Genomic DNA, 72,089 nt, shown 5'->3' with positions numbered 1-72,089 from the left:
CAGTCAGCCCAATGGCGTCCGCATCAAACAGCTTAGAGGACGAGCGGGTGGAGTACCTCGATGTAGAGTTTACCGAGGGAGAGGGCGAGGAGGAGAGGAGGGGGGGAAAGCAAGGGAGGGAACAAGGGGAAGGTATACTTGTGGGTTGTGGGATGGGGCAGGTCGGATAGTGCGAGCGGGAAGGGGGATGTGGCGGGCGGGAGACCTTAACCAGATCAAGGGCAGAGGGGGAAGAGGGGGGGGGATCTTGATCGGGTGGGGAACGGGGAAGGGGAGTGATAAACTCAAAGAATTAAGAAGCGAAGCAGAGACATTTAAAGGAAAAGACGTACCCGAAGAGAACACAGCTCCTTTTGCAGCCTTTGAACACGTCATGGGAGGAGATGGAGGCTGGATCGGGTTCGTGCCTTGCTTCCTTTGCCGAGGTGCCGGCGGAGCTTCCACCGTATCTGATGTAATATTATGCTTCGCTCTGGGAATCGTCGCTGCCAGAGGGTCAGGTAATCCCTCAGTAGCAGGTAAATCCTGTGGATTGGGGGGCTGCTGTGCTTTTTGTAGGAGAGGGCAGTCTTTGTAGAGATGTCCCACTTGATGGCATCTTCTGCAGCGATATGGGATGCCCTCGTAGTCGAGTTTCTGCTTCCTTGAGGTGGATTTCCACTGGATGGTGATGTGTTCAGGCAGGCCCCCTCTGGTATCAAGATGGACAAGAACCCGGGCATATGCCATCATCCCCGTCTGTATATAGGACTTGTCCGACTCCATGAAAGTACCCAGTGAGTTCCCAATTCTTCTGAATATATCCTCGGACCAATACTGTGGAGGCAGGCCCGGGAGTCTGACCCATACTGGCCCAATCCCAATCTGTTCCGACTCCGGGTCGAAGAGGGGCGTCCAACGTTTGAGGAGTACCGGAGCTTTTTCAAAGTGCCAGAACGAAGACAGTACCCAGCTCGTGTGGTCCGCCCTTGCAAATCTCAGAGCAAACCAGCCTCGCACGAATGTCTGGACAGAGGGGATTTCCGCCAGATATTGGCCCCATATCTCCGTGGCCCATGTCTTCAGTTTTTCCGCTGAGATGTGTCGGCCCCGAATGCGGCCCACAAGAACTCTGTCCGCTAGATCCATAGCGTCTCCCCACTGGATGTCTTCTTCAAGTCTAAGGATGACGTCCTCAGATCTAGATTTAAAGCAACGTTGTTTCTTCAGGGGGCGGGAGGACATGCGTCTAGGGTTTTCTGAAGCCCTGGGAATCGCCTGCGGGGAGCCGGGGGGGATAGGGTTCGAGCAGGGGGGGGGGAAAGCTTCTGGGAGATGAGGGATAGCGAGGTAGCTCCCGGATGAGGCCAGAGGGGGAGGGGGAGGGTTTGGGTCGGCGGGGACGGGAGCCTCCAGAGGGCAGAGGGAGGTTGACAGGAAGGCCCGGCTGAAGTGGAGGACCGGCGACAGGGGGGGAGGAATGTAAACAGTCTGCAAGGAAACCAAGGGTTGCCGGGGAAGGCGCTGAAAATGTGGTCCAGGAGGAGGGTTCGCCAGGGTGCAGAGAGGCAGGGATGGACGGATCTGTCGAAAGAGATGGGTCCTCAAAGCTGGCAGTGAGATTTTCACTGTACATACCTCCAGAAGTCGAGAACATGGAGCGCCAGATGGAGCTTTCAGCCAGCGGGGAGTCCGGAAAGTCCACCTCGTCAATGTCCATGTCGCCAGTTGCTTGGAAAGACCTCGAATACAGGAAACCGCCCAAGATCGGCACCGGCCGTTAGGGAAATCCGTTAGGTTGAGGCAATGCTAGAGGAATATGGTGCACCGCCAGGACGCACAGGCAGGGTCCCTGTCGTTAGCTGTCGGCTATGCTGTAAACCCTATCATCGGTCGAGAGAGAACCCGTGATAAGGTAAAAACACCAAACAGGGTAAAAACGGAGCGCGGGGTAATGGATAAGTGAAAAACCAAGCGAGGAGGCAGAATGGAAGTACCTTGGCTCAGGGCAAGGTAAAGCGTGAAAGAGATGGGGTCGGGGGGGGGCTACATGGCCGTTTCCGGCCTGTAAACCCCGTTCATACCTGTCCCCGATGAGTCATGTTGCAGAGCCGTACCCTTTTCCCCTCTCCTCGTACAAGTATGGTCTTGATGGTTTGTGGCACATGCGGTTAATATGATTTTTGTTAAATAAGAATGATAAATAAATATCAATTTATAATAATTATTCTTATTTTTTTAAAAAAATAGTGAAAATCATATCATAACTCATTTTTCAACTCATTTTGAACAATACCATATTGCTGATTGAAAAAAATAAAACCTAATACTCTATTAAAAATTAATATATTTTTTTTAAATAACAATAATGTATCAATAATTATCGATAATTATCCTTATTATCGATCAACGATTAATTATTATAACAAACTTTAGTCCCCTTAATTGAAAAAGGGCAAGTATTTATTGAACCGACTTGTTCATTGGTATATTTCGCCCTGCGGGCCTGTCGGCATCTGGTCAACCTAATTCGCACTTCATCATGCATGGCCTAACCATTAATGATGGAAAAACACCCACTTCTTTCTTAAATGAAAGAACCTTTCTTTTCCTCAAGTCGTCGATTCAAACATTCGTTTCCCCCTGGATTAGTGGGGTTATAATTTTGTTCAGAAAATAATGTAAATTTAGTTATGTAGATATTTTTGGAAATTAAAATTATAATTATCAAATTTTAAGATTTTAGGTGTTTTAGGAATATTGATGGCATTGAATTTATTTCTACCAAATCTATTTCTAATGTTAAAAAATAATTCAAACACTTACATGATTAGATTTTTTAAATTCTTTTATTAAATTCTAATGAAAATTTAGCTATCCAAAAGAAATTATGATCTCGGTAAACAAAAACATTCAAATCCCAACTAAATTCTTAAAACACGAAACCTTTCAGACAAATAAATTCGCCACTTTCATCCTCAATTAAAATCACAAAGTCACTACACAATTCTAACTTGAAAGTGAATAAAACAATGATTTTTTTTTTTTTTTCCAGAAAATTGATAAAACTACCCCTATCATCAAAGAGACTTGGATAGAGTCAACCAGACTACTATTGTAATTTTGAGTTTAACCCAATAATGCTCTTTTTTTTAATAAGGAGAATTGGTAGAATTAATGACTATTACCAAAAGACATCTATGGAGTAAGTGGGATTGTCATTGGATTTATGAGTCTATTGTAACCACCCACACTACAAGGTAAGTTTTGAACCTAAGTGGGGCCATATTGATATTAGACATTCACCTTTAATTGGCAAATGCCTTTCCATGCCAGAGATCCACCTCTCAACTTAGTTCCAAGGGCTTCAGAAATCAAATGCTTGGGCTTCAAATGTTTATTTTTTAAGTAATTTATATATAACTCGGGGTTATTCTTAATCAGGTCTCACATTTAAATGTTAGGAAGAAAAAAAAATTTAGATATGGAAAAAAAAGACCCTAGTATGAGAATCTGTTTAGTCTGAGAATCCATATGGGCGTTTTCAAAAGAAAAAGAGACTCTACTACTAGCGAAGCACGATACAACTTGTACGTGAGTTATGAAAAAGAAGATTGGTCAAAAATGAAATGTGAATGAAAGAGACAAAAATAAAAAGCAAAATATAGTCAGTATCTCAGGTTGAAAAAGAGCATACGTTCAAAATGAAATGTAAATGGAAAACACAAAAAGCATGGTTGAGTTATTAAGAGGGAATTGTTTGGATGATTAAAAGTGGTTGGAATTTAGGTAAAATAATTTCAAAATTTGAATCATGTTTTTTTATCGTGGAAATAGATTTAGCATTATCAAAAAAAAATTTGGGCACCCAAAACTTTGAAGTTTGACAACTATAAATTGGATCTACAAAAATTTCTACCAGATTTTATCAAAATCTTACCGAAATTTCCATGATTTCCAGTCTGATTAGATTACGGCTATCTAAAATATTTAGAAACAAATTGAGAATAATGTATATGAAGCACAAAGCAACAATGTCATTGTAACATCCCTCGTGAAAGGTTAAAGTGGTAAATAGTGAAAGTAATTATGAACAAAGACTTTATTTGAAAAAGTATATAACTCTGTTATTAATTTTATGATTAAATAAAAACAATTGTGTTAAGTACTATTTGAACTGAGCATATGATTAATCATGGTTAGTAACTGTGGAGGCAGTTCCAAGAGAACCCTAACTACCTTCAGAAGGTAGTTGTGGCCCCTAAGGAAAAAGGGGAAAGATTGCCAAGTCTGGTAAGGACCAGATGGCAGAGAAGAAAGAAAATGGTCATGCTATGTCTGGTTAGGATCAGATAGCATAGAGGGAAAGGAATTTTCCTGTGTACGCTACGTCTGGTTAGGACCAGATAGCGATTACTGGCGAGACCAGTGGATTGCAGTCGAGAGGACCTGCAAGTGCTTGGGGGTGGAAGGTCAAAGAAGAGTACTTCCTATGGACGGGTGGATTGACAAGCAATATAAACAAGTTTGCTGATAAGCAGGTAAGATTCAATGAACCTGCTAACTGATAAATGAATTGTATGAGCCTGTATTTAAAGAAAAAGAACAGTGGAAAATAACTCGTTTATTCTGTTTATGAAAAGGAATACTAGACTGCATGTGATTCCTAAAAATTAGAACCTGTATTCTCTATTTAAAATTGGAAGGAATGGATACATCATTAGAATCCTCGCTACTAAGGCGGAAGCAAGAATTCCGAAACCAGGAAGGGAATGTATTAAAACCTTTCTTCATAAATAGAAATACGAAACAGAAGTCTAGTCGTTTCTATATTCAGTAAAAGCTAAGAGAAATAGTCCAGACATTGATATATTCAGATAAATGAAAAGAAATACGCTAGCAAACCCTGTTGAACAAACTGTGCATTACGCTTAATCCACAAGGGAATATCAATAGAGAACGAATATAGCATGATTTCCATAGTAAGGAATTTGAGCAAGTAAGCTACGATCTCGTACAAGTATGGTAAAAGGGAAAACCTTAACCCTCAGCCGACGGAACCATGAAACGAAAACGGAGACTGATACTAAAGACTTGTTAAACGCCTCGGCATTCTGTTACAGTCGCACAATAGTGTCGCATGGCACAAAAATACAAACATGTATATATCTAAGGTAAACCAATAAATGTACAACGCATTATAATACCCTGAAAAGAACCAACGACTGTATTATGTATATATAAGCACATAGTCAAGTTTAACCAGCAACTCTGTTTTGGAACAGTTGCCTTGTCCGCATTAAATCGGACGCAAAACCAGAAGAAAACCATTGAAATCGAAACTTAAGAGCACATATGACCTCGGCATTTGAAGAGATGGTCATGCAATCAAATTTAATTAGAAAGGAACATTATAAATCCTGAAACATTAAGTCTGTATATATATATAGCCGTGGCCAAGGAGACGAATAAACCAAAGAAAACATTGTACATAGAGCTGAAACTTATTGAATCTCTCATGCCTTTACTCTCTAAAACATTTTAATGAAATAACCAGGGAGTCAACCCTCATGTTCAGTATTAAAGCTTAAACATTATACCGTCTGAGTACAAACCAGAACAGGCTTCAGAAATGAACAGTTATACATATAAAGGGGTTACGGCTATGCATGCAATGCTTAGCCTGTATCATCTCCTAACCAAAGATTATCATCTAAAACAAGGGTAGAAACCCGAATTGGTAAAGGGACCCCAGGCCGCGGTGGTGCTACCCGGCATTCCTGTCAAGTAAAATAAACGTTCAGCTGTTACCCTGAACAGATTCAACAAATGAAGTTAGGTGGCAATCGAGTCTACCTGTTATCAGGATAGCAGATAGAGCGAAGAGTTCTCTATCCTCGATGATGAATGACAACCGGCCACCTGCGCACCTGAGTCAAACCAGAAAACCGAGAACTCGGATTTAACGATGATATACAATAACAAAATAAGGAACTGGTACAGACGATAGCAAGACAAGGTAGCGACACCATATACCTGTTAGTTACCAGCGCGAAAGTGGAACAGAACTGAAGTTTGAAGCTGAACGAAGCTGCATGAGTATTGGGGTAGGCGAATCGCCACAGCTCTGCGACACACCGTCGCACCGAAATGAGAAACAAAATGAGTTGAATGGAAGCACACATAAACTAAATACTATACCTTTCTTACCGACTCGTGGAAAGGTCTCAACCCTCGATCTGCAGAGAGTCTCTTCCACCGTTCGATGGCCGGTTAGGGTCGATGGGATCCGGGCGCGAAATTGGTATGCCCAAGGTGTCAGGCCCATAGGTGCTTGGGGCTCCGGGCGCACATGGCATCACGCCATCTAACCCTTGATCTTTCCAAATGGACGATGCTGCCCTCGCCACCGAAGTCAAGGCCGGACACAACGTTTAAACTTACAGATATCTCGGGATTTAAACCAGTACACGATAGCAGCTGCCATAAATTCGCTTGAAAGGACTGACAGTCATATTGGGTTGTGCACATAAACCCTTTGCATGCCTCGAAACATTATCTATACCGCCAAATAAATTGATTGTGGTTCTCCGCGGCGAACCTTAGGAATTTGATGCATAGTTTGAATCTATATCAATTGAATGGAAACAAATGTATAGATATTCGAATCGTTCATGACTACTATATTGTTATAAGAATGTATTCATAAGGTTAATGAAGTAGAATGCATGTATGAGTTAATATATGGGGGTTAATCGCCATAAAAAAAAAAATTACTCCATATGTGTACGTGACAATTTGGTATCAGAGCCAGGGTTTACAACTCTGTGACCTTTGGGAAAATTTCAAAATTACAGTAACATAAATATAAACAGTATCATGATGAAAGTTCAGAATACGCTAAAAGTAAATTATATTTGTTTAATGAGTGATTCTTAAGCAGGTAGTAGCAGAATGAGGAGAGCAAATAGCGCTCCTCATGGAAATTTGGATCAACCCGATAATGTGGGACAACCTCAGGGACATCCTGAGTTTTGGGTGCAACTGGGAGCAGAAGGCCGCAATACTGATTCGACGCTAATGAGGACAGTTCAGGAACTAAAGGACGAAATGGCCCGGTTGCGTGCAGATAACGCAAGATTAAATGTGGAACAGGAGAGGATTCTGAAAAGTTTATCCGATAAGCAACATCAACAGCAGTCACATCCGAGGCCTGAACAGCCACGAGTATCAGATGAACACAGCTTTCACACTGAACAAGAGGAAGCAGAAGACAGAGTAGAGACGCGAGGAGAGAAGTCTGTCAATGCTTCTGATTATCAGACTCCAAAAAGACCACGGATGGAACTGCAAGGGGAGTTTCGGAAGATTAAACCACCTCTTTTCGATGGGGAATCAGAAGAAGCTGCAGAGGCGTGGCTAATTAATATGAATAAGTATTTCCAAGTATACGAATATGATCATCATCTTAAAGCAAGGCTGGCTATATTCCAGCTGCAGGCTAAAGCCACGCTATGGTGGGAGGAAGTCAAGATGGTGCGGGGAGTGAGTGAACAGGATGTGACCTGGGAAATGTTTCAAAGATATTTCAAGGAGAAGTATCTAACAGAACGCTTTTATGACGAAAAAGCGCGAGAATTTCATGATCTGCGGCTTGGACAGCAGACCATTGACAAGTTCGTAACTAAATTCACATCCTTGCTTCGTTACGTGCCATATATTCGTGAGGAAAAGGCTAAGGTACAAAGGTTTGTTAGTAGCCTACCTCTGTCAATGCGAGAAAGAATAGAGTTCGATAATCCGAAGACGATGGATGAAGCAATTCGGAAGGCAAGACTGTGTTATCAGCAAAACAAATCAAAAGGAGAAAATTCTGGGAAGCGTTGGACAGATAAGAGGGGCAGTAGAATACCTATGGGAAGTAAGGGAGCTTGCAGCAGCTTTCAAAAAGGATTTTCGAAAGGAGCCAATACTAGAAATCCAACCAAAAATCAGAACAGATTCAAGCCTCCTGTAGAATCCAAATATGGTGAACAGCAAGTCAGATTGGACAATGACGGCTCAGCTAGGCCACTTGTTCAGTGTTGGGGTTGTGGCGGACCCCATTATATTAAAAATTGCCCTCATCGGAAGGACATCGATCAATTGTCCCAGATCTATGAAGCTTCGACAGTAGGAGATGTGGCTCGATCTATGCCCAGAATCAATGCAGCATTGGAGGATCGACAAGCTGATTACCAGCCAACAATGATAGAGTTTGAAGGTAAGATCTTTGATCGAACTGTTTCTATTTTAGTAGATCCCGGAGCTACTTTAAGCTATATAAGTCCCAAAGTTGTGGAAAGCTGTGGTTTGCAAACTACTAAATTTAAAAGCCCTTGGCTAGTACAGCTGGCCACTGGAGCCAAAAGACGAGTACTAACTAAAGTCAGCAACTGTCCATTAAGGTTAGCTGGCCAAACAATAACAATTGAATTAAACATACTCCCTCTTGGTTCCTATGATGTGCTGATAGGAATGGATTGGTTGGAACGACGATGGTCTGTAATTAATTGTAAAATGAAAATAGTTTCTTACCGAGATGAACTGGGTGTGGGGAAAGAGATTCAAGGCATCCAGAAACCAGTACAGATTCGGCCGATCACGGCCTCACAGCTGGTTAAGTGCATCCGAAAGAAATGCCAGATTTATGCAGTACAAGTGGGGTATGCAGATTCTGTGGATAAGGCTGCAACTGTTGAAGATATACCGGTAGTGCAAGATTTTGCAGATGTATTTCCTGAAGAAATTCCAGGGCTGCCGCCTAAAAGGGATTTAGACTTCACCATTGAGCTGGTACCCGGAGCAGCCCCAGTGTCCCGGGCACCCTATCGGATGAGTGTGCCGGAGTTAACTGAGTTAAAAATGCAACTGCAAGAGCTGTTGGACAAGAAGTATATCCGTCCCAGTGTATCTCCTTGGGGAGCACCTGTGTTATTTGTAAGGAAAAAGGATGGAACTCTGCGTATGTGTATAGATTATAGACAGCTGAACAAGCTGACCGTGAAAAACAAATATCCCTTACCCCGCATTGATGAGCTGTTTGATCAGGTGAAGGGAGCGACAATCTTCTCAAAGATTGATTTAAGATCTGGTTACCATCAAATCAGAATTAAAGACGAAGACATAGCCAAAACAACTTTTCGTACTCGTTACGGACACTACGAGTTTGTGGTATTGCCTTTCGGATTAACTAATGCGCCTGCTACATTCATGTGTTTGATGAACAGTGTATTTCACCAATACCTAGACAAATTTGTACTAATCTTCATTGATGATATACTTATATACTCCCGGAATATCAAGGAGCATGAAGAACATCTGAGGATAGTGTTACAGACATTACGGGAGCATCAGTTATATGGAAAATTCAGTAAATGTGATTTTTATAAAGAACAGATCTAATATTTGGGCCACATTATTACAAAGGAGGGTATAGCTGTGGACCCCGAAAAGATTAAAACTATAATGGAATGGCCTACACCCAAGGATATAGCAGATATTCGGTCCTTTATGGGGCTGGCTGGATATTATCGGCGGTTTGTAGAAGGTTTTTCTAGAGTTGCCTACCCTATCACCTTCTTGCAAAAGAAGGGAAAAATATTTAAATGGACAGCAGACTGTCAACGGAGTTTCGAACAGCTCAAACATTTACTTACCACCGCACCTGTGTTGTGTGTGGTAGATCCTGAAAAGGAGTATGTAGTCTGCACAGATGCTAGTAAGGAGGGCGTGGGTGGAGTGCTAATGCAGGAAGGTAAAGTGATTGCATATGAATCCAGAAAGTTAAAAGAACATGAGCAGAAATATTCTGCCTATGATCTGGAATTAACCGCGGTGATTCATGCATTAAAAATGTGGCGCCATTATTTAGTGGGCAGAAAATTTTTGCTAATGACGGATCACCACAGTTTGACTAGTTACTTTAGTCAACCAACTTTAAACGCAAGACAAGCAAGATGGGTGGACTTTTTTGGAAACTTCGATTTCGAAATTAAACACTTAAAAGGAAAAGAGAACAGAGTAGTTGATGCACTGAGCCGGAAAGTGCATTGCATTTATGAAGTTGGCATTAGTCAAGGATGGTCCACCCTTGGCAAAGAAATTGACGAGGCTGCTGCACAGGATCAGATTTATCTACAGAAGAAGCATTTGGTACAGAATTCAGATGCCCGTTTAATACAACAAGGGTACACCTTGAATGCAGCCGGGATTTTGTGCTACCAGAAGAAGATTTATGTACCCAATCAGAGCAGCATTAAGGAAAAGATTCTGGATGAAAATCATAAAAGTCCTTATGCAGGACATCCTGGTTACCAGAAATTAATCAACTCGCTAAGGAAGGAGTACTACTGGCCGGGCATGAAAAAGGACGTGATAGAATACCTGGCGCGTTGTTTAGAGTGTCAACAGGTGAAGGCTGAACATCAACACCCTACAGGGTTACTACAGCCATTACCCATACCGGAATGGAAATGGGAGACCATAACCATGGACTTTATCACCGGTTTGCCGAAATCCAAAAAGAACAATGATTCTATAATGGTGGTGGTAGATAAACTCAGCAAGTCAGCTCACTTCATACCAGTTCAATCCACTTACCGTGCAGCTCAAATCGCAAACATTTTCATGCAGAATATATTTAAACTCCATGGGCTGCCGAAAGTAATAATATCTGACTGTGATGTTAAATTCACCTCAGCTTTTTGGAGGACCTTATTTGAAGGTCTAGGAACTCAATTAAACTTCAGCACCGCATATCATCCGCAAACCGACGGACAAACTGAGTGGGTGAATCAAGTAGTGGAAGACATGCTGAGGTCTTATGTGATGCAGAAACCTACGCGATGGGAGGAGTATTTACACCTAGTGGAATTCGCCTATAACAATGGTTATCACGCCTCCTTGAAGATGAGCCCATTCGAAGTACTTTACGGCCGGAAATGCCGCACACCCTCCAGTTGGGGTGGACCGGAGGACAAATTCTTGCTGGGTCCTGAGATGTTAGAAGAAATGGAAGTTATGGTGAAAAAAGTTCGAGCTAATCTAAAGATGGCACAGGACAGGCAGAAGAGTTTTGCAGACCGGAAGAGAACATTCAAAGAGTACCAAGTGGGTGAGCATGTGTACATCAGAATACGAGCTAGGAAAAGTACCCTCCAATGGAATGCTTGTGCCAAACTGGCACCGCGTTTTTGTGGACCTTTCCAAATTCTGGCACGAGTAGGGCCGGTAGCTTACCATCTCGCCCTACCCAGCCATATTCGGGTTCATAATGTCTTCCATGTATCAGTTTTAAAGAGATATGTGTATGACCCTAGGCATATAATAAGTTGGCAGGACATTCAGGTAAGGAAAGACTGTTAAATAATGTAAACTGGAAAAGAATACTATTAAGCAGCTAATCTGATTGTAATGTGTTTCAGGTGGAACCGGAAGGAGAGTTCCTGGTCGAACCAGTGAACATATTAGATCGGAGAAGAGTCGAGCTGCGGAAAAAGGTCATCAGCCAGGTTAAAGTGCAGTGGCGGCACTTTGGGCCTGAAGAGGCCACCTGGGAGGATGAACGAATGATGAGGGATACTTATCCCAGATTGTTTTTGAATGAACAGCAACATCGGGACGATGTAGACTTTCAGGAGGGGGAGATGTAACATCCCTCGTGAAAGGTTAAAGTGGTAAATAGTGAAAGTAATTATGAACAAAGACTTTATTTGAAAAAGTATATAACTCTGTTATTAATTTTATGATTAAATAAAAGCAATTGTGTTAAGTACTATTTGAACTGAGCATATGATTAATCATGGTTAGTAACTGTGGAGGCAGTTCCAAGAGAACCCTAACTACCTTCAGAAGGTAGTTGTGGCCCCTGAGGAAAAAGGGGAAAGATTGCCAAGTCTGGTAAGGACCAGATGGCAGAGAAGAAAGAAAATGGTCATGCTATGTCTGGTTAGGATCAGATAGCATAGAGGGAAAGGAATTTTCCTATGTACGCTACGTCTGGTTAGGATCAGATAGCGATTACTGGCGAGACCAGTGGATTGCAGTCGAGAGGACCTGCAAGTGCTTGGGGGTGGAAGGTCAAAGAAGAGTACTTCCTACGGACGGGTGGATTGACAAGCAATATAAACAGGTTTGCTGATAAGCAGGTAAGATTCAATGAACCTGCTAACTGATAAATGAATTGTATGAGCCTGTATTTAAAGAAAAAGAACAGTGGAAAATAACTCGTTTATTCTGTTTCTGAAAAAGAATACTAGACTGCATGTGATTCCTAAAAATTAGAACCTGTATTCTCTATTTAAAATTGGAAGGAATGGATACATCATTAGAATCCTCGCTACTAAGGCAGAAGCAAGAATTCCGAAACCAGGAAGGGAATGTATTAAAACCTTTCTTCATAAATAGAAATACGAAACAGAAGTCTAGTCGTTTCTATATTCAGTAAAAGCTAAGAGAAATAGTCCAGACATTGATATATTCAGATAAATGAAAAGAAATACGCTAGCAAACCCTGTTGAACAAACTGTTCATTACGCTTAATCCACAAGGGAATATCAACAGAGAACAAATATAGCATGATTTCCATAGTAAGGAATTTGAGCAAGTAAGCTACGATCTCGTACAAGTATGGTAAAAGGGAAAACCTTAACCCTCGGCCGACGGAACCATGAAACGAAAACGGAGACTGATACTAAAGACTTGTTAAACGCCTCGGCATTCTGTTACAGTCGCACAGTAGTGTCGCATGGCACAAAAATACAAACATGTATATATCTAAGGTAAACCAATAAATGTACAACGCATTATAATACCCTGAAAATAACCAACGACTGTATTATGTATATATAAGCACATAGTCAAGTTTAACCAGCAACTCTGTTTTGGTACAGTTGCCTTGTCCGCATTAAATTGGACGCAAAACCAGAAGAAAACCATTGAAATCGAAACTTAAGAGCACATATGACCTCGGCATTTGAAGAGATGGTCATGCAATCAAATTTAATTAGGAAGGAACATTATAAATCCTGAAACATTAAGTCTGTATATATATATAGCCGTGGCCAAGGAGACGAATAAACCAAAGAAAACATTGTACATAGAGCTGAAACTTATTGAATCTCTCATGCCTTTACTCTCTAAAACATTTTAATGAAATAACCAGGGAGTCAACCCTCATGTTCAGTATTAAAGCTTAAACATTATACCGTCTGAGTACAAACCAGAACAGGCTTCAGAAATGAACAGTTATACATATAAAGGGGTTACGGCTATGCATGCAATGCTTAGCCTGTATCATCTCCTAACCAAAGATTATCATCTAAAACAAGGGTATAAACCCGAATTGGTAAAGGGACCCCAGGCCACGGTGGTGCTACCCGGCATTCCTGTCAAGTAAAATAAACGTTCAGCTGTTACCCTGAACAGATTCAACAAATGAAGTTAGGTGGCAATCGAGTCTACCTGTTATCAGGATAGCAGATAGAGCGAAGAGTTCTCTATCCTCGATGATGAATGACAACCGACCACCTGCGCACCTGAGTCAAACCAGAAAACCGAGAACTCGGATTTAACGATGATATACAATAACAAAATAAGGAACTGGTACAGACGATAGCAAGACAGGGTAGCGACACCATATACCTGTTAGTTACCAGCGCGAAAGTGGAACAGAACTGAAGTTTGAAGCTGAACGAAGCTGCATGAGTATTGGGGCAGGCGAATCGCCACAGCTCTGCGACACACCGTCGCACCGAAATGAGAAACAAAATGAGTTGAATGGAAGCACACATAAACTAAATACTATACCTTTCTTACCGACTCGTGGCAAGGTCTCAACCCTCGATCTGCAGAGAGTCTCTTCCACCGTTCGATGGCCGGTTAGGGTCGATGGGATCCGGGCGCGAAATTGGTATGCCCAAGGTGTCAGGCCCGTAGGTGCTTGGGGCACCGGGCGCACATGGCATCACGCCATCTAACCCTTGATCTTTCCAAATGGACGATGCTGCCCTCGCCACCGAAGTCAAGGCCGGACACAACGTTTAAACTTACAGATATCTCGGGATTTAAACCAGTACACGATAGCAGATGCCATAAATTCGCTTGAAAGGACTGACAGTCATATTGGGTTGTGCACATAAACCCTTTGCATGCCTCGAAACATTATCTATACCGCCAAATAAATTGATTGTGGTTCTCCGCGGCGAACCTTAGGAATTTGATGCATAGTTTGAATCTATATCAACTGAATGGAAACAAATGTATAGATATTCGAATCGTTCATGACTACTATATTGTTATAAGAATGTATTCATAAGGTTAATGAAGTAGAATGCATGTATGAGTTAATATATGGGGGTTAATCGCCATAAAAAAAAAATTTACTCCATATGTGTACGTGAGAGTCATCTAGATTGGGATAATGATTACACTAGTTTGGTAAAGTAAGGATTATAATTTTTTGTGGAAGAAACAACTGAAGTTAAAATATCCGGAGAGATGATAATTCTAAGTGATGAAAATGAGTGAGAAAAAGGTCATCAAAGCCAAATATATAACTAAGAGACATGAACATGGCAAAGGAAAAAAGAGATCTTATCACACGAGGCATTAAATAAATTTGTATATTATGATCATGTTCTTAGGCTAAATAAGATGTGATTCAAAGAATAGAGAACCAACACAAATATATTGCTATTGAGATGTATTAAATGAGTATAACATAATCATTAAGAGCATTATTTAAAAAATAAAGAACCAACACAAATAGATTGTCATAAAGATGGGTGGAAAGTCTTTATTTTCAACCATGGACATTTTGTGTTTGTTAAATAAATTACAAAAATTCTTATCAATACACATATTTTAAGCATTATGTATATAAAAAATACAAAACATAAAATTTATAAATTACATAAATTCATTTTTTAACTATTGTGCTAGGGTTTGTCTCTAACACGTGATATTTATGGAAAAGACACAAATCATAATACTTTTTCAAGAATATCTTGTTATTAATCATCACATAGTTACTCAAACATTATAAATTCTTACACCATTTAAAATTTCTTAATTCATTAACCCCATCAAAAAAACATAACAAAATTAAGTCAAATTTAATCTAGTAAATACATCCAATACAAAAATAACTTAACTGAAATATCATCCTAAAATTTATACTCAAATGACTACACTGACACTTTATATTATCATTATTAGCATTTTTCAAAAAAAACTTAAACAATAGTTTGAAGGTTACTCTAGTATGAAATATGTTTCATTATATTTTCTATTATTATTATGTAAGAAGTTAAAGGTACAATTTTTATTAATTAATTGTTATTTAAGAGGTTAAAAATTTTAAAGAAAAAAACAAATTTATAATATTATATGAAAATTAAAATAGACAAACTTCTTATATTAATCAATTGTATAACTTATTTTGTGTTAAGATAAATATTATCTCTATTTAATTATAATTCAATATTTTAATTATAAATACTTAACTGAAACTTATGCAAAATTACAATAAAAAAATAAATTCAACCTAACCATCATGTTAAAATGAATGTCTACATTATATCTAAATTATCATATATTATATTTTCATATCTATTTTGTGTAATGTAATTAAATATTGTGATCATTATTAGTTTTATGAACATGTACTTAATTTTCCATTAAAAATCCGTGTCATGGATCCATCCATTTTATACAAAGAAGAAATAAAATGAAATAATGTTAGATTGATTAACCCTTTTATAATGACTAAAAAGAAAAAAAGCTTATAGTTAAGCTCTAACTAAGGGAGAAAACTACTTATTAAGATTAAATAGAAAATATTTCATAACCGAAAGAAAGATTTGAAATTTATTAAAATTATGCAAAATAAATTTAAAACAATTATCTTCAAATTGGACATGTCAAATATTTATAAATAATCTAATCATTTGAGAATAATAGTACATTCGGTTAGAAATTAGTTTTTTTATTCAAGAGTATATTGGGATCTCCCATAAATGGTGATGTTATGAAGACTAAGATGTGAAAATGGGACAATGTTGAAGACATTCTAAAGCAATCCACTAATTTAAAAAAGGAAACTAAGCCAAGATAAAGAAATAACTATTGAGAAAGTCTTTGGGTGGATGAAGGGTTTAGGAGACAACACATCCAAACAACTCAAATACAAGAGGAATTAGGGCAATAGAGAAAAGCTCACAATTTAGTGCAAATTTGATAAAGTAATGATATGTCTAAGAGAATGAGATTTGGAACCTTTAACAACGAACTTAAATGCAACTTAAATATTTTTGGGAATGTCATGAGGCCATGAGTGAATGTTACAGTTGTAGCTAGAAATTACACTAGCTAGTTGTTGTGTTTTGACCAAGAAATTACAAGTACTCTAAACATATTGTGAGATTTTCCAAGAAGATGTCTCTCTTATTCACAAGTCATGGCATAAATTGCAATAGGGTAGTGAAAAATCCATGTTGTTATGTGTACCACACATAGACCAACAAAGGGAAATATAAGTTTGCTTAAGTGTAACCCATTGAAAAGTGTGCCAAAATCAATTTAGGACTATTACGGATTCAAAATGAAAAACTTCCAATGAATTAGGACCAAACTAAGGTCATGAAGCTTAAGCTTTCATCAAGTCATTTTAAGAGTGTCCCAAGTTATAAACCCGTGGAAGAGTCTAGCAATCTAACCAAACATGTGACCAAGGGGTCAAGAAAAAGAGAATATTTTCAAAGATTGTCAAAGTGCCAAGCATGAAATCGTTATCATGGTCATGCACTAAGGCTAGACATAATCAAAGTGAAGCAATACAAACAAGTTGTCACAAATACAAGTAGATGGCCCTTATTGTCATCTATATGTAATTTCTATATGATAAAAGCTTACTCTCCTCACCCACATCCAAAAATTATATGAATGAAGAGCATGGTTGTACATGAATCATTATTGGTGTTCCTAGCCTTTAGGAATCCCATTCTATATTTTCCATCATTCTAGGGAGTGTAGGAGCTAGAATGAAATGTTCCAAATTATGGTGACATGGATCCAAGAATGTGGAAGATATTTGGGAGCTATTGATCTGGGAAATTTGGAGCTTGGGGAAGACTTCTAAAAGTAGGAGATGACTTCTAGAAGTAGGAGCTTGTACAAGCTCCCTCCACGCAATAGTTTGTCATGAGATTTAATGCATCTTAACATTGAGGTTTGAGTTCATCCAAATTCAGCAATATTATAGCATGTGACTACTCTTTTGATTACACCATACTACTATGACTTTTAACTTAGAGGGATTGTTCCCCAACATCATTATTAGCTTATAATTAGAGTTGACAAAAAATGTGACTCCATATAGTTTTTCATCGATTGGGGAAGCAAACACCCAAGGGATGTAAGTTTGTATAACATGGGAACAATTCCCTATATATAAAACAACAAATTGAACTTAGGGATTTTTGTAAGTAATGGATGTTAGAAAGGAAATGAAAAAATTATTTAGAATGAGTTGAAAATGTCCAATGTATATGATAATATTTTCCATGTTCCCCAACATCATTATTAGCTTACAATTAGAGTTGACAGAAACCTAGTTTTTCATGGATTGGGGAACAAACACCCAAAGGATGTAAGTTTTTTATAACAACCTTGCACATGGGAACAATTCCCTATATATAAAACAACAAATTGCTCCATCTAGTTTTTCATCGATTGGGAAAACAAACACCCAAAGGATGTAAGTTTTTTATAACAACCTTGCGCATGGGAACAATTCCCTATATATAAAACATTTATAACAACCTTGCACATGGGAACAATTCCCTATATATAAAACAACAAATTGCTCCATCTAGTTTTTCATCAATTGGGGAAACAAACACCCAAAGGATGTCAGTTTTTTATAACAACCTTTCACATGGGAACAATTCCCTATATATAAAACAACAAATTGAACTTAGGGATTTCTGTAAGTAATGGATGTTGGAAAGGAAATGACAAAATTATTTAGAATGAGTTGAAAATGTCCAATGTATATGATAATATTTTCCATATTTTAACGAGTATTCGAAGATATAGAAATATAAGCCATTTGTTTCAAAAAAGACTACAAAGTATTGTTGTAGAACAATATTATACTTTGTAAAGAAGGTAGAACAATATTGTACTTTGTAAAGAAGGTAGAGGAAAGGTGCTTGAAAGATTTAGCTGTCATCATTATTGGTCCTTCACCCCATGTACATTAAGAGATGTTGAATTGGAAGAAAAATACATTAAGGAATTCTTTGTAAAGAAAAATAAATCAACAGACTATGTGAAACACTTGGAAAATATGGAAAGATTTTAATTTTCCTTTCACTTATGTGCTTGATTTGTAATAATTCCTCTTTATTTTTTTTATTAAAAATGGTTTGATTTAGTTGTCATCATTACTAGTCCTTCACCCCGTGTACATTAAGAGATGTTGAATGGGAAGAAAAACACATTAAGGAATTCTTTGTAAAGAAAGCTAAATCAATAGATTATGTGAAACACTTGGAAAATATGGAAAGAGTTTAATTTTCCTTTCACTTATGTGCTTGATTTTTATTAATTCCTCTCTATTTTTTTTTGTTCTTCTATGTGCTTGGTTTCTCTATAGTGCTTAATAGTTGATGATGTAGATCATATTTTTCTTATGTCACAACATTAACTAGGAAAGAAATCTTTCAAAAGTATGAATATATATTCAAATCACTTAAACCCATAATTCCTCTCTATTTTTTTTAACCAAAAATGATTGCTTAATAGTTGATGATGTAGATCATATTTTTCTTCGATCGCAACATTAACTAGGAAAAAAATCTTTCAAAAGTATGAATATATATTCAAATCACTTAAATGCATTATCACAATGCTGGTCTTTTCTCAAATTTTGAATGACATTTACACCTTATTAAAAACAAAAAAAACTTGCACTATGGTGAATAGTGAGATAAACAAATTGATATTATTTACATGAAATATTCAATCATTTCCTCCTTATTTGGATGAATATATACCACATATGATTAGATTTTTTTTGTTACTCTCCATATTATATTTAAATTAAACTAAATTTCTTTACAAATTTAATAAAAATGTTCATTAATATAAAAAAATTTCATTAAGAATTACACATTTTGATTCTTATCATTTTCTTTCTTTTAGTAAATTTCAAATCAACTAACACCAAGTTTTTATCACAATTAATTTTTTCCACCACTTTCTTTTAGGGAATTTCAATTTAACTAATACTTTAATTAAGGAAGAATTTTTATTACAACTAATTGTTTCAACTCATTCAATGGAATCACAAGAATTAAAAAATAATAATAATAATAATCTAATTTATTTTTAATTTATATCTTTACCTTTTTTTAAGAAAATAACAAATTTACTATAACAAATTTTCAATTAGTTTTATCATTATTCATTACTATTATTAAAAACACATTATTTCATTACAATTGTTTAAAAAAATATATACCTAAATATATATTTTTAATATATTATTACCACCAAAATTTTCATTTCCTATACCATATATATTAACCATTACTGCTCTTTATAAATTTCCAAAAAGCCTTTAAAAATATCATATATTCTTATTACAGTCTCAACATTATCTATTTCAAAAGGTAATGTAACATAGAAGAGTACGAAATGTAAAATTCGAACACATTGTAAACCCTCCCATAAATTATTTATTTTTAAAAAATTAAAATACAATGCCAATCAAATTTGATGACCAAATCAAAAAGGGCATACCAATAAGTGCATTTCCTCCGTCATGGCTAAAAGTCTTGACTAAGTTTAAATTTTAGTGAAGAAAAAGTATGAGTGGTAAGTAATAATTATTAAAAATTTATATATTTATAGTTTTATTTTTAGGTAAGCGTTGAGGAAAATATAAATGATAGTGGGAAGTAATTTTTGGTAAGTATTTATTTACATTTTATTTATATCCATTTTTTATGGAAATATTTGTTTCAAATATGGTGGGAAGTAATTGATGGTAAATATGGTATTTACTTAAGTATGAACTATTTTTAAGGATTTTATTTTTGGATAGTTTTCTTACAAAATTTACTAATAAAAAAATCATTACAGAAATATTTAAAAATCATGCATGAATATTGCAACCATATCTATAAATTGTCGCTTAAAATATGTGAGGGAGTTATCGGAAGTAACTCTTAGTAAGTATTTATTTACATCTTATTCTCATCCATTTTTTTTATGGAAAGACTTGTTTCAAATATGGTAGAAAGTAATTGATGGTAAATATGGTATTTACCTAAGTATGAATTATTTTTAAGGATTTTATTTTTGGATGGTTTTCTTACAAATTTTACTAATAATCCATAAATTGTTGCTTAAAATATGGGAGGGACTTATGTGAGGAGTTATCTACATGGCATTATATTGTGCAAAGGTTGCCATAAAACCTTCAAGTTTTTATCTTACCGCCAAAACTTATCATAACTTAGTTGTCAAACAAATAGTGGGGACACCCATCACTAGCTAGGGTGACTCATTAATGCTATTCAAGGAAAATCAAGCCGCCTGGAATTACCAATTGGTGGTCCATAAGGGGGAAGGCTTTGACTTTTGCCATGAAGACAAGTTCTTAGCCAAGCAAAACAGTTTTAGGGCATACTTGAAACCAATAAAACCTTCAAGTTATGGTCCAATCAAATGTTTGGAAAATAATTTTTTTAATAATATTGAAAAATATATGTTTATCTTTCAAAGTTAAACATTATAAGTTGTATTGGTCAATAATAAAGTAATAATAATCAATAGACATATGGATTGTCGAATTTCACCTTGGAAGAGACTAATAACAAACTTCATTATCCATCAACAAGTAATTAATTAGGGCATAGTCTAGTTAATAAATAAAATGAATTTTTGGTGGGAATCCTACAACAAAATTTTGGTAAGCTTGTATTTTTTTATTGTTTAAAATATACATTTAAATATATAAATAGATTTAACACCTTAAAATCCTTGAAACACTCATATTTACAGATTAAACAATCTAAAATTATGATTTTTAACTCTATTACCTTATAAACAAAATAAAAATAAATTAAAATTAAATAAATAAAAATAAAAATTTAATTAATATTACAACAAAGATTAATTAATATTACAACCACTAAATTGAAAAAAACAGCAACTATTAATTAAACGGACTGTTCGTTAAAATATTTCATTTATTTCGCCCGTGACATACGGGCCTGTCGGCATCTCCACAATCTAATTCGCACATCATCAATGCCTGATGACGGAAAAGCACCTTTCTTTTCCTCAAGTCGTGGACTCAAACATTCGGATCCCAACCAAATTCTCAAAATCGGAAGCCTCCGACTTTACTTTTGGTAGGTGTTAACAAAAGGGGCTACACCATTCCAATTTCAAGGCGCATAGTCAAACTTTTTCAGAAAATCCAATGTTAATGCATTTTTTTTTAATTAGGAAAATTGGTTACTAAAAACACATGGGATCAATTGTGTGGAATTGTCATTGTATGATTGAGTAAGTTTATCAAAGCTATATATATAATTAAGAGGTTAATAGGAATGGAGTAAAGGAAAAATGAGAATATATTTAATTAGCAATTGCATTAGATGTTGCAAAGGAAACGTTGTAAAGCATTAGTTTAGGAAAGGAAAGAGTAGCATTAAATTGTTACTCTTAGCGTAGGAAAGGAAAGAGTAAGAAAGGACGGAGTAGTATTAAATTGTTACTCTTCCATGGTGACAGGGAAAATCATTATTCTATTAATTGCTATCATAATTTTATAAATATATTACATAAATATTTTATTTATTAAGAATGGTTAAAAAATCATTGAAGATAACAATTAGTAAACAAAATGTCATTCAAAGCTAGAAGGTAAGGAGAAATCACTTACATTATGCCAAATTGAGAGATTCTATAAGCTTTTCAACATAGATCATCTCTTAATCTTTAAAGATGGTATTTTATGGTCTTTAAGGCATACAATGAATATTGTTTTGGATTTCAGTCATGTTAGTCTGCATCTTATAGTCCATGGTTGGATCCCATAGTATATGGATTTTAGTCATGTTATTCTGCATCTTATAGTCCATTGCTGGATCCCATAGTACATGGATTTTAGTCATGTTAGTCTGCATCTTATAGTCCATCGCTGGATCCCATAGTACATGGATTTTAGTCATGTTAGACTGCATCTTACAATCCATCGTTGGATCCCATACATGCCAAATTGAAAGATTCTATAAGCTTTCCAACATAGATTGTCTCTTAATCTTTAAAGATGGTATTTTATGGTCTTTAAGGCGTACAATGAATATTGTTTTGGATTTCAATCATGTTAGTCTGCATCTTATAGTCCATCGTTTGATCTCATAGTACATGGATTTCAGTCATGTTAATCTGCATCTTATAGTCCATCGTTGGATCACATAGTACATTGGGGGATTCACTTTCAAAATTACATTATGGAAAGATGTACAACTCATAGCTATTTGTAAATACCGATTGGTTTTTCCTTATCATAGATATTTCTCATACAGGTCAAGCTATAAATGAAATAAACACCATAGACTCACTATTTCAAACATTAGAAGGAAGATTATTCAATCTTGAAGGAAGAATGATCGACCCTACCAATGAAACCTTAAGTCTCAATGACAACTTTCTAAGTTGATATAAGTTTGATGCTCTTTAGTGATCATCAATATAGTTTTGATATTAATAAGTATGGATTTCTTTGTTGATCATGAAAATAGTGTGCTTTGCCTCACAATCATAATAGTATCGATGAATCTCAATATACTAATCGTTTAGTGCTTTTGCCACCATTCACACTTTTGGCACTTTTACCACCTTTGATGTGTACCAATGAATCTCAATATACTAATCGTTTAGTGTTTTTGCCTCCATTCACACTTTTGGCACTTCTACCACCTTTCATGTGTCCAACTTGATTACACAAAGAACATTGAGTGGACACTTGTGGTAAGTTACCTTGTATTTCCATGTGGCATTAGCCTATGGTGTAAACAAAAATGGAGCCATGTTAGCATTACCATAAAATGTAAACAAAATGGATCCATCTTTGGAAACTACTGCAAAAAAAGATATTGAGATCAATTATTTAGAAACAATAAAATAGGATTTCTAGTTATATGATTTTAGCTATTTTTTGGTTTTGTATTTATAATAAAGCTCGAATTTGACAAATGAATTTGCAAGTGACTTTAATAGAACTTAGTAATTGAATTCCACAAAGGACATATAAGGTGGAAGATTGTCGAAGATTTTTGATCAAATTGTAATGCACATGAAAAATGAGACATTAATCTCTTATCGCTTATGACCCATAACTATTGTTCTATTATACTTTTCTATTATACTTTCCCATAACTATTTCTATTATACTTTAATGCACATGAAAAATGAGACATTAATCGCTTGTCGCTTATGACCCAGAACTATTTCTATTATACTTTCCCATAACTATTTCTATTACCCTTTTATCCCAACAGAAATAAGGTTGGTCTTGATGAGATTAGCCCAAGGTAGGAATTATCACAGTGATAATCATGGCATACATATTTGAGGTAGATTCTTAACAACACTAAAGAAAAGCATTGGTTGGTTAATTGTCAAATTGTAATGCACTTGAAAAATGAGACATTAAAGAAAAACATTCGTTGGTTAACTGTCAAATTGTAATGCACTTGAAAAATGAGACATTAATCGCTTATCACTTATGACCCACAACTATTTCTATTATACTTTTATCCCAATGGAATATGATCCACAACTATTTCTATTATCAATCATTTAGAAACAATAAAATAGGGTTTCTAGCTATATGATTTTAGCTATTTTTTGGTTTTGTATTTTTAAGAAAGCTCAAATTTGACAAATGAATTTGCAAGTGACTTTAGTAGAACTTGAATAATTGAATTCCACAAAGGACATATAAGGTGGAAGATTGTCGATCAAATTGTAATGCACATGAAAAATGAGACATTAATCACTTATCATTTATGACCCAGAACTATTTCTATTATACTTTTATCCCAACGAAAATAAGGTTGGTTTTGATGAGATTAGCCAAAGGTAGGCATTATCACAGTCATAATCATTGCATACATAATTGAGGTAGATGCATAACAACACTAAAGAAAACCATTGGTTGGTTAATTGTCAAATTGTAATGCACATGAAAAATGAGACATTAATTGCTTATGACCCATAATTATTTCTATTATACTTTTGATGAGATTAGCCAAAGGTCAAATTGTAATGCACATGAAAAATGAGATATTAATCTCTTATCGCTATTGTAATGCACATGAAAAATGAGACATTAATCGCTTATCGCTTATGACCCAGAACTATTTCTATTATACTTTTATTCCAACAGAAATAAGGTTGGTTTTGATGAGATTAGCCAAAGGTAGGCATTATCACTATCATAATCATTGCATACATATTTGAGGTGGACACTTAACAACACTAAACAAAAGCATTGGTTGGTTAATTGTCAAATTGTAATGCACATGAAAAATGAGACATTAATTGCTTATGACCCAAAACTATTTCTATTATACTTTTGATGAGATTAGCCAAAGGTAGGCATTATTTATTATACTTTTCTATTATACTTTTATCCCAATGGAAATAAGGTTGGTTTTGATGAGATTAGTCAAAGGTTCATAATCATTGCATACATATTTGAGGTAGATGCTTAACAACACTAAAGAAAAGCATTGGTTCGTTAATTGTCAAATTACTTTTCTATTATACTTTTATCTCAACGGAATATGATCCACAACTATTTCTACTATCAATTATTATACTTTTATCCCAACGGAAATAAGGTTGGTTTTGATGAGATTAGCCAAAGGTAGGCATTATCACAGTGATAATCATTGCATACATATTTAAGGTAGACGCTTAACAACACTAAAGAAAATCATTGGTTGGTTAATTGTCAAATTGTAATGCACATAAAAATTGAGACATTAATCGCTTATGACCCAAAACTATTTCTATTATACTTTTGATGAGATTAGCCAAAGGTAGGCATTATCTATTGTACTTTTATCTCAACGGAAATAAGGTTGGTTTTGATGAGATTAGCCAAAGGTTCATAATCATTGCATACATATTTGAGGTAGACGCTTAACAACACTAAAGAAAAGCATTGGTTGGTTAATTTTCAAATTACTTTTCTATTATTCTATTATACTTTTATCCCAACAGAATATGATCCACAACTATTTCTATTATACTTTTCTATTATCAATTATTTAGAAACAATAAAATAGGGTTTCTAGTTATATGATTTTAGCTATTTTTTGGTTTTGTATTTTTAAGAAAGCTCAAATTTGACAAATGAATTTGCAAGTGACTTTAGTAGAACTTGAATAATTGAATTCCAAAAAGGACATATAAGGTGGAAGATTGTTGATCAAATTGTAATGCACATGAAAAATGAGATATTAATCGCTTATCACTTATGGCCCAAAACTATTTCTATTATACTTTTCTATTATAATTTTCTATTATACTTTTATCCCAATGGAAATAAGGTTGGTTTTGATGAGATTAGCCAAAGGTAGGCAACTATTTCTATTATATTTTTCTATTATGATTTCCAATAACTATTTCTATTATACTTTTATCCCAACAGAAATAAGGTTGGTTTTGATGAGATTAGCCAAAGGTAGGCATTATCACAGTCATAATCATTGCATACATATTTGAGGTAGACCCATCACTATTTCTATTATACTTCCCAGAACTATTTCTATTATACTTTTATCCCAATGGAAATAAGGTTGGTTTTGATGAGATTAGCCAAAGGTAGGCATTATGACAGTCATAATCAGTTGGTTTTGATGCAATTAGCCAAAGGTAGGCATTATGACAGTCATAAGCATTGCATACGTATTTGACGTAGACATTTAACAACACTAAATAAAATCATAGTAGACGTTTATCAACACTAAAGAAAAGCATTGGTTGGTTAATTATCAAATTACTTTTCTATTATACTTTCCCAAAATTATTCCTATTATACTTTTTTATTATAAAGCATTGGTTGGTTAATTGTCAAATTACTTTTCTATTATTACTTTTATATTATAAGCATGGTTGGTTATTTGTCAAATAAATTTTCTATTATACTTTCCTAGAACTATTCCTATTATACTTTTATATTATAAAGCATTGGTTGGTTAATTGTCAAATTACTTTTCTATTATACTTTTTGAGAACTATTTCTATTATACTTTTATCCCAACGGAATATGACCCACAACTATTAACTATTTATATTAAGATTTACTATTATACTACAACTATTTCTATTATACTTTTATCACCCACAACTATTTCTATTATACTTTACTATTATACTGCAACTATTTCTATTACACTTTTATGACCCACAACTATTTCTATTATACTACAACTATTTCTATTAAACTTTTCTATTATATTTTTATGACCCACAACTATTTCTATTATACTTTTATCCCAACGGAATATGATCCACAACTATTTCTATTACACTACAACTATTTCTATTATACTTTTATCCCACGACTATTTCTATTATACTACAATTATTTCTATTATACTTGACCCAAAATCATTTCTAGTCAACTTTAGTATCAAAAGCAATAAGTTGGCTTTAATGTGATTGGCTAAAGGTAGCTATTATAGCAATTAGAACACGCATACATATTTGAGACGCACTTAACAATGTCAAAACAGATCTTCAACGGAATATGACCCACAACTATTTCTATTATACTTATATTTGAGACACACTTAACAATGTCAAAACAAATCTTCAACAGAATATGACCCACAACTATTTCTATTATACTTATATTTGAGACACACTTAACAATGTCAAAACAAATCTTCAACGGAATATGACCCACAACTATTTCTATTATACTTTTATCCCACAACTATTTCTATTATACTTGACCCAAAATCATTTCTAGTCAACTTTAGTATCAAAGGAAATAAGTTGGCTTTAATGTGATTGGTTAAAGGTAGCTATTATAGCAATTGGAACACGCATACATATTTGAGACACACTTAACAATGCCAAAACAAATAGATATTTGAGACACACTTAACAATGTCAAAACAATTACATATTTGAGACACACTTAACAATGTCAAAACAAATCTTCAATGGAATATGACCCACAACTATTTCTATTATACTTATATTTGAGACACACTTAACAATGTCAAAAAAAATCTTCAACGAAATATGACCCACAACTATTTCTATTATATTACAACTATTTCTGTTATACTTATATTTGAGACACACTAACAATGTCAAAAGAAATCTTCAATGCAATATGACCCACAACTATTCCTATTGTACTTTTCTATTATACTGCAACTATTTCTATTATACTTTTATCACACAACTATTTCTATTATACTACAACAATTTCTATTATACTTTTATCCCAACCGAATATGACCCACAACTATTTCTACTATGCTTGACCCAACGTCATTTCTAGTCAACTTTAGTATCAAAAGCAATAAGTCGGCTTTAATGTGATTGGCTAAAGGTAGTTGTTATAGCAATTGGAACACACATACATATTTGAGACACACTTAACAATGTCAAAACAAATCCTGGATGCGGGTGAAAGGGACAGATAACAGGACGATGACAACGGGAGCAGTTGGTGCGTGGAGTACGTCCTGCGCCATCTGGCTTCACCTGCGGTTGGTATTCAATACTCTGGAGAGCTCATTCAAGGCCGCGTTAATGTGGCTCGACGTTTTACACAGGTTCCCCTGCTCAAATCCGATGGCGCATACCCATTTCAGCTTTGTTCCTTTCTCTCGCATATTAGGCCTCCTCGCAGGTGCAATGCTCTGTTCGGTGGAGGTTTCAGGTTTCCATGGTATTCAGGCTCGTGGAGTAACTTCGGTGATGGTTTTCCTGGAATGCCACAGCCCCTTCAGCCTTCTCCTCAGCTGTATGCCTTCCAGCTCTCTCAATTCTCCGACAATCTTGTTAAATCTCCCCCTTCTTGTCTCCCCTGTTCAGCATAGCATTGCTGTCTGTCCTGCACTTTATTCTCTGGGCAACATGACTATCCTGTGACAAAGAATGGGTTGCCGCAGGGGTGGAGTTCGTGGTCGTCCCTTGCGCCATGCCTCATCCTCTTCCGCGGATACATTCCTTGGCTCTTCTTCTGAGAGTCATCCTGCTCCAGACGTGGGTGTGGTCGTGGCAGGGGACAACGGGTCGCAACATCGAACCCCCATCATACTCATGAGCACTCAGCCCACTTTCAAATTCCCTGCACGCTAAGCAATCATTCCTTCATAGCCACAGTCACGATTAAGTTAAGTGAGGGCGCAGCAGGCATGGTTTCAGCAACTCCACATGCTACATCGAAGCCGGGGATGGAAGATTTGCCAAGCACCTCTAAGAATCAGTGCCAGTAATGTGAAGTTCCAAAGAGTTCTACTTTCCAGGTTAAGCCTGCTGTGGGGCTTTCAAATCTTCCAGGTGATGGGAGTCCGCCAAAAGAAGAGGGTCTTCCCTCTGATGATGACGACCTCTCAAGTTTCGGTTGTCGAATTGTGGAAGAATCGCCCTCCACTACTCATGATGCTTGATCAGGTTGTTGTTCTTTTTGAAATTATTGTGTCTGTTCAAAGGAAATGCTTAGTTGTTTTCTGTCTTAGCTCAGTTGGTCTCTGTCTATGTTAGCAGTTCGAGTCAATAGTATCACCTCTGTTAAGCAGTTTTGGAACTCCACACAGTCTACATTTTGTCAAGGCGGTTCTGGTTTAAAGGATCCAGTAATAGTCCTAGATCTAGGCAGTCTGATGCTTGTTTCAGTGGATTATTTTCCAAATCTGTCATGCGAGAAAGCCATTTTCCAGGTTAGACCTCTTGAGGATGCCGCCTCGTTGTAAATTTTTTTTGTATCAATAATACGAGTAGACTTATTCAGGGAAAAAAAAATGTCAAAACAAATACATATTTGAGACACTCAACAATGTCAAAACAAATCTTCAACGAAATATGACCCACAACTATTTATATTATACTACAACTATTTCTATTATATTTTTATATTATACTTTTATCCCACAACTATTTCTAATATACTACAATTATTTCTGTTATACTTATATTTGAGACACACTTAACAATATCAAAACAAATCTTCAACAAAATATGATCTACAACTATTTCTATTATACTACAATTATTTCTATTTATACTTTTCTATTATACTACAACTATTTCTATTATACCTTTTATCCCACAACTATTTCTATTATACTACAACTATTTCTATTATACTTTTATCCCAACTGAATATAACCCACAACTATTTCTATTATATTTTGCTATTATACTTGACCCAAAATCATTTCTAGTCAACTTTAGTATCAAAAGCAATAAGTTGGCTTTAATGTGATTGGCTAAAGGTAGCTATTATAGCAATTAGAACACACACTTAACAATGTCAAAACAAATCTTCATTATTCAAAGGCGTGGGGACAAGTTTTTTTGTCCCTATCTCCCTTGTTCTTCTAATTTTTTCCATATTTTCTAATGGAACAACTTATAGTTACTCAAAATAGTTACATATAAATAGTGTTTCTGTAGTGAAATAGATTTATGCAATAAAATGTTATATTATAATCTAATTTAATTGTAAATTAATTGAAATTGTTTAATTGTAAAAGTAAATATTAAAAAATATTAAAGTAATTGGAAATATATTATAATCTAAATTAATTTTAAATTAATTGAAATTGTTTAATGGTAAAAGTAAATATTAAAAAATATAAAAAAATATTAAAGTAATTGAAAATATTGTGTATTAGAAATAGTAGGATCATTTTTGAAAACAACTTCAAAGTTAAATTTGAAATTATATCTCATTTACGGATATAAAAAAAATGGAATTATAATTTAATTGATTTATAAATTGAAAATATAAATCTAATTAGTTAATTTAATTTTGTACTAGTGTAAAATGCTAATTCATTTTTAATTAATTAATAATAAAAAATAGAATTTTGTTTCAAAAATAATAGAGTTCCCAAATTGTCTTAAAATACAACTTATTAAGTAAAGAAACATGAATCTTTGGCACAAGATGTATAAGAGATGCTCAAATTTAAACAAAATATGGAAAACCATACATACACTTAAATAATGTCAAAACAAAGCATCTCTATCTCCACATAAACAAAATAGGTTATTTACGAGTAAGCTAATTATTTCTCTTCATTATTCAAAGAAGTGGGGACAAGTTGTTTTGTCCCTATCTCCCTTGTTCTTCTAATTTTTCCCATATTTTCTAATGGAGCAACTTATAGTTAGTCAAAATAGCTAGATATAAATTGTGTTTGTGTAGTGAAAAAGATTTATGCAATAAAATGTTATATTTAGGCCGATAGGCCTTCCTTTGAAAGGGACCTTTCGTCGTCCCTTTCTTTCTCATGCTGACACGTGGCATCGGGAACAGAGTGGGCATAACTGCAGAGTTCTGCAATCTCACGCCGACACGTGGCATCGGGAAAAGAGCGGGGATAACCGTAGAGTTCTGCAAGCGAGCTGCGTCGTGTATTCATGGATATTGATGAAGACGGTTCTGCTGCTAAATTCGTGCCGTTTTCTTCGGAAGCTTATTCGGCGCATTGTGTTTTCGGAGAAAGATGCATATGGTAGCTTCCCAACTCAACTGAACTGCTCTCACTCGCTTTCTGTATGTTGTTTGGATTGGATTGCTAGCGGGTCAAATTTGACTGTGGGAAACGGGTCGCTGGCTGTGTGTAGACTCAGCAAACGCTACTCTATAATGGTGGCGCCCATGATGCCCAGCACCAGGTTCGAATCCTTTCCTCTTCGGCAGGGCTAGGGTTAGACCATGCTCCTCCTCATCCTCCACCTTCTGCGTTCGGTGGTCAGAAGGGACCTGCGGTTCAGCGCGGTATTTCTCCTCCATGGCGTGAAGATGATAAAGATGGACACTACGTCTTCGAGGTCGGAGTTTGTCTCGTCTTCCTTCCTGCCTACTTCACTTTCTCAGGCGCTCACTCATTTTGTTTCACACATGCTAACTAGAGTGTCTAACTTTTCCATGGGATCTGCAAGAGAATGGCCTCTGGTGATTAAATGCTATTCCTCCTTGTCTGCTGTTTCAGCACATATCAAATTCAATCTTCGATGGTTTTTAATTTATTTTTTTTCGTGTGCAGAAGAATTTAATGGTGCCACCAGTTCCAGTTCCTCCTGCGCCGCCCCCTGCTCCCCGTCAAGATGAATTAGATATAGTTTTGGCTAAAGCTGCGAACCCAAACAAGACAGTAATAATCACGGCCTTGAATGGGGCCTGGGCTAAGCCGAATACCATGATTGATCTCTTCCTGGAGAGCTTCCATGTGGGTGAAGGGACACGGGAATTAGTGAACAATTTGCTCATTGTTGCTTTGGATGCAAAGGCCTACAACCGCTGTTGTCAAATTCACTCACTCTGCTACTCTTTGAAGACAAGTGGCGTTGATTTCTCTGCAGAGAAAGTGTACATGAGCCACGATTACTTGAAAATGATGTGGAGGAGGCTTGGCTTCTTGGCAGAAATTCTGAAACGTGGTTACAGTATGGTTTTCTCGGTAAGTGGGTAAAGAATGCTGGGAAATTTGTATGCTGTTCGGTTTTTTTTTAGTTTTAAAAGATTTGAACATAAGGACACTGACGAAATTTCTGATTTTAGGTTTAGGAATATTTTGGAATTTGTTGAGTTTTTGGTTTTTTTTAGTTTTAAAAGATTCAAGAGATTAAACTCGATTTCATATTTTAAAAATATTTTGGAATTTTAAATTATTTGTTTGAATTACCTCCTTTCCATAAAATTCTGAAACATTGAATTTGAAAAAATAACATGTATTAAGTTTTGCAGGACTCTGACATAATGTGGCTGCGAAATCCCTTCGAAAGGCTGGGGGAAGATGCAGACATCCAGATCACATGTGACAATTACAATGGCAACCCTTTTGATGTCATGAACGAGGTGAACACAGGATTCATGTACGTCCGTTCCAATGAACGAACCATCCGTTTTTACAAAGACTGGTATCTATCAAGACGCTCTTTCCCGGGCCAGAAAGAGCAGGACGTCTTAAATATTCTAAAGTCCACAACCGGATTTGCTGCAAGGGGTATGAAATTTATGTTCTTGGAAACCAAGTATTTTGGAGGATTCTGCCAGAGGAGCCCAGACTTGGTTGATGTTTACACCATGCATGCAAACTGCTGCAAAGGCCTGAAGGCCAAGCTCATTGATCTGAGAATTGTACTTGATGACTGGGCGGAATACAGAAATCTCACTGTCAATTCATCGTCTCCCAATCTGGGAAAATCATGGAGACTCGCTGATGCATGTATAAATTCTTGGAGACTTTAAATTATTTGTTTTGGTATGCTCATTAGGATTCTCCACGTCGCAAGTTTTTAACACGTCGTCACCCACGTTTATTGACTCCATATATGTTTCATACAATGCCTTTCACCACGGAAGTATAGGCGGGAATATTGACGCCACAAGGAAATAACAACCCATTTTTTAAGGCAGTTTGACAACTCAGCGATTTGTTTTCTACATCAGAGTAATACCACTCCGTAGTGGTTTCAATGCTGTTTGATGTGTGATGACACAGGTATAATTTCGGATATATGCACCATTTCGACTGCCACCAAATCCTGTGTTCCACCACATGTTCACGTTAATCTCGCCCTATCTTTCCATGTGTGAAGCAGAGAAAGCGCATCCAACCAATTTAGGCACAACCGTCATTAAATCGTAATTCACGGCGACATTGAATCACATGTTGGCACACATGTTAATGAGAAACTACCCATGTCCAAAGATAATTAACATCATTAGTCAGTTACCAAATAAAAGAAAATCAACGTGAATATCTAATCTTGAATTTAACAATAATATTTTCTAATCTAATCTTGTCCTGAACATGAAACGGGTCTCTCGATGCGATTTTTCCCGAAAATTTTTCATTAACAAATAATATTTTCTTGTTGGATTGATTTTTGTGACTTTATAGTAAGAATTGATAAATCAAGGAATGATTCTGACCTTCACAATTTAGACTTTCCACCTCAAATTGATCAATTCTCCCAACAAACTGGCTCTTTTGGGAAACATATATTGATTCTTTGGTTAAATTTGGGGACAACAAATTTTGACTCAAAGTCTTGCAATCGGGAGAAGCATTAATCGATTTGTAACTCAAAAGGAAGAGATCAAGGATCCCAATCATCTTGTTCGATTTGTAATATCTCTAATTAGAATCAGTTTTGATCAAAGTTATTTTAAAGGCAAAGGTTAATGGGGAGTGACAAATCGGATCCATATCCCTTTCGTTCTGAAAAATATAATGTGCAACCGAATCATGCAGAAGACCTCTTTGTATAAAATGATTAGATTTCTGAGGGTAGGAATTTCTGTTACGGTCTTCATCCTTCATAGGAATTTCTGTTATGGTCTTCGTCTTTCATGCAAAATGATATCCATTTGTGTATAATGACTATGAATTTGTAGAGCCATTTCAGGAAAGTTCATCCGAGGGAGGGACATGAATTTGAATAGGAATGAGCTATGTGCTAAACTAATGGAAAATTGAGGTTAGTGTAAAATGTGAATCCTTTCAATTTGAATAGGAATGAGCTATGTGCTAAACTAATGGAAAATTGAGGTTAGTGTAAAATGTGAATCCCTTCACCCCTTTCGTAACAGGTGAGGCGATGAATATTTGTGATTGAGAATTTGTAATTATTTAATATTCTTAGTTTGAATATTTGTGATTATTTCACCCTTCAATTACTAGCCAAACTCATCCTGGTCTTCATTTTTGTTATGGGGGTCCTTCATTTTTATGAGCTGAATACATATCTATAAATGCATTTTTTTATCATTTTTCCAATTTTCATACTATTATGCAATTGAGAATTTGTGATTATTTAATATTCTTAGTTTGAATATTTGTGATTATTTCACCCTTCAGTTACTAGCCAAACTCATCCTGGCCTTCATTTTTGTTATGGGGGTCCTTCATTTTTATGAGCTGAATACATATCTATAAATGCGTTTTTTTTATCATTTTTCCAACTTTCATACTATTTTTCTAATTTAAAAAATCTATCGGCCTCTTTTTGCACTTTTTAGGGCAATTGCTAGTATAATCTAATTTAATTGTAAATTAATTGAAATTGTTTAATGGTAAAAGTAAATTAAAAAAAAATGTAAAGTAATTGAAAATATTGTGTATTAGAAATAGGAGGATAATTTTTTAAAACAACTTCAAAGTTAAATTTGAAATTATATCTCATTTATGGATTAAAAAAATGGAATTATATTTTAATTGATTTATAAATTAAAAATATAAATTTAACTAATTAATTTAATTTTGTACTAATATAAAATGCTAATTCATTTTTAATTAATTAATAATAAAAGATAGAGTTTTGCTTAAAAAAAATAGAATTCCCAAATTATCTTAAAGACAAGTTATTAAATAAAGAAACATGAATCTTTGGCCCAAGATGTATAAGAGATACTAAAATTTAAACAAAATATGGAAAACAATACATACATTTAAATAATGTCAAAACAAAGTATCTAGATCTTGGCATAAACAAATTAGGTTATTTACAAGTAAGCTCATTATTTCTCTTCTTTATTCAAAGAAGTGGGGACTAGATGTTTTGTCCCTATCTTCCATGTTCTTCTAATTTGGCATAAACAAATTAGGTTATTTACACGTAAGCTAATTATTTCTCTTCATTATTCAAAGAAGTGGGGACTAGTTGTTTTGTCCCTATCTCCCGTGTTCCTCTAATTTTTGTCATATTTTCTCATGGAGCGACTTACAGTTAGTCATAATAGTTGCGTATAAATTGTGTTTGTGTATTTTAAAGTAGGTGAAATAGATTTATGCAATAAAGTGTTATATTGTAATCTAATTTAATTGTAAATTAATTGAAATTATTTAATTGTAAAAATAAAATAAGGTTTCTAGCTATATGATTTTAGCTATTTTTTGCTTTTGTATTTTTAAGAAAGCTCAAATTTGACAAATGAATTTGCAAGTGACTTTAGTAGAACTTGAATAATTGAATTCCAAAAAGGACATATAAGGTGGAAGATTTTCGATCAAATTGTAATGCACATGAAAAATGAGACATTAATCGCTTATCATTTATGACCCAGAACTATTTCTATTATACTTTTATCCCAACAAAAATAAGGTTGGTTTGATGAGATTAGCCAAAGGTAGGCATTATCACAGTCATAATCATTGCATACATAATTGAGGTAGACACATAACAACACTAAAGAAAAGCATTGGTTGGTTAATTGTCAAATTGTAATGCACATGAAAAATGAGACATTAATTGCTTATGACCCATAATTATTTATATTATACTTTTGATGAGATTAGCCAAAGGTCAAATTGTAATGCACATGAAAAATGAGATATTAATCTCTTATCGCTATTGTAATGCACATGAAAAATGAGACATTAATCGCTTATCGCTTATGACCCAGAACTATTTCTATTATACTTTATTCCAACGGAAATAAGGTTGGTTTTGATGAGATTAGCCAAAGGTAGGCATTATCACTATCATAATCATTGCATACATATTTGAGGTGGACACTTAACAACACTAAACAAAAGCATTGGTTGGTTAATTGTCAAATTGTAATGCACATGAAAAATGAGACATTAATTGCTTATGACCCAAAACTATTTCTATTATACTTTTGATGAGATTAGCCAAAGGTAGGCATTATTTATTATACTTTTATCCCAATGGAAATAAGGTTGGTTTTGATGAGATTAGCCAAAGGTTCATAATCATTGCATACATATTTAAGGTAGATGCTTAACAACACTAAAGAAAAGCATTGGTTCGTTAATTGTCAAATTACTTTTCTATTATACTTTTATCTCAACGGAATATGATCCACAACTATTTCTATTATACTTTTCTATTATCAATTATTATACTTTTATCCCAACGGAAATAAGGTTGGTTTTGATGAGATTAGCCAAAGGTAGGCATTATCACAGTCATAATCATTGCATACATATTTGAGGTAGACGCTTAACAACACTAAAGAAAATCATTGGTTGGTTAATTGTCAAATTGTAATGCACATAAAAATTGAGACATTAATCGCTTATGACCCAAAACTATTTCTATTATACTTTTGATGAGATTAGCCAAAGGTAGGCATTATCTATTGTACTTTTATCCCAACGGAAATAAGGTTGGTTTTGATGAGATTAGCCAAAGGTTCATAATCATTGCATACATATTTGAGGTAGATGCTTAACAACACTAAAGAAAAGCATTGGTTGGTTAATTTTCAAATTACTTTTCTATTATTCTATTATACTTTTATCCCAACAGAATATGATCCACAACTATTTCTATTATACTTTTCTATTATCAATTATTCAGAAACAATAAAATAGGGTTTCTAGTTATATGATTTTAGCTATTTTTTGGTTTTGTATTTTTAAGAAAGCTCAAATTTGACAAATGAATTTGCAAGTGACTTTAGTAGAACTTGAATAATTGAATTCCAAAAAGGACATATAAGGTGGAAGATTGTCGATCAAATTGTAATGCACATGAAAAATGAGATATTAATCGCTTATCACTTATGGCCCAAAACTATTTCTATTATACTTTTCTATTATACTTTTCTATTATGCTTTTATCCCAATGGAAATAAGGTTGGTTTTGATGAGATTAGCCAAAGGTAGGCAACTATTTCTATTATGCTTTTCGAGAACTATTTCTATTATACTTTTATCTCAACAGAAATAAGGTTGGTTTTGATGAGATTAGCCAAAGGTAGGCATTATCACAGTCATAATCATTGCATACATATTTGAGGTAGACCCATCACTATTTCTATTATACTTCCCAGAACTATTTCTATTATACTTTTATCCCAATGGAAGTAAGGTTGGTTTTGATGAGATTAGCCAAAGGTAGGCATTATGACAGTCATAATCATTGCATACGTATTTGACATAGACGTTTAACAACACTAAATAAAATCATGGTAGACGTTTAACAACACTAAAGAAAAGCATTGGTTGGTTAATTATCAAATTACTTTTCTATTATACTTTCCCAAAACTATTCCTATTATACTTTTTTATTATAAAGCATTGGTTGGTTAATTGTCAAATTACTTTTCTATTATTACTTTTATATTATAAAGCATGGTTGGTTATTTGTCAAATAACTTTTCTATTATACTTTCCTAGAACTATTCCTATTATACTTTTATATTATAAAGCATTGGTTGGTTAATTGTCAAATTACTTTTCTATTATACTTTCTGAGAACTATCTCTATTATACTTTTATCCCAACGGAATATGACCCACAACTATTAACTATTTATATTAGGCTTTACTATTATACTACAACTATTTCTATTAAACTTTTCTATTATACTTTTATCACCCACAACTATTTCTATTATACTTTTATACCAACGGAATATGACCCACAACTATTTCTATTATACTTCACTATTATACTGCAACTATTTCTATTATACTTTTCTATTACACTTTTATGACCCACAACTATTTCTATTATACTACAACTATTTCTATTAAACTTTTCTATTATATTTTTATGACCCACAACTATTTCTATTATACTTTTATCCCAACGGAAATAATCCCAACGGAATATGATCCACAACTATTTCTATTACACTACAACTATTTCTATTATACTTTTATCCCACGACTATTTCTATTATACTACAACTATTTCTATTATACTTGACCCAAAATCATTTCTAGTCAACTTTAGTATCAAAAGCAATAAGTTGGCTTTAATGTGATTGGCTAAAGGTAGCTATTATAGCAATTAGAACACGCATACATATTTGAGACGCACTTAACAATGTCAAAACAAATCTTCAACGGAATATGACCCACAACTATTTCTATTATACTTATATTTGAGACACACTTAACAATGTCAAAACAAATCTTCAACAGAATATGACCCACAACTATTTCTATTATACTTATATTTGAGACACACTTAACAATGTCAAAACAAATCTTCAATGGAATATGACCCACAACTATTTCTATTATACTTTTATCCCACAACTATTTCTATTATTCATTTCTATTATACTTGACCCAAAATCATTTCTAGTCAACTTTAGTATCAAAGGAAATAAGTTGGCTTTAATGTGATTGGCTAAAGGTAGCTATTATAGCAATTGGAACACGCATACATATTTGAGACACACTTAACAATGCCAAAACAAATAGATATTTGAGACACACTTAAAAATGTCAAAACAAATACATATTTGAGACACACTTAACAATGTCAAAACAAATCTTCAATAGAATATGACCCACAACTATTCCTATTATACTACAACTATTTCTATTATACTTATATTTGAGACACACTTAACAATGTCAAAACAAATCTTCAACGAAATATGACCCACAACTATTTCTATTATATTACAACTATTTTTGTTATACTTATATTTGAGACACACTAACAATGTCAAAACAAATCTTCAATGGAATATGACCCACAAATATTCCTATTATACTTTTCTATTATACTGCAACTATTTCTATTATACTTTTATCCCACAACTCTTTCTATTATACTTTTATCCCAATCGAATATGACCCACAACTATTTCTACTATGCTTGACCCAACATCATTTCTAGTCAACTTTAGTATCAAAAGCAATAAGTCGGCTTTAATTTGATTGGCTAAAGGTAGTTGTTATAGCAATTGGAACACACATACATATTTGAGACACACTTAACAATGTCAAAACAAATACATATTTGAGACACACTTAACAATGTCAAAACAAATCCCGGATGCGGGTGAAAGGGACAGATAAGAGGACGATGGCAGCGGGAGTAGTCGGCGCGTGGAGTACGTCCTGCGCCATCTGGCTTCACCTGCGGTTGGTATTCAATACTCTGGAGAGCTCATTCAAGGCCACGTTAATGTGGCTCGACGTTTTACACAGGTTCCCCTGCTCAAATCTGATGGCGTATACCCATTTCAGCTTTGTTCCTTTCTCTCGCATTTTAGGCCTCCTCGCAGGTGCTATGCTCTGTTCGGTGGAGGTTTCAGGTTTCCATGGTATTCAGGCTCGTGGAGTAACTTCGGTGATGGTTTTCCTGGAACGCCACAGCCCCTTCAGCGTTCTCCTCAGCTGTATGCCTTCCAGCTCTCTCAATTCTCCGATAATCTTGTTAAATCTCCCCCTTCCTGTCTCCCCTGTTCAGCATAGCATTGTTGTCTGTCCTGCTCTTTATTCTCTGGGCAACATGACTATCCTGCGACAAAGAATGGGTTGCCGCAGGGGTGGAGTTCGTGGTCGTCCCTTGCGCCATGCCTCATCCTCTTCCGCGGATACATTCCCTGGCTCTTCTTCTGAGAGTCATCCTGCTCCCAGACGTGGGCGTGGTCGTGGCAGGGGACAACGGGTCGCAATATCGAACCCCCATCATACTCATGAGCACTCGGCCCGCTTTCAAATCCCCTGCACGCTAAGCAATCATTCTTTCATTGCCACTGTCATGATTCAGCTAAGTGAGGGCGCAGCAGGCATGGTTTCGGCAACTCCACATGCTACATCGAAGCCGGGGGAGGAAGATTTGCCAAGCACCTCTCAGAATCAGTGCCAGTAGTGTGAAGTTCCAAAGAGTTCTGCTTTCCAGGTTAAGCCTATTGTGGCGCGTTCAAATCTTCCAGGTGAAGGGGGTCCGCCAAAAGAAGAGGGCCTTCCCTCTGATGATGACGACCTCTCCAGTTTCGGTTGTCGAATTGTGGAAGAATCGCCCTCCACTGCTCATGATGCTTGATCAGGTTGTTGTTCTCTTTTGAAATTATCGTGTCTGTTCAAAGGAAATGCTCAGTTGTTTTATGTCTATGTTCAGTTGTTTTCTGTCTATGTTAACAGTTCGAGTCAATAGTATCACCTCTGTTAAGCAGTTTTGGAACTCCAGTCAGTCTGCATTTTGTCATGGCGGTTCTGGTTTAAAGGCTCCAGTAATAGTCCTAGATCTAGGCAGTCTAATGCTTGTTTCAGTGGATTATTTTCCAAATTTGTCATGCGAGAAAGCCATTTTCCAGGCTAGACCTCTTGAGGCTGCCACCTCGTTGTAAAATTTTTTTGTATCAATAATAGGAGTAGACTTATTCAAAAAAAAAAAGAAGCATATTTGAGACACTCAACAATGTCAAAACAAATCTTCAACGAAATATGACCCACAACTATTTATATTATATTTTTATATTATACTTTTATCCCACAACTATTTCTAATATACTACAATTATTTCTATTATACTTATATTTGAGACACACTTAACAATATCAAAACAAATCTTCAACAAAATATGACCTACAACTATTTTAATTATACTACAATTATTTCTATTTATACTTTTCTATTATACTACAACTATTTCTATTATACTTTTCTATTATACCTTTTATCCCACAACTATTTCTATTATACTACAACTATTTCTATTATACTTTTATCCCAACTTAATATAACCCACAACTATTTTTATTATATTTTGCTATTATACTTGACCCAAAATCATTTCTAGTCAACTTTAGTATCAAAAGCAATAAGTTGGCTTTAATGTGATTGGCTAAAGGTAGCTATTATAGCAATTAGAACACACACTTAACAATGTCAAAACAAATCTTCATTATTCAAAGGGGTGGGGACAAGTTTTTTTTGTCCCTATCTCCCTTGTTCTTTTAATTTTTTCCATATTTTCTAATGGAGCAACTTATAGTTAATCAAAATAGTTACATATAAATTGTGTTTCTATAGTGAAATACATTTATGCAATAAAATGTTATATTATAATCTAATTTAATTGTAAATTAATTGAAATTGTTTAATGGTAAAAGTAAATTTTAAAAAATATTAAAGTAATTGAAAATATATTATAATCTAAATTAATTGAAATTGTTTAATGATAAAAGTAAATATTAAAAAATATAAAAAAATATTAAAGTAATTGAAAATATTGTGTATTAGAAATAGTAGGATAATTTTTGAAAACAACTTCAAAGTTAAATTTGAAATTATATCTCATTTACGGATTTAAAAAAATGGAATTATAATTTAATTGATTTATAAATTGAAAATATAAATTTAACTAATTAATTTAATTTTGTACTAGTGTAAAATGCTAATTCATTTTTAATTAATTAATAATAAAAAATAGAATTTTGCTTAAAAATAATAGAGTTCCCAAATTGTCTTAAAATACAACTTATTAAGTAAAGAAACATGAATCTTTGGCACAAGATGTATAAGAGATGCTCAAATTTAAACAAAATATGGAAAACCATACATACACTTAAATAATATCAAAACAAAGCATCTCTATCTCCACATAAACAAAATAGGTTATTTACGAGTAAGCTAATTATTTCTCTTCATTATTCAAAGAAGTGGGGACTTTGTCCTTATCTCCCTTGTTCTTCTAATTTTTCCCATATTTTCTAATGGAGCAACTTATAGTTAGTCAAAATAGTTAGATATAAATTGTGTTTGTGTAGTGAAAAAGATTTATGCAATAAAATGTTATATTATAATCTAATTTAATTGTAAATTAATTGAAATTGTTTAATGGTAAAAGTAAATTTAAAATATATATATATATATATATATGTAAAGTTATTGAAAATATATTATAATCTAATTTAATTGTAAATTAATTGAAATTTTTTAATGATAAAAGTAAATATTAAAAAATATAAAAAAAATATTAAAGTAATTGAAAATATTGTGTATTAGAAATAGGAGGATAATTTTTTAAAACAACTTCAAAGTTAAATTTGAAATTATATCTCATTTATGGATTAAAAAAATGGAATTATATTTTAATTTATTTATAAATTAAAAATATAAATTTAACTAATTAATTTAATTTTGTACTAATATAAAATGCTAATTCATTTTTAATTAATTAATAATAAAATATAGAGTTTTGCTTAAAAAAAATAGAATTCCCAAATTATCTTAAAGACAAGTTATTAAATAAAAAAACATGAATCTTTGGCCCAAGATGTATAAGAGATACTAAAATTTAAACAAAATATGGAAAACAATACATACATTTAAATAATGTCAAAACAAAATATCTAGATGTTAGCATAAACAAATTAGGTTATTTACAAGTAAGCTAATTATTTCTCTTCTTTATTCAAAGAAGTGGGGACTAGCTGTTTTGTCCCTATCTTCCATGTTCTTCTAATTTGGCATAAACAAATTAGGTTATTTACACATAAGCTAATTATTTCTCTTCATTATTCAAAGAAGTGGGGACTAGTTGTTTTGTCCCTATCTCCCGTGTTCCTCTAATTTTTGTCATATTTTCTCATGGAGCGACTTACAGTTAGTCATAATAGTTGCGTATAAATTGTGTTTGTGTATTTGTATAAATTGTGTTTGTATATTTTAAAGTAGGTGAAATAGATTTATGCAATAAAGTGTTATATTATAATTTAATTTAATTATAAATTAATTGAAATTATTTAATTGTAAAAATAAATATTAAAAAATATTAAAATAATTGAAAATTTTGTGTATTAGAAAAAGTAGGATAATTTTTTAAAATAACTATTTTAATGTTAAATTTGAAATTATATCTCATTTATGGATAACTAGCATTTGCAACTAATGTTGCAAAGGAAACATCGTAAGGCATAGTGTGTGGAAGAATATTGAAATGTGAATGGGATTTTGTGGGCTTTTCTGAAAGCAAGGATCGATGATTCCGAGTTTTAATTTGAGGAAGCCATGCCGAAAACCGTTGAAATGGAATGCAAGTAGCCATAAATATCCATTGAACTTGTTTAGAGACCTTTGTTTGTAGTTGGTAAAAACTGTGTAGTTAAAGGTGAAGGTAAACGAATGAATCCACACGAACAACAACCGGGTATCCATATTGATTTGGATAGGGTTATTTAAGAAATCATTATTCAAACGGGAAATTAAATTAATATGAAGATATATTGAAAACATGTATTATATTCATTAAAATCAATTGATTTTGTTAACAAAATATGTTAAAACCCATTGACAATGAATTGGTTGTGAGGACATAAACTATCAAAATGGTATTTGATCTTGAAACATACTTTTTTAAGTTTGAAATGGAAAATACAAATAGTTGTGAGGACATAAACCATCAAAATGGTATTTGATCTTGAAACATCCTTTTTTAAGTTTGAAATGGAAAATACAAATAGTGAATTGTAACATCCTTTTTTAAGTTTGAAATGGAAAATACAAATAGTTGTGAGGACATAAACCATCAAAATGGTATTTGATCTTGAAACATCCTTTTTTAAGTTTGAAATGGAAAATACAAATAGTGAATTGTAACAGAAGAGGTTCGAGAAGGAATATAATATTCTAAAGAACATTGTGCTTGTCATTCCATATTTGAAGTTGTATCAAAACATGTTGGAGGCATCGAAGACCTGAAGACGCAGTAATGGACCTGCAAAATGTATATTTTGTTAGAATTAGTAATATCTAAATCAGTTGTGGAAATTTTTTAGTAATACTTTGCAGGTGAGTTGTGTTAAAATGAATTTGGAATGAATGGAAATGAAGTTACCTTTGCCATGGGGATTTATATATTGTTAGTGGAAGATGCATGGTGAATAATGGCATATTGAACACCATTGGAGGTTTATGTGTAGTTGGAGATGCATATTTTTTGCTTGCCATTCTACTTGTAGTTGCTTAGGTATGCTATTTCTGAGTCCATGTGTCTTGTTACAAAAGAAAGAAAATGTTAGAATGAGATGTATAGATAATATAAAGACATTCTAATATTTGCTTAATTATTAATATTGATTAAAGTTGGTTGTTGTTGAGAGATATGAAAAGTATGTTATGAAATGGAATGAGGTAAATAAATGGAGGAAACCTTTTGGTGATGTTAAAGTATGGGTTGGAGCAGATTATCTGGAGGCGGCATTGAACAGAGAATTTCTTCTGCGTGTTTTCTGCGAGCAATGTTTTTGTTGTCCTTCATTTTACTGTAACGTCGAAACTGAATGCGAGGCTAATCCGAAGATCTTGTAGAGAAGGTACTCTTGAAATTGTTGTGAATGTGAGACCTTGATGTTCTGTTTTTCCAATGTCAATTGTTGCTTTTGGAAGTGTCATACCTTGAGATTTATGTATGGTTAAAGCCCAAGCCATATTCAATGGAATTTGTGCACATCCATTTCTTTTTACTGCTGGAATAGGCATGTGAGTGGGGTTTCTTTCATCCCAAGGAGGCCTAATGTATTTGGGAAAATCTACGACAAAAAATGTTGGAATTTGTGGTGGTGCAGTTGATTCTTTGTAAAAGATGGTTACAATTTCTCCGAGGGAACCATTAACAAGTCCGGATGAAACCCAAAGGTTGGAAGTCAACATAACTTTTTCGCCATTGCATAGTAATACAATTCGCTCAAGTTGCTCGTCTTTTGAGGAAATGTTGGAATATGTGTTGCCATCTTCAGCAATGGATCTTGCGATTAGAGTGTTTAGAGATTTCATCATTTGCTTATTATGGACCATTGTTTGAGAATTTGTTGGAAATAGATGCATGGAATCATGGAATGAACATATTTCTTCTTTTGATAAAAAGGAATCTGTATGTGACATGAGTACGTTGTAGTCGTCGATTATTGGATTTGCATCTCTAATGTTCTGGAGAATGTTCCTGAAAGTAACCTGTGCGATGTTGTCGCCTTGTTGATGAAATATTGTGTCTAATGTGATGACTGTTTTGAAGGTGTTCCACAGTGCGCTTCCATGGCTCGTCCCTGCATATAGAGGTATGTCTTTGACGGGTGGTAGCTGATCGAGATCACCAACCAATATAATGGAACAGCCACCGAAAGGAGTGTTTCTTTGCTATGGAAATGCCTCTCGAAGACGTTCATCAATATGGCTGAGAATCTTTGGCCCAATGAAGCTCATTTCATCGATTAATATGTATCTTATATGACTGAGTTCTTCTTGGAATTTTGCAAGAGCATTACCTTCTAAGGGCATAAGATCCTTTATAGGAAGGTGCAGAGCAAAATGGATTGTCGATGCTTGTATGTTGAAGGCAGCAACCCCTGTAGGGGCGAGGAGCATGATTGGTGAAGGTTCTGGGCTTGCAAAGGCTTATGAGCATATCTTTGATGCAATTGATAAGGAGGGATTTTCCGATACCAGCAGTGCCTTGTATTATCATTCTGAGAGTGGGTAAATAATCCTTCTTAGCAAAATGATTAGAAATAATATTTAGAGCTTTTCTTTTCATTGGAGATAATGTTGTAAGGGTCGCCAGGATATGTTGATGTGTTTGAAGAATGCGGTGGATGGAGCGGCTATTCTTAATGAATTGTATGGCATTATTTTGTAGATCTAATGGGATAGTGGTATGATTCCAATTATGGGTGTCATCAAAGCCACGAAGACCAAGCATGTCAAGGTCATTTATGAGAAGCTCATTTGTAGGGTGTAATTGGGAAAGTAATTCCCATTCATTTATTTCCATGGTGTCTGGAGGATTGGTTTCATGAATAGTTGAGGTATCATTTGCGACAGATTCAATATCAGATAGTGTGCGGTGTTGATGCCAAGGTTTGTAGAATGGACGAAATGTTTGCTAATTTGTGATGAATTCTACAGCAGAATCTCCTATATCTTGTATGATATGGCTAAAAGGTTTGTATAGCATAAGTTCAACTCTGCAAAAGTTAGCGTAGCAAGGTTCAGTTGTGGATGGTATGGAGGAGTAACGTGGTATGACCCGAACAATAGCTTTTGTAGGTCTTTGTTTCCATTTGTTTGTTTTGCAACGAGGATCATATGACCAGGATCTTGCTAATTCTATAAGTGATGTGGATTCTAGGGTAGAAGGGCATTGGATATATGTATCTATGATGTGTGGGGATGTAGTGGAGGTGGTGTTCGTTTGTGGAAGGCGCATAAGAAACTTTTGGTTTACATTTAAAGAAATGAATGGTCAACTACATAATGTTAATGGTAATTTTTGCAGCATATGGTAGGTTTCTTGTGCTCCAATGTCACGATCAACAAGGGTTTCTGCAAGAAATTTTTGAAATGCGGATGTTGCTGGGTCAGCAATGGGTGAAGCCAGGACAATTCTACGTAGCATGTGGTGGAAGCTTTTAGATTATTTTTTTTTCTGCTTTGGATGCATATTTGACGATATATTTTTGTACAACGTGTATGGAGAGTACTGGTTGGCAGTCAACATTTGCACACCAAATAGATAGGATGGTAGGGTTATGGCTATTGAGTCGATTGTCGTTGCGAGCAGGGGTGTATGTTTTTTGGCCATTGGAATCAATGAATAAGGCCGATTTTGGATGTAATTCCCATGGTTCTTTATAACGACATTGGAATGAGGATCCATTTTTTCTTAGGCATGTGCTTTCTAAGCATTTTGTGTGACGTTCAACACAATTGATGAGTTGTTCATAGTCATTGAAAGGATTGGTTCTGAAGATTTGCGGTGTGGACAATAGACAAGGGTCTTCGGGATTTGTCCAAGCAATTGGTTGGTTTGAAGTCGAAGGAGTACGAGGGTTCCAAGCAGAAATATATTCGTCGAAGAATTGCCTTACAATATCAACTGCTTTTGTGTCTTCCCAGTTGAGGTTTTCCATATCAGGTGCATTTTCTATCCAAAGGAAACTATGTATGTGCACAGATCCCCTATGTTGCCATTCATACCTGTCAAGTATGCGTTTTTGTAAGATAATTTTGTAATAGGTGAGGAATGTTGTTTTGAGTTTTTGGAAAACAAATGCGGTAGAATGCGTACCTGTACCAGTAATCTTTTGTCTTCAAGTGTTTCTCTAAGATAATCTCACGAAATGCTGTGAATCTATGGTGCATATATAGTGATGTTAAATGTGGGTTAGAGATAATGTTATCATTTCTCCACTTTTGTTGTTTTGCAATATCAGAAGGTAGACATCTGGGCATGATTGCATGAAGATCAGGCCATTTTGTATCAGCTGCACTTAATGTGAAGAAGAACGTTGGGCAACCGAGTTGAGATATCATGTCCGTTAGTTCATTTTTAGCTTTGTGCCAAAATGATCTTGTTCCAGGTAAAGAGCTACCGAATCGCATGACTTGCTCTACCAATTGCTCATCTGGAAATTGTTCTAATCGGATGTTCAGATCTTGAATAGATATTGGGAAGTTATCTGTGATGTTCTTTTTCACAAAAATCGATGTTGTTGCTTGACTGCGATGTCGCATCACGAGATTATATATGTAATAACGAAAGCGTGGGTGCTTTCCAAATCTGTTATCGTAGTAACGTATGAGATGAAGTGCATATTCATGTAATTACACTGCTTTCATTCTTGGCTGATTTGGCATTGCAGCTCCTGTCGGAAAAAGGGTGGGGAAAGCCATAGAGAGTAGACCTTCTGTGTTGTATTCATTGATTGGCAATAAACCAATTGTTGGCCATTCAATTGTAGCATCAGATTGGTGGTTGTAAGCATGTAAATAATGGTAGATTTCTTGGATTTCTGTATTTTTATTAGGTATGATGGGTACGAATGATGATGTTTGGTTTACGGATGGGTCTGCAGAATCTTCGGTGAGTTCATGTGGTGGTTCAAGTGAAAGGTGGACAGTGGTTTCTGTAGTATTGGAATGGTGAAGGGAGGAGGAGACATCGGTGGGGATTGCTGGTAAGGATGCTAGTGCATTGTTATCAATACGAACATCAGGGAAAATTTTAAGAACCCCCCCTAAATTTATAAATATAATAAATGGACGAATCTCCATGGTATATAGGAAAAATGGAAGGCGATTTTATCAATAATATAATATGTATATATAATTTTTTGGCGAATCCCTCACCAGGCATGGCGAATATTTTACTCAATTATAAAATCTTGTAAGATCTTGGCGAGTCTTTCACTAAATAATAAAACTTTGTAAAGTCCTAGTGAATCTTAGCATAGGCTACATGCTGGTTTAATTCCCCCATTTAAATAGGCTACATTCCAGGTGAATACCATGGGTCAATACCATGTGCCATTTTATTTTTATTAATTCTAATATTAGGGTTAATAATGGTTTTTTGCATGGTATTAATAACAATCTAGTCCATGGTATTTGTCGCATAGTATTTTGGCCATAGGTTTCACCTAAATATAACCCATTTTTTGAGTGTTCGTAAATATAAGGTGACTTATGGAGTAAATATAAAAAAAATGTTTTATTTGTTTACCATACCTCTCGTTTATTTATATTTTTATTGATTTACCATACCTCTTTTACAAATATGGTATTTGGCCCATAGGATTCACTTAAATAAAACCTCTTTCTTGAGCCTTCATAAATAGAACGAGGGTTATGGACTAAATATAAAAAGAGGTTTTATTTATTTACGATACGTCTAGTTTATTTATATTTTTATTTATTTACCATAGTAAGTATAAAAAGATGTTTTATTTATTTACCATACCTCCACTTTACTTATATTTTTATTTGTTTACACCCTTACATGTATATAAGGTGACTTATGGAGTAAATATAAAAAATGTTTTATTTATTTACCATACCTCTCATTTATTTATATTTTTATTAATTTACCATACCTCTTTTATAAATATGGTATTTGGCCCATAGGATTCACTTAAATAAAACCTATTCTTGAAAATGGGCGAATGGAAGGTTGTAAGTCCTAATTTCAAGGGCTAAATTTACCTTTTTTACCCTCTCCCTTAAAATAAGGTGGGCTATTTGAGGTGATTTGTAAAAATGTACTATGATACAAAATATTCGCCCACTAAAAATTTAAAACCCCTTAATTTCGCCAAAGGGCGAACATTCGCCCCTAAAATTATCCTTGACGAACATTCTTATAGTATGGGTCATTTGCCAATTTGTATTCTAATGCAGCGAGAACGCGATATCTACTGACAATGAAATCATAAGCCTTATGGTCATTACTATGACGAGTGACAATTAGGATGTCCAAGTTTTCAACACGTCGTGGAAACTGTATTTATATTGGCCACCACGTGCATGTGTTACTTGCAGTATAGGGTTAACCCTAGCAATGAGCATTTCTTCTATTTGTGAAAGAGATGTAAGGATAGTTGGTTGAGGACCAGGGTCCATGTTGTTTGATAATGAGAAGTGATGACCCTTTGTTTCAAAGACGCATCTGGAGCAACAATACATGTGGTTGGAATTGTGGATATGTATTCTAGGATATGATTCAAGACAAATGGAGCATGGGCATTTAGGTGGAAGTTTATCAATCTTTGCACGAAAATCTCGATGTGCTTGATTAGTATAAACGTTGCTGAAAGCATGTGCGAAGGAGGGGTTAGGGCAATGAGGTATGGATGTATTTGTTTGAGAGGTTTGCTGAGAAGATAAAGAGTTTGATAATTGCAAGGGAGGATTGTTTTCGGGGTGGGCCATTTCAGATGAGGAATGTTGGTTTTCCTTCTGTTTTTTGTGTTTTTGACATTCTCTGATGTCTTTTTTTGCTTGATAAAGCTCATGGCGACGTGCATTTATTCGTTCTTTATTTGTTGCATAGTATCTTTGAGCACATTCATTATTAGAAGAAGAAGCCATTCACAAAATTTATGGTACCTATAAGTAAGAGAGGGGAAAAGAAGAATGTTATTTGGAGACAACAACCATGTCATTGTATGCAAGTGAAAGAAGGGAAAAAAATTTAAGTGAAAGCGAAAGAAGGGAAAAAAATTTAAGTTTTGAATAGTTTTATGTGAATTTTTTTATTTGAATAATGTGTTTGAAAGAACATATTAGTATTTTTTCTTTATACATGTAGATAGTTTCATGTGTAATGTAGCAAGTTACATCATTTTTTAAAAGGAAGAAGATGATAAAAGAAAAAAAGAATGTGAATTTGTCTACTCACATAATGCTAGATACAATGGAGGATGAATACTTATTTCAATGGTATATAAGAAAATTTCATAAGAAGTCATGCAACAGTATATCATGGAAGGTTGTATTTATAAAATTGGACAATAGGAATTGTCAAAAAGCAAGGAATACATTTTGCGATATTTATCTACAATATCGAGATGTTCTGAATTTCTCGAAGGATGTTGTTGCATTCTGTCGTGAAATGCAACTTTTCTTCTTTTATGATAACGCATTTGAATCGTGGCACTCCGTTAAAAGTTTCTGTCTTCACTGGTAGTGTGAAGATATGATCTGTCCATAGAGCTTTAGAGACAATTTCCTTGATCAGTTCTGGATCTGAAGATAATAAATAGAAGTCTTTGGCATTATTTCCAAGAATTGTAGATCCCGCGTCTTCGAAAGCAACAATTGAAGCTAATTCACCAGTGTGATCTTGTATGCCGATTTTCAATAAGTATCTGTAATCACAGTCACTTACTTCAGCGTTGCATTTTGGGCAGAACCACATCCCTGTATTTTGTGGAATAAAATTTTTCATGCATTTTTTCCCACCAACGATTGACGGGCAAGAATGTAGTAAAAACTATCCATCCCAATTTTTGTTATTGTGCCCTTTAATTGGAAAAATGTTGGTTTCTCTAAGGAATAAATACTGTAAATATCAGCAATTGTTTTTTTTTTGTTGATGGCCAAAAGGAGATCTTGTTGTCAAAGATGTAGAAGCTGCAGTCGAACCTTCTTTTTTAAACCATGACTTTAGCGTATGGGCCTCTTCAATGTTAGGATCTACAAGAATAATGGATCTCGTTGTAGTGCCGATATTTTTTCCATTAAATTCTCCAACACGCGCAGATTTGATTGCAATGATGGGGTTATTTCCTGTAGCACATAGGGAGGAGATTTCCTGTGACACGACATTAAAATTATCTCCCCAAAAGATTGCATCTATGTTATACCTTGACATGTCTTGAAGTTGTACTGTTTGTTTATTAACTTCAGAGCCATATTTTCTACGTATAGTGCATACACTGGAAATGTCTGTGACAATACCAAGAATATCAACAATGGAGTTGACGTTTGTTGTTCTGATATCATTAATTGATTTTATATTGAATTGCACTGTTGGATTATGTTTTTTTTACATTGGCAACATGTTCTATGGTAGATGTTGCATTCAAAAAAAATTCCTAGTCATTGTTCAAGTGGTTGTATTGCTTATTAGCCATTTTTACATTCCCTTTAGAGACAATGTAGACATTTCCATTTTGGATTTTGTCGAAAAAATAATCTGCGAAATTGTTGAAACATGTAATATGTATTTCTCCACCCTCTAGATCGAACAGGTCAAAACCAAACACTTTACCGGGTCTGTATTGATTCTGAAACTGTCGAAGAGTTGTTTTCCTTTGGACGTATCCTTTTATGCACCAATTTGAGTGGTAAGGGTTTAACGATTTGATGGGAATTTGAACTGGCAGAACAGATGGAGTTGGAGTAGTTGGAAGAGGGCAATGTCTTTGTTATAAAGGATTTGGGTTCGATGAGGATGGAGTGTTTTCATCAGATGTGATCGGGATACTCATAGTTTTTGGATTGCCAATTAAAGGTGCAAATGAAGTAGATATTTCAAAGTCTATTAGCTTTATAGACCTACATGACAAATGAGAGTCATAGGAATAATTGTTAGAAGCAGATGTGTTATAAATAAAAATATTAAATTTGAAATAAGAAATTTATAACAAACTTACGTTGATGAACCAATAGCTGAGGTAGTCCAACTTTTAACATTTATAACAGAACCCTTTTGTAGCAAGCATGTTGCTACGAGATCATTGAAATCTTTTGGAAGCATGATGTGTTTCTTATGTGTTCTGTCTGAAATTGCAGTACGATATTGTGGAGTTGAATTTTGCATTGATTGTATTGGTTCAAGTTCAACAATTTGTAGGTATGGTTGAATATGAGTTGATCCAGATAACATTGAGGAAATTGCATTCTGAGTAAGGTTTGTTGTCATTTTCTGGTACAAAACAAAACACAAAAATGTTGTTTTCTTCGCGTAAGATGTTTAATATTCATTACATTCCTATAACATTACTTGAAAATATATGAATTAAAGGGCAAAGGGCAAGAAGCATGTTCAATTTGTTTCTAAATGAGTGGGTATCTAAGCTTGTAAACATAATGAAGAAAGATATTTATTACAACAACTTTTATATGATCATTTTTTTTGAAACATAGTTAAAATTGCAAATTAACAATTTCAGAAACCTACACATGTTAGAAACAATCAGATAGGGCATGATGATTGAGTTTCCCGTGCCAAATAATGTATACATTTTTTAGGGAATTTGGCAGTAGCAACACCAGAGCTACGTTGGAGCTACATTGTGGGTTTTGTATTGGGCAAATTTGTATTGTGGAATTTGGGTTTTGCATGAGTATTTTTGTTTCCAGAGAAAACGAATGTTGTACATAATGGTGGAGAGAAGTTGTGCAATTGCATAGAATGCAATGATAGGTGGCTAAGCTCAACATAGGTCCAATGACCAAGCACTGAAACTATTTAATGCAATTCCTATGCTAGATGAGGTTACATAAAATTATGTAATTTCAGGATTTGTAATTTGATGATATGCACAGAATGGGTAATGCCATGAGGCCCTAAATGTTTTTTCTCAAATAAGCAGATTGTTTCTAAGCCAAACAACTTCAGCTTTGGCACCATTGTCAAGGCCTGTGTTGGGTAATGCCATGAGGCCCGAAATGTTTTAGGTCAAATGAGGAGAGTGTTTTTAAGCCAAACAACTTCACCTTTGGCACCATTTTGGAACATCTAAAAGCTCTGAACAGCTTACCTGCTTGGTACTTAGTATGTTGTACGAGCCTGGAATTAGATGGTTTTAATCCTTAGGATCAGTTGGCATTTGTTTAGTTGACATATTCACAAACAAAGAAAGGACAGCTCTTGTGAAATCTAGATGAGAGGATAAAATGAAGTATGTCATTCAAAAGAGTAAAGGAATATGCAATAGCCAAAATTAGTGCTAGAAAGGAACAACAAGCGGGGAGACCAGTCCCTTAAGATCCGTGGGATGCAAGGACAATCTCAATGATTATGATTTCCTTTGAAAATGACACATATAGATTTAGGTTTGGATGGTGCAGTGTGTGGATTTTCGTCAGATGATGCATGGTTTCCCCCTTTCGTCGTTGGCTTCTTCTTCTTTTTCTCCTTCCTTTTTTTCTTCTGCTCAGTTACTTGGTTTTTAGTTTGACTAGTTTCACCAAGCAAAGAGGAAGAAGGAGAGGGAGAAACAAACGAAGTAGAAGGTTGGGGGGTAACTCTAGTATCATCTGGTTGCTGATTTGATTGCTCAAGAATCATGGTGTTTTGAACGACAGAGGTCGAGAAAAGCCATACCGGCGGGCCAATTGCAAGCCCTGGAAGGGACAATGTAGCCATATGAGGTGCACCAACATCTCCCCTAGAGGAAAAGGGAGTAGGATTCCCCCAAGGGGAAATCCTTGATTGGTGGACTCCATTTTCTCAACCTAAGACCAATGAGGGAACAGTGATGTTATTCCGATTTAAATAAATTTTATGACACTTTGACACAACTTTCTTTTTCAATTTTTAAGAGTCGAGAAAAAGCTAAAGATGACTCTAGTCGCCTTCGATTTGGGTAACTCTAGTATCATCTGGTTTCTGATTTGATTGCTCAAGAATCACGGTGTTTTGAACGACAGAGGTCGAGAAAAGCCATACTGGCGGGCCAATTGCAAGCCCTGGAAGGGACAATGTAGCCATATGAGGTGCACCAACATCTCCCCTAGAGGAAAAGGGAGTAGGATTCCCCCAAGGGGAAATCCTTGATTGGTGGACTCCATTTTCTCAACCTAAGACCAATGAGGGAACAATGATGTTATTCCGATTTAAATAAATTTTATGACGCTTTGACACAACTTGCTTTTTCAATTTTTAAGAGTTGAGAAAAAGCTAAAGATGACTTTGGTCACCTTCGATTTTTAATGAGCCTGAAGTGATAAGTGCTCAGATGGACCTTTTCTTTTAAGGAGTCTGAAAAGGAATGAAAGTGACTACTCTGGATATCTAGACAGGGGGATTACCAAACCAATCGCAAAACTGCAGAATACTTTTTATGGTACAACAGTCAATCTTCCCGAATGCTGTGTTCAGTGCATTGCGATCGATAGGGCGATAGACACGGCTTCCTAAGGATAAAGGATATAGCCAACTGTGGTCTCCCAATATATACTCGACGGTACGTGGGAGCACAAGTCCGTACTGGCACTTGTCGTTTCAAAGAGGTGGAATCACCCAACCTATGATGAAAGCGATAGTTACCAGGCTTTACAACGCCGGAATACGTCTCTAGCCTAGACTTCTAAATGTTGTGCGTTGGGTTCCAAAGCGTTTTTATGTTTATTGAAATTTATTTTACAGTTGATCTTTCTTAAGAAGTTTTCCTTTAAGGTTGATCGTGTGATGTACATATACAATTCCTAAATATGCAATCTAAGATGATAAACAGTTGTTTACTTTCTTTTTGCAGTGAAAATCCTAGCTACTAAGGAAAGAGAAGTGAAATTGTTTCAACATAGAGCAGAGAGCACACACTAAGATGCATTGTCCTAAATCAATTTCTGCATGCATTCTAAATGCAAATGCACATGCATGTATTTGTTTTCTGCTTTCTTAATGTGTGAATGACAAAAAAATGCCAAGTGGAATAAAATATCAATACAGGGATATGACTATTCCAGAATTCTGATAGACATGAGCAAAGCTATTGAAGTTTGTATCTAAGATTTCTAGAGTCTATTCACCAGAAACAAGAAAGTCATGATGGCACCACTTTGCATTAGTTTAACACACAGGAATAAATTTTAAATTATCAAGAAAGCATATATATAACTGAATTAATTCAATTGGGAAATAATTTTGAATCAAATTTATAAGACTCTGTATCTGCTCTGTGGCTAATGTACAATTGATGGCAGAGGATTTTCTATCATGGTCCATGGATGAAATAGAAATTAAACAAAAACTCAGAAAGGAGATTAAGGCTGTTACCAGAGATGAAGTAATATAGAAACGTCCAGAAATGTCCTTGAAAGTTGAAAGTTGAATAGCCCAGAGACAAAACAGAGTAGGCCAAGGCAAAGTATCTATATTTAACATTGTTGTGTGAGTAACCAACATAATATGTACAGTGCTATGGAAATTAATAGTCTCTGCGGGAAAAAAACCCAATATAATCCACACAATCTAATCCTCACGGGGAAGGTTTTGCAGGAATTTAAAGGTTTTCTAATGTTATAAAATCCTAAGCTAATGTGGGTGTCCTAGCAAATAAAAATGTATACCATAATACCCACTTACTATTAAGCATACAATCTAAACAGTAATCAAAGAATAGATAAGAATCAATATACTATACAATAAAAAGAAAAAAAAGGGAGTATGGGATAATGGCAATAGAGCCTCTGTAGGGAAACAAACCCAAGTTTCAGTCCAAAATCCCTAAGAAGATCCTAAATTCAACATATCCATGTGGATATGAGGTGTGATGACTATGTACAAGATTCCAGGAAATAGCAATGTCAATACAACTAAAAGAGCATCAAAAACTCATTAGCAGACCTATGCATACTTCAGCAAAGGTGAAAAAAATCCAGAGCTTATCAGTCTCTAACTTTAGCTTTTTATCATGATACTAAATGAAGGATTATGCTTTTAAAAAATCTGAAGTAGCTATGAAAAAGATTAATGAGAACACAGTTCTACTTTATTCTTCTACAAATCCTTATCAGGCTAAGCGAATATACTTCTAATTTACGCATTTCAATCAACCATCAACCAACATTACCCTCGGACATATCCCAGCTCAATGTGGTGTCCACTGAATGTGCTTTGGCAATGCCAATTCTCCAGCCGATCAAGGATGACATCATGACATTCCAATGTAACGTTTGGGATAGAAGCAAGCCACCGAATCATGATAAATCAATGTACAAATCTAAGTTGTTGTAGAAATACTTCAGCAAAGGTGAAAAAAATCCAGAGCTTATCAGTCTCTAACTTCATCTTCTTATCATGATACTAAATGAAGGATTATGCTTTTAAAAAATCTGAAGTAGCTATGAAAAAGATTAATGAGAACACAGTTCTACTTTATTCTTCTAAAAATCCTTATCAGGCTAAGAGAATATACTTCTAATTTATGCATTTCAATCAACCATCAACCGACATTACCCTCGGACATATCCTAGCTCAATGCGGTGTCCACTGAATGTGCTTTGGCAATTCCAATTCTCCAACCAATCAAGGATGACATCATGACATTCCAATGTAACGTTTGGGATAGAAGCAAGCCACCGAATCATGATAAATCAATGTACAAATCTAAGTTGTTGTAGAAACTTATGCAAATGTATAGTAGACAATATTTTCCAGTGGCACTTGCTTCAGATAAGACTCTTAGAAGCATGAACAATATGCAATTTCTTTGTTGTTCAACATAGGCTCCCTTGTTTTAGTTTTCCTTTTCCAATCTTTGAACTTGACAATAAGATACAAACCACAGAACATCAAGATCCCTTTGCCAAATCCTTGACAGTGGAAAGTGGATACAAAAATCGATTCAAACAAGGAGCAAAAAGCAATGTCTGGTTGGTGGTTTTGTTTTAGCAGAATAGACAGCATCCTCTAACAGCAGTAAAGTTAAATTGCCAACCAAACAGGAATAAAGTTTAAATAATCAAGGAAGCATAAGATCCCTTTGCCAAATCCTCGACGGTGGAAAGTGGATATAAAAATCGATTCAAACAAGGAGCAAAAAGCAATGTCTGGTTGGTGGTTTTGTTTTAGCATAATAGACAGCATCCTCTAACAACAATAAAGTTAAATTGCCAATCAAATAGGAATAAAGTTTAAATAATCAAGAAAGCATATATATAACTGAATCAATTCAATTGGGAATTAATTTTGAATCAAAATTATAAGACTTTGTATCTGCTCTGTGGCTAATGTACAAGTCATGGCAGAGGATTTTCTATCATGGTCCATGGATGAAATACTACATTGGTTAAGTTAGAATGATTCCCCTTCAGTACAGAGTATAGACCAGAGATTTAAATTACAATTCAAAAACCTACAGATTAGAGTGTTAAGATACAATGTTAAGATAAATTTAAAAAATACTACCTTTATACTTGCAACTTTGTTATATTTTTGTTTTGGGAACTTGATATTTGTAGTGTTCTCATTGATCTAGAGTTGAATGGTTAGGATGTAAAGACAGTTCCATGTTTATTAAATATTTATATACTTGGTCTCTAACTTCAGCGTATGGCCTGCTTCAGGCTAACTGTAACAGGTCTTGGCTGGGTGATAGCTACGAAGGTATTGAACCTCCAAAGTGGTAATCAACAATATATTCTTTCATTCCAAGCAACTCCCAACAGAGGGTGCGCATCAAAAACTCATTAGCAGACTTCTACATACTTCAGCAAAGGTGAAAAAAATCCAGAGCTTATCAGTCTCTAACTTTAGCTTATGGTCTTCTTTAGGCCAACTGTAACAGGTCTTGGCAGGGTGATAGCTACAAAGGTAGTGGCCCTCCCAAGTGGCAATCAACAATATATTATTTCATTCCAAACAACTCCAACACAGGTTGCGCATGAAAAATTCATTAGCAGACCTCTGCAAACTTTAGCAAAGGTGAAAAAAATCCAGAGCTTATCGACGTATATAGGAGGGACCATCATAAAGTGGACATTCTCTAACAAGGTGGGGACTCTACTGAGCATTCATGTGTAATATCCATCCGATGCTGGGAAAACTTTTCCAAAAAAGGTACTCTTGGAAACCTGGAAACTATTCATAATGAAAACATAGTACAAATTCATGCAGCTTTCTGGCCCACAGGCATACAATCTAGGGCCAATCAAGACTTTTAATAGCTTGGATAAATGAAAAACAAGATTCCTGAGCTATATAATAATAAATGCATAATACAATTATGTTGCTGCCCTTTTAGAAAATGTCATATCAGTCGTCATTAAAAAGAGAAAAAGGGAGTATGGGATAATGGCAATAGAGCCTCTGTAGGGAAACAAACCCAAGTTTGAGTCCAAAATCCCTAAGAAGACCCTAAATTCAACATATCCATGTGGATATGAGGTGTGATGACTATGTACAAGATTCCAGGAAATAGCAATGTCAATACAACTGAAAGAGCATCAAAAACTCATTAGCAGACCTCTGCATACTTCAGCAAAGGTGAAAAAAATCCAGAGCTTATCAGTCTCTAACTTCAGCTTCTTATCATGATACTAAATGAAGGATTACGCTTTTAAAAAATCTGAAGTAGCTATGAAAAAGATTAATGAGAACACAATTCTACTTTATTCTTCTAAAAATCCTTATCAGGCCAAGCGAATATACTTCTAATTTATGCATTTTAATCAACCATCAACCAACATTACCCTCGGACATATCCCAGCTCGATGTGGTGTCCACTGATTATGCTTTGGCAATGCCAATTCTCCAGCCAATCAAGGATGACATCATGACATTCCAATGTAACATTTGGGATAGAAGCAAGCCACCGAATCATGATAAATCAATGTACAAATCTAAGTTGTTGTAGAAACTCATGCAGATGTATAGTAGACAATATTTTCCAGTGCCATTTGCTTATCAGTCTCTAACTTCAGCTTCTTATCATGATACTAAATCAAGGATTATGCTTTTAAAAAATTTGAAGTAGCTATGAAAAATATTAATGAGAACACAATTCTAATTTATTCTTCTAAAAATCCTTATCAGGCTAAGCGAATATACTTCTAATTTATGCATTTCAATCAACCATCAAACTGTTTTACAATAGTTCTTTATTTTTCTACAGAACTGGCTTCAATGTATGGAGCAAAGTAAAAAAGGAAGAAAATGAAGTAACAATTTTAGAAAGAGGAAAAATTAGAACGTGACAGGATGTTGAAAGCCAAATGTAAAATAACAAGCGTCTTATTTGATATCTATAAGCTTATTCATCCCAGGGGAAGCTCTCAGAGATGGATTTTGACCTCGTGAACTTCTTGGTCCATATGAATTTCACATGGCAAGTAAAACCACATGAGCTATCCTAAAAATTTCAAACCGTTTATATATAACGCATAGGAAATCTAATTCATGTCTAGCAGGACTCTTTTACAATGCTCAGCCCTGTGTCAAAAACTTAAATTTAATCATACTATCATCCATTCTCACTATTGCATGTCACTTGTATCTAAAAGGCTATCTGTTGTTTTAAATGTGGTACAAATTATATTACAGTTCACAAGCTACCTGCCACATGGTCCTGGCCCTATATATATATATATATATATATATATATATATATATATTAATGCTAATGGTGGGTATTTGGTCAACTCATCCCAACTTCCCTTATCTTAAAACATAAGGTGTACTGTAACAGAGCTTCCAGGAAATTAGGAACATGCCTAAACGGTGATTGAAGTGCAAAAGCACCCTATTTTAACTTCAGAGTCCATCTGCTCCTGCCTAGTCAAATTCCTGCGAAAGCACCCTATTTTAACTGCAGAGTCCATCTGCTCCTGCCTAGGCAAATTCCTGCAACTGGCTCTTAGGATTGCGAAAGCACCATTCCTCCTCTCTTCCAAGGTTGCAATTGCCTTAATATACGTTTTTTCATAACTTTGCCTGACCCAAAATTGCTAAAAGAGAATAAATAACTGCTCATCCTGGATAGAACATCTCTCTTGTTTTGATTCCTCTTTTATGTCAATCTTGTCCATTTACTGATCAGGAAAACACATTCTATAAATTATATTCTATAAAAATTAAGTCATGAGTTGAAAGGATCATGAATCAGTGGCTACAACCTAGAAAACATAAACTGATTTCTGCGTTTCTTGACAGTCAAAACAAATGCTGTTGCATTAAGGATGACGTGATTTTCCAGATATGCATAATAGCATATCACTAAATAAGGAAAATGTGTAGTTCAGTAACTACAAATAAATTCTACAAAGGTGTGAATTGATAGTTAAAATGAAAGTGGAATGACTCCTTTAGCACAAAACCATGATACATGGAATTCCAATTTTTATTCCAGCAGGTTACAATGCAGTTTTTCCTGAAATAAACGGTAAGCAGATTTTATCTATATGGTGTGAAGAGTAAATATTCTATTGTATGTTTTATTCAATTGATGTTTGTGAGCAGCAATTTCCAATATTAGACAATATTTTCCAGTGCCATTTACTTCAGATAGGACCCTTAGAAGCATGAACAATATGGAATTTCTTTGCTGTTCAACATAGGCTCCCTTGTTTTAGTTTTCCTTTTCTAATATTTGAACTTGACAATAAGATACAAACCAATTATTGCATTATTCATCATTATTTCTGACTGTCATGGCAACTGAACGAATCACTGACAGAAGTCTGAATTTAGAGAAACCTTCTGAACAAATCACTGAAAACAAGTCTGACCCCAGAGAAGTTATGTGAAAAACAGCAAAGGCAACATTCCTCATTCCTTGATCAAAAGCCATTGCCAGTTTACCAACAGGAATAAAGTAAGCTAATGTGGGTTTCCTAGCAAATAAAAATGTATAGCTTGTTATAGTTAAGTGTTTCTTGTGATGGGTTTTGTTAATCTCAAGGTAATGGAGTGAATGTTTATATGATGTGCATAGCTGAGTATTTCCAAATAAAGGTATGCAAAGAGTGAACAATGCAAAAATATTTTTAAATGAAAACTATCAACTCACCCTTCATTGCATTGACTGAAGGGTAGCCTATGTTTGTAAGGGGAGCTGAAACCCCATTAAGTGTGAAAGGCCACGTCCCCAAATTTTCCCAACTAGTACTGATTACTCCCAACCTTTTTAGAGAACATAAAGCATCAATTATTTTTGTTGGGGAAAGAAGCCAACCAATTTTCTTTTTGTTGGGGACAGAAACTACCCAATTTTTTCCCTTGCATGGGAGTGGGGATGTGTTGCATGAAGGATTCTCAAGTAGAAACCAGACAAGAATGCCTAAAAATCAACCCTAGGCTAGTTATGGTAAACTCTCACTAGTTCACAGCTAACCTTAGAAGAGGATCTTATCATGATACTAAATGAAGGATTATGCTTTAAAAAAAATCTGAAGTAGCTATGAAAGAGATTAATGAGAACAAAATTCTACTTTATTCTTCTAAAAATCCTTATTAGGCTAAGGGAATATACTTCTAATTTATGCATTTCAATCAACCATCAATCGACATTACCCTCGAACATATCCCAGCTCGATGTGGTGTCCACTGAATGTGCTTTGGCAATGCCAATTCTCCAGCCAATCAAGGATGACATCATGACATTCCAATGTAACGTTTGGGTTAGAAGCAAGCCACCGAATCATGATAAATCAATGTACAAATCTAAGTTGCTGTAGAAACTCATGCAGATGTATAGTAGACAATATTTTCCAGTTCCATTTGCTTCAGATAAGATCACAGAACATCAAGATCCCTTTGCCAAATCCTCGACAGTGGAAAGTGGATACAAAAATCTATTCAAACAAGGAGTAAAAAGCAATGTCTGGTTGGTGGTTTTGTTTTAACATAATAGACAACATCCTCTGACAGCACTAAAGTTAAATTGCCAATCAAACAGGAATAAAGTAAGCTAATGTGGGTGTCCTAGCAAATAAAAATGTATAGCTTGTTATAGTTAAGTGTTTCTTGTAATGGATTTTGTTAATCTCAAGGTAATGGAGTGAATGTTTATATGATGTGCATAGTTGACTATTTCCAAATAAAGGTATACAAAGAGTGAACAATGCAGAAATATTTTTAAATGAAAACTATCAACTGATTTTTGATGGACATGAGCAAAGTCAACTGTTTGACTTTGATCATATCAATCATATCAGGTATTCCACTATAATAAGATAGCTTGCCATCACATATATAACAACTACAAGTCAGATTCTAGAGTCTGTTCACCAGAAACAAGACAGTCATGATGGCACCACTCTACATTAGTTTAACACACAGGAATAAAGTTTAAATTATCAAGAAAGCATATACATAACTGAATTAATTCAATTGGGAAATAATTTTGAATCAAATTTATAAGACTCTGTATCTGCTCTGTGGCTAATGTATAATTGATGGCAGAGCATTTTCTATCATGGTCCGTGGATGAAATAGAAATTAAACAAAAACTCAGAAAGGAGATTAGGTTGTTACCAGAGATGAAGTAGTTCAGAAACGTCCAGAAATGTCCCTGAAAGTTGAATCACCCAAAGACAAAACAGAGTAGGCCAAGGCTTATTAGGAAGTGATGCAAAGTATCTGTATTTAACATTGTTGTGTGAGTAACCAACATAATCTTTACAGTGCTATGGAAATTAATAGTCTCTACGGGAAAAAAACCTAATATAATCCTTTCTGTTGGTTTTTTATTCAATATTCAATTGGAATTCCTAGAAGCATTTGGAGGAAAATAGATTGCAACTACTGACAAAAAGTTATGCCCTATCAAGTTGCAAAAAATTGATTGTTAAATTTCAAGATGCTCTTGAAAGACTTGGAAAGCGGCTTGGATGATTCCTTAAATGGTGGCATTGCATACTCAATGGATACAAATGAGAAATTCATAAACTCATCCAGTGATGAATGAGAGCAATTATCATCAAAGCATACAACACTATTTTATTAATGTTTGGGTGTTTTTGTTGTCTTTGTAATTCTGAGTATTGGAGGTTTGGTAAGGCATTGTTTCTCAATCAACAATACATACAAAAGTCGATTGGGCTCTTCATAATAAGTTTGTAAAATAAAATCATGAACAATATGGAAAAACTACAAATACTATGCATCGGTGTCAAGCAGTCCCAAATCTCACATTAAAATGCTAAAATTGCTGTATAAAATCCAAGAGGAATTTACCATATTAGGTTCACAAGACTAATAACTTAATAAAATGAGAAAAGAGGAATCCCAAATCTGGCACAAATTCTCACACACAAAAGTTTGGGTGGTGGGATAATTGGCTTGGAAATGGCATGTGGTTACCATATGGTATAGAGCTCCATAATTGCTGCTCAATTTATCAGATCATACTGTAGCCATTGATGTGTTGTCAGTAGGTTGTATTTTCATGGAATTGATGAACAAACAATCCTTATTCCGTCCAAGGGAATCCATGGATACATTCTAGGATATGTGGGAATTTCTATACACCCTACAACTATTAAGAATTTTTTTCTGTCCCATTTAATGCCTATTTAATACCTATTGAGATTGGAAAGGCTACTACTAAGACAACAAATAATGCATAGAAAAGAAGGAAATGCAAGAACTTCTTAGTTGGGCAGGGGATCTAATATCCATAATGCATATAAAAGAAGGAACTGTTTGGTCTGAATCCTACTCCCTTTTCCTCTAGGGGAACCGTTTTTCATCAATTTTCAAGAATATTATACAATACAAGAATTAGCAAGGGCATTTATAGATGGTGCCCTGTCCAATCAAAGAAACTCTACCAAGAAAAACCCTGCTAATACACATTTAGCATTAGCTCTAAATCTTATTTTGTGCTTTTGATGCCTAGTAACTATAGTTAGACAAATGAGACCTGTTAACAATTAGACCACAATTTATTCATTTATTAAGTCTGGTGTACATAGCTTGATGAGTGTGTCCTAGCACTCTAGTGTTAGCAGATAGAATAAAAAAATTGCAATTCCAAATCAGTTATCATGATTTCAAGTTTCACAGGGCCAATTCGACAGCACAGTACATGTAGCCTAGTAGGGAATTTAAATTCCATGTTATCACTTCACCAACACAGAGAACATATAGCCTAGTGGTATACATGGATACAGAAAGAAACAGGGCATTTGGGCTTCTAACAATTTAAAGAGGTGGAGTTTAGCACAACTCCCTTCAAGCGTTAACAGATGCATAATCAAGGAAAATTCGTGGAGGCGGAAGCCCCAAGTTTTGGACAAGGAGAGGGAAAAAATTCAGAACAAAATTGGAGAGTAAAAAAGATAAAGATATACACATATTTTGACGAAAATACATAAGCATTGGTCAGTGCCCTGGGTGCAACAACATGACCTCCCTTCAGTCTGTATCATAGAAATTAATCACCCAGTAGAGAAGCAATGAACCCAACAGAGGTAAAAATAACCTAAATTGCGCAGCATGAGGGTTTTTATAGGCCTTATTAGACAAGTTTGATTCAGTCAACTAAGTCATACTCATACTCAGAGGTCAAATTCGCAACAAACTCTGTCAAACTCTGTCAACAAACAAGTTTGACTTGGACAAGTTGAAAAATCAAACTCTGTCAAAAGCCAAGTTTGACTCGGACAAGTTGGAAAAACACATTTTCCTGATGACTCATTTCAAACTTGGCTAATGGCGGGTTCAAGCCACAATCCTGGCAACACTGGAAACTTTTCCTTCTATGTTTTGAAACTACAGATAATTTTAATTTATCCCCTGCGCAACTTCTATGCATATGATCATGTTAAATTAAGAACTTCAAAAAGACACATTAATTTTATTTTGCAGGAATACTAACTACATAAAAAAGGAAATCATTGCATGACCCAACCTACCACAGTCAATACCTTCCTTGTCATCTGTCACAATGTACTGGTGACCATTAGATTCCAGCCATTCTCGTATGCCCAAAGCATTCTCAACACACCCAAGAAAGTTTGGATTCAGCGAAGCATATTCATTGGCTTTATAAAAGACTCCAACAATTTCATTACTTCCTGCAGGTGCCTGAAACATAAGACCATATAAATTAGAAAAATAGGAAGCAGAGAAGAAAATACAATCTTGTTAATGAGAGTGATAATTGAAACTTGATACTGCTCCGGGTTTCCAAAATGTTCAAATCCACAGATGGTGTTATTGAAGGGTTTTATGCAAGAGCTTCTAACATTACGACACATAGATCAGAATAAATGTAAACAAAATCGTCCTGGACATCATTCATATATGATATAACCCTTCGATCACCAATTGGATTCACCATTGAGGAGAGTCCGAACACTAGTCTTTTACAAAAGCATAAAAGTAGATCTGTTGGAAATAATACTGAGAGGGGGGGTGAATCAGTATTATCAAGCAATTTAATAAATCTTCCTTATTTGATCTTTGAATTATTTTTGCATGTCAGTACCATAAAATAATGAGCATGAAAAACAGATAATCACACCAAAGAACACAAGATGTAAGGTGGAAACCCAATGTGGGTGAAAACCACCTGCTGCAATATGTCTCTATCTTCTTTCAATTTAGAAACTTCTTTTACAATGATTTTGTACTGGTGCAGTCCTTTACCAGTACGCAGGCTGCAACCTGCAGAGAGCTACAACTCTCTCTCTTTCTCGTTTTCCAGTCTACTCCTGGAAGGGAGCTACAACCCCCTACTTCTTTTCATAAAGCATCAGATGATCAACAAGTACATAACAGATATAGACCACTACAGATATCAGATCAGCAATAACAGAACCAACCCAGAACACCTTATCAACAGAGAAATTCAATCAACAGAACATCTTAAAACAAAGACGCAGTTTTTCTTTCTGTGGCCTGCGACCAGACGCCGTTAACTTTCTGCAACTCTGCGTCCACACGCAGATGTCCTTCTGCTCTGCTGCGTGTCCACGCACTGTTCCTTTGACTGCTCTGCGTTCTGTTGCTTCAGGGACGCACCCAAATATATTATCGCGCCGCGTCTTTCGCTACAGAGACGCACCTGAAAACACTATCGCGCCGCGTCCTTCTGCTTCAGAGACGCACCTGAACCTTGATCACCCTGCGTCCACACGCAGGTCTCTCTATACTGTGCTGCGTCTCGGCGCACTTGCCCTTTACAGTACCTGCGTCCCGGCGCACTTTCCCTTCACTGATCCTGCGACCCTTCAGATATAAATGATATGAAGACTTCAAGACAAACCCAATCAGTCAGATCTACAGATCTGATCATGCGCCATAGAGATCACAGTCCATTAGAAGATTCGCCCTCTTAGATCTGGACTAGATCTCACCAAATAAGATATTCAACCCAAGACAATTGCTCAATCCAAATGAACACCTTTGCTTTATATAGGCAAGCTCCTCCCCAAAACATGGAACAATACCACGAGCCGACACCATAGAAACACAAAATCGTCGGCTAGATACCACACAAGAAACCCCCACGTGATTTTCTCTGCCTTGAAATGTGTGCACTGGGTAGACGCACCCCCTGAACGGCTGGCCGGCGTCCCTGGACGCGGGTTCTGCATGGTATACCTGCGGGGACGCACTTTCTGAACCGATAGTCTGCGTCCTTCTTAATTTTTAACAAACTGAGAGCCTTACCACTGGAGTTGCCATCAAGTACAACATCTGTAACATACATTCATACCAGAAAACATAATGCCAACAATCTCCCCCTTTGGACTTGATGGCAACCTCACAAACTTCAGCTTCATTCTCCCCCTTTGACATCAAGGGCAAAGGGTATGCTCCCCCTAAGCTCATGCTCCCCCTGAATATGAACCAGATCTGCAGCAACGCACCACCATGAAAGAGATAGAGACATATTGCAGCTATTTCCAAGATCTCCTTCTCCATAATGCCAACAATGCATTATGTGCTCCCCCTGAGCCTGTACCACCAATAAGAAGAAGTTCAACAAGATGATGCATCAACAACCCCCAGCTTTTGCCTGAGGTATTCAAACGTGTCCCTGGGCAATGGTTTGGTAAGAATATCAGCAACTTGTTCCTTGGAAGGAACATACTCCAACTTGACTTTCTGTTCAAGCACTTGTTCCCGGAGAAAATGGTACTTGATTGGTATGTGCTTGGTTTTTGAATGCATAACCGGATTCTTTGAGATGCTGATTGCACTTGTGTTATCACACAAGATGGGGATAGGTGGTGTACAAGTGATTTGAAAATCCTGCAAAGTCTGCATCATCCAAAGGAGTTGAGTGCAACAAGATGCAGCAGCAACATATTCTGCTTCAGCTGTAGACAAGGCAATCGAACTCTATTTCTTGCTGAACCAAGATACCAGTCTGGAACCCATAAAGAACACACCACCACTTGTGCTTTTCCTGTCATCCACGCTTCCGGCCCAATCTGCATCTGTATAAGCATGAAGAGTAAGATCTGTATCTCTAGGATACCATAAGCCATAATTTTGAGTCCCTTGAAGATATTTGAAAATTCTCTTTACTGCCTGAAGATGAGTCTCCTTCGGATTTGCCTGAAATCTTCCAACTATTCCAACTGCATGCATGATGTCCGGTCGGGTACCTGTCAAATATAGTAAACTTCCAATCATAGATCTGTAGGTTGGTTGATGTACTGCTGCAGATTCATCATTTGCACTGAGACTACATCCTGTGACCATGGGTGTACATACTGGTTTTGCATCTTCCATGCCATATTTCTTCAAAATCTGCTTGAGATACTTGGTTTGAGATAAAAAGATTCCTCCTTCCTTTTGTTGGATTTGCAAACCAAGGAAATATGTCAGTTCTCCTAGCAAGGACATTTCAAATTCTTTCTGCATGACCGAGGCAAAGCTTTGACTCATAGCTTCTTCATTGCTGCCAAAAATAATGTCATCTACATACACAACAAGTATTAGTAATTTGTCATTTTCAATTTTTATATACAGATTGCTATCTGCTGAACCTTTTGAGAAGCCTTGTTGATGAAGATATTTGTCCAACCGGTAGTACCAAGCCCTTGGAGCTTGTTTGAGACCATAGAGAGCCTTTTTCAATCGGCATACAAGATTTGGATCATTTCCAAGAATGAACCCATCTGGTTGTTCAATGTACACTTCTTCTTCCAAGTCTCCATTCAGAAAGGCTGATTTCACGTCCATTTGAAATACTTTGAAGTTTTGAAAACTTGAGAGAGCAAGGAACATTCGGATGGCCTCAAGTCTTGCAACAGGAGCAAAAGTTTCTTCAAAGTCTATTCCTTCTTGCTGCGCATACCCTTTACAAACAAGTCTGGCTTTGTTTCTAATTACTTCTCCATTTTCATTCAATTTATTTTTGAAGACCCATTTTGTTCCGATAACATTCTTATCCTTTGGTCTAGGAACCAGCTCCCAAGTGTTGTTCTTTTCGATTTGCTCAAGTTCTTCATCCATTGCTTTCACCCAACATTCATCTTTGCATGCTTCTTTCACATTTTGTGGTTCAGTAGAGGAGAGTAATGCCAAATAGCTTGAGGCTTCTGCAACTGTTCTTCTTGTTTGTACACCTGCTTCTTTCTGCCCCACAATCTGAGATTCTGGATGATTCTTCTGAACATATCTGGATGGAGTTTTCTCTTCTATTCTTGTCTGCTCCTCTGGTTCTTCTTGAGGTTCTCCTTGGGGTTCTTCTTCTTCATCATTCTGTCTTTGAGGGTAGCCTTCATCTTCTTCTATATCTTCATGATGTACTTGCCTAGGAATATATCCCTTCTCATCAACCACTACATCAATGCTGTCAACAATTCTGCCAAGTCTTTTATTGTAGCATTTGTATGCTTTGCTATGTGGAGAATAGCCAAGAAGAATGCCTTCATCTGCTCTAGGTTCAAGTTTGCCAAGCTGCTCATCAGTATTCTTGATATAGCATTTGCTCCCAAATATTTTGAAGTGCTTTACCGAAGGAGTTTTACCACTCCAGAGCTCATGAGGAGTTTGAGTGCTGTTCACCCGGACATTTGTCTTGTTGAGAATAATAACTGCAGCATGTGCAGCTTCACCCCAGAAAGTTGCGGGAGTTCCTGATTCATCAAGCATAGCACGAGCCATTTGTTGGATTGTTCTGTTCATTCTTTCAACAACTCCATTTTGCTTAGGAGTTCTAGCTGTAGAGAATTCTCTCCTTATCCCATGTTCATCACAGAAATCGAAAAATTCATTTGAAGTAAATTCCCCACCTCTGTCGGATCTGAGGCACTTAATTTTGTGACCTGATTCATTTTCAACCAAGGCTTTGAAGGTCTTGAATTTTTCGAATGCTTCATCTTTGTGCTTCCTAAGTCCTAACCAGACAAACCTGGAGAAATCGTCAATAAATAATATCAAGTATTCCTCTCCTCTAGGTGTTCTTTTCCTGAATGGGCCACATGTATCTGTATGTACTAGCTCAAGAGGCATGCTAGCTGATCCCTCTTTCTCTGGAAAGTTAGTCCTGGTTTGTTTTCCAAACTGACATGATCTGCATATGGTGTTGTCAGGAATTTTGATATCTGGAAGATCGCGAACTGCCTGATATTTGCATGCTTTCCTTATTTGTGAGAAGCTTAGATGTCCCAACCTTCGATGCCATAACCAGTGCTCTTCATCCTTGCTAAGATAGCATTGTTGTTCTCCTTCTTCAAATATGTACAGATTATTTGGAGTTCTTTTGCCTTTGAGTACTGTTTTACCTGTATCAAGATCACGAACAAGACATCCATTCGATCTGAAAATAACCTCGGTTTTTTGATCACACATCTGGCTGACACTTAGTAGATTATGCTTCAATCCATCAACATACAAAACATTTCCAGCCTTGACCTTTTCTTTCAAAGGAGCAATACCTTTTCCTTTTATAGTTGCAGGAGTATCATTTCCAAAAGAAACTTTCTTTCCCTTTTCTAAAGTAGAATAAGATTCAAGTTTTTCTTTATCACCTGTCATATGTTTCGAACATCCACTGTCAATGTACCATAGATTTTCCTGTCCTTCTGCATAAAATGCTATCCCACATCTTTCTGTTTGAGGTTCCTTTATTCTCCATGTTTTGGTGCTTGTGGCTTGTTCCTTTTTCTCCTGAAACCTGCTCCTGCATTCAGAGTCTTCATGACCAAAATTATTGCAGATAGAACATTCAACTTCATTTTCAAGAACCGAAAAGTTGTTATAGGTCCTTTTTGTAATCCCTGTCATACTTCTTTGTTTTTGAGCTTCCCTAGTCATGATTGTTTTATATGCAACACATTGAACTGCTTTGTGACCAAAGTTATGGCAAGAAAAGCATTGTCCATTGAAGAAGCTTCTGCGGTTATTGAATCTACCAACCAACTGATTGTAATTTCTATTTTCATCTATTCTTGAACCAAACTGAGAAGATTTTACCTGTGGCTGGTTGTAGCTTTTGTTCACCCTTAAGATGGATTGTCCCTGATAGTTTCTGTTTGTAATTCGTCCCTGCTTTACCTGATTATCTTCATTGTTCTTCTGCTCATTTCTTCTTGCTGCATCAAGATAACTTTTTGAGGTGGATGCTTGAGAGGTTTCTCCATTATAGCCCAAACCTGTCTTGTTTAGAGGAGACCGCTGCACATTGATAATCTCATCCAAAGTTTCAGATCCTTTGACAAACTTAAGATTAATAGCTTTTGTTTTCTCAATTTCTTTTCTGAGACCAACAATTTCACCTTCTAGTTTTTCAAGATGTTTTTCCTTTTCATCAATTTGAAATTGCAAAGTATCAATGATCACATTCTTTTCTTCTATGCATCTCTTGAGTCTAGTAATTTCATCATAGAGATTATCCACATCTACAGCATCCTCATAATCATCATCTTCAAATGCCATTAACAGCTTATATTTATTACCTTGTTCATCTTCATCACTGTTTGATAAGCCATCACTATCTTCATGGGTGTAGTAGCTTTTCTTATTTGCACTTTGTTTCTTGTTCCATCTAGCAGGTTCTTTTCCTTTATCCTTATAAGGACATTTTGCAGCATAATGACCTACTCTTCCACAAGCAAAGCATTTGAAAGGTAGCTTACCTCTGAACCTTCCAGAACCCCTTTGAAGATTTCTGACAAAATTTGATTCTTCTTCCTCTTCTTCTGGAACATGGCTTGCTTCATAGTAATCTTCTTTGCCTGATGCCTTAAAAGCAGCTTCCCTTCTGTCTGATGGACCTCCCTTTCTCATTTCATAAGCAGTTAGAATTCCATGTAGCTGAGACATAGTGAGAACACGGAGATTTTCATTTTCTTCTATTGCAGATACTTTAGATTCAAACTTGGGGGATAATGATCTTAGAATCTTTTGAACTACTATAGTCTCTTTTATTTCTTCACCCAAATTTTTCATACAATTAACAATCTCATCTACCCGAAGAAAATAATTAGCCACACTTTCATCATTATACATCTTGAGAGTCTCATATTGAATCCTGAGAGTTTGGAGTTTAGCTTGTTTTACCTGTTCATCTCCTTCATAGCTAGTGATCATTTTGTCCCATATCTCTTTTGCTGATTTGAAGTGCATGACCTTCATGAATTCTGTTTGGGATATACTTCCTAATAGAGTACTGACTGCCTTTGCATTTGTTTCATACTTCTTTTTCTCAGCTGGATCTGTAGGAGTAGCTGAAGGAAAAGCATAGCCTGTTTCTACAATGTTCCAAACTTCTGTACCAAGAGATTGAAGATATGCAGTAACTCTTACCTTCCAATAATTGAAATTTGTCCCATCAAAAATCGGTGGCCTGATTGATGCTTCTTTCTCGTAGTTGCTCATGATGAACGATCTACCTTCAAGCGATCAAGCTTCTCTGAAGGACCTGCTCTGATACCAATTGTTGGAAATAATACTGAGAGGGGGGGTGAATCAGTATTATCAAGCAATTTAATAAATCTTCCTTATTTGATCTTTGAATTATTTTTGCATGTCAGTACCATAAAATAATGAGCATGAAAAACAGATAATCACACCAAAGAACACAAGATGTAAGGTGGAAACCCAATGTGGGTGAAAACCACCTGCTGCAATATGTCT

At 35.3% G+C, this 72,089-nt stretch overlaps 1 protein-coding gene across 1 annotated transcript; it reads left to right on the top strand.

Moving 5' to 3' along the window:
* The first annotated feature begins 31,363 nt into the window (after nt 1–31,363).
* LOC149148952 (uncharacterized protein At4g15970-like) lies at nt 31,364–32,563 on the top strand. Its single transcript, XM_089440961.1, has 2 exons — nt 31,364–31,772; nt 32,060–32,563. Exons 1-2 carry the CDS (start codon nt 31,368–31,370, stop codon nt 32,561–32,563), a joined length of 909 nt encoding a protein of 302 aa, XP_089297087.1. The 5' UTR covers nt 31,364–31,367.
* Nucleotides 32,564–72,089: the final 39,526 nt, after the last annotated feature.

Source organism: Pinus tabuliformis, chromosome 9 (assembly GCF_031772625.1).
Source record: "Pinus tabuliformis cultivar Carrire ecotype Pingquan chromosome 9, CPIR1, whole genome shotgun sequence".
In the NCBI taxonomy this organism is placed as follows: Eukaryota; Viridiplantae; Streptophyta; class Pinopsida; order Pinales; family Pinaceae; genus Pinus; species Pinus tabuliformis.
This window is presented reverse-complemented; position numbering and strand designations above follow the sequence as displayed.

Bases quoted from the DNA above. Each gene is read 5' to 3' on its own strand.
- LOC149148952 (XM_089440961.1), top strand. From the start codon at position 31,368: ATGGTGCCACCAGTTCCAGTTCCTCCTGCGCCGCCCCCTGCTCCCCGT. The intron at 31,773-32,059 runs GTAAGTGGGTAA...TAAGTTTTGCAG, and splicing joins GTTACAGTATGGTTTTCTCG to GACTCTGACATAATGTGGCT.